The following is a 71,698-nucleotide window of genomic DNA, read 5'->3' on the forward strand; positions in this document are numbered from 1 at the left end:
GCATCTACCCTGACTGGATGGCCCAGGCTAGCCTAATCTTGTCAGATCTTGGAAGCTAAGCAAGTTGGTTAATGTTTGAATGGGAGACCACCAAGGAAGTTCGGAGTCCCTACATGGAAGCAGGCAATGGCAAACCATCTCAGTTCATATCTTTCCTTGAAAACGCTGTGGAGTTGCCATTAAGTTAGCTAAAGCTGGACAGTGCTTCCACCACCCAAAATCCGGATGCATAGACTGGGGGAGGGGAATGGCATCCCTTCACTTTTTTTCTCTTCCCCTGAAACATTCCCAGGGTATCTAGTGAATGGGTTGCCAGCTGGCCTGGAGAAAAGAATGTCCTATTTTCATGAAGTTTCTTTTGGGCCCGAAAGATGCCTTCATGATTGTCCTTCCTTCCCATATGAGTTGTCTTTGTTAAATATATTTTTTGTAAATCATGGGGGAGGGGGATCTGTTTTGAGTTGCAAGAAATGTTTGGAGTCTTATGATTAACAAGGGGCCAAGCTGACTCGGGGGAAGGTGGCTTTGCCTACGGAGTGTTTCTGATAATACAGGTGTGAAACCTTGTTCAGTCTTGTTTCCTGTTGTTGGCTTGGCACCTTGTAAAGATGTTAATGGTTGCTCATTAGGGGAGGGAGAAGTGACCACTGTTGGTAATTCTCTCTGGTAAGAGATACCTTTTCGTTACAGCAGAGTGCACAGAGGCAAAACAAAGCATACTTTACCAAGGCATGCGTGTGTGCTGGCAACAAAAGAAACTCAGAGCCAATTCATAGTTTCTAACTAATAGGGGCACCCAGAAGACTTCATGTGTAGGAGTAGTGAAACAAACCTGGTTCACCAGATTAGTCTGACACTCATGTGGAGTAATGGGGAATCAAACCTGGTTCTCTAACCACTACACCATGAAGTAGTTTGTATAATATAGTTTTTACCAGCGAGTGAAAATACATATTCATCTGCTAGAGGTGTTGTCAGGGCTTGCCAAATTTTCAGGTGTGCTTTTTTTAACTGCTACATTTTAGCCATTTAGGCAGGTGAGTAGATATTTATACCTTGATTTTCTCCCCAACAAGAACAATATTCTTCTCCCACCCTCCATAATTTCCACATCCACCTGCAAATTAGGATAGCCTGAGAGAGCGCCAAGGTCTTCCAAATCCAGGTCCAATGTCAGGACTGATACTCCCAGCATGCACCAGCTCCCACCTTTTTCAAAAAGAGCGGGAAAGCAAACCGAGAAGCTACATCCCACTGGAGCTTCACGGCCAATGAAAGGCCAGAGACTGGGTGGGGGGAGAAAGCCGATTGGTTGTTGTTGAGTTCAGAAATAAAATAAATACTGGAACTGAGGACACGAGTCCTCAGTTCCAGCACCCTGTAGTCAGAGGTGGGATCCAACCAGTTCTCACCACTTCTCTAGAAGTGGTTACTCATTTTTTCTGAGTGCCGAGAAGGGGTTACTAAAGCAACCTCCCTGCCCAATAGGGACTGGAGGTGCGTGTGTGCGGTGTCGCCACTGTTTGAATCCCACCACCATCGGAACCTGTTATTAAAATTTTTGGATCCCACCACTGCCTGTAGTTAGGGCGATATAAATCAATAAAGTTCCTTTTCTTAAGTTAGCCTTGTCTGAGCGTGTTCAGCCTTACAATTCAACATGGGCCCTTTCCCCACTTACCGTTTGCTGCGCGCTACTGCCCCCAAATAGCGCGTGGTCCAGCGGTGCTCCCCACGAGTCCGGGCAGTGACAACGCAGCCGCCCCGACTCTGCGCTCCAACGTCCCTTCAGCGCGCGTCATTTCTGATGCTGGAAGAAATGGCACCTTCTGACTGCCCTGCACAGAGCGCGGGGCAGTGGGGAACACGACCCCACGCTGGAAATCGCTTGCGCTGGGAGTGGCGCGCGGCAAATCGTAAGTGGGGAAAGGCCCATGCTTTGCCATTTTTCAGGTGGGGCCTGGAGATCTCCCTGAATTACCAACGATCTCGAGATGACAGAAATTAGTTCCTTGGAGAAAATGGCAAGTTTTGAGGGGTGCACTCTATGGCATTCTATGCTACTCTGGTCTCTCCCCTCCTCAGGCCTTGCTCTTAGGGTTTTCAGTCTTCAGGTGATGGCTGGAAATCTCCCATAATTGCAACTGGTCTCCAGTTACAGAGACCAGTTCCCCACAAGAAAATGACTGCTCTGGAACCATAACTTCCCAGGGTTGTTGCTGTGAGGATAAAATGGAAAAGAGGAAAACAACGTAAAATACCATTGGGGAGAAAAGTGGAAAATAAATATCTAAACGAATTAAATAAGCAGATTGTCACACCACAGGAACAAAGCAATAGCGTTGAGCAAAAGCTCGTGCAACGCCATAATTGGCTTCTTCCATAATAAGGGACATAGATACATCCCTGCTGCCTTAAAGATCTTCAACTCTAAAGTGTGCCAACAACTCTTCTATGGCTGCCCATTGTGGATTCATGTATGGAACACTGAAGCCGAGCGAATTCAATCAAAGTTCCTGTATAAGATCTTTGGAAGCCCTCGCTCCATACCCTATGCAGCCTTGTGTTTGGAAGCTGGCCAACATCTGTTGGAAACCATAGCCTGGTGCCGCACTTTTAGGTTCTGGCTACGTATTTGTTTTCACGACGGCCAGCTTAGCTTTACCTCAAACGCGCTCTCTTATTTGGTCTCGGGCGAATTGAGTGGATTCATATAAGCAATAAAGTTTGCAAAGATCTGGCTGGTGTACGCCTTGCCAGTGATCTTCTTTTTTTTATGACCGTTGCTAATGAGATATACCATCTCATAAAGCAAAGGCAGCGAGCAGGACTACCAGAAACTGATGGCACAAGCAAATAAAACCTGCTCTCCAATCTATCTGCATATTTTGCCTCGTTTTCCCACTCCTGCTAACTATCTACATCTCCTACGCATGACCACTTCTGAGACAAAACGCTGTCACCTTAGCCAGAAATTGCAATGTTCTTCCACTTCTACCAGGCGATACAAGCAGAGAGCACCATCTTTACCATCACTCGTGATAGATCTTGCACCTGCAATCCTGGTCTTGAAGAAACAGTCCATCATGTTCTATTATATTGCCCTTTATATGCTGTAGAGTGGGAAAGACTACTTAATCCTCTCTTAGCTGATCTAGGCAACACTACAGATGCTGTCAAAACTTTGTTCTTGCTAGACAGCAACTCAACTGTTACCATCGAACTAACTACTAGACTCTTGTGTGTTGTCATCACGGAACATTGCCAAATGCTTAGCAGACTCAATCCCAATTCAGTGGCTTAATATTCCAGCTCTCCTGATGCTTGTTTTTTTAAAAAAAATTTACCTGCCAATTTTAATTTCCATTGTATAATTTATGTATATGCTATTAAAGGTTTCTAAAATAAAATAAGCAGATCCTGGCTTAATGCCTGTTAAAAGAGATGGTATGGATCCATCCTTCAGGTCTAAGGAGCTTTCCTCCAACATGAGAAGAAGAGTTTGAATTTCTATCCTGCTTTTCTCAATTGCAAGGATTTCAGAGCAGCTTACACATTCCATCTCTTCCTCTCCCCACAACAGGCAGCTTGTGAGGTAGGTGGGGCTGAGAGAGTTCTGGAAGAACTGTGCGTGGCCCAAGGTAACCCAGCAGGCTTCATGTGTACGAGTGGGGAAACAAACCCAGTTCACCAGATTAGAGATTGCTGCTTTGATTATTGTGTGTTTGGGCACCCCCATTATCCCTAAATAAACTTATTAAACTTTATTTGCTCTCACACAGAATTTCTTACAAAAGCTGATCTTGATAAATACAGGCATCAAAAATCCCGAGCTTGCCGACTTTTTGCTAAGCAGGGAGTTTGCTCTCATTGATTCCCTACTCAAAGAGACTTCCACCACTTTGGGTAACAGAAGGCTTCAGACTGTGCTCTTTGGGGCAGTAGGATACTTATAAGATCCACACCAACATCTGGAGGAAGTCTTGGATAAGCTACAATAACTTAGCTTAGCTTCGATCATTCTATCAGTCATCTGGGGATTATCTATATTGCCTACTTTATACAGTTGTTGCAGAAAGAATCCGATAATAAATCAGAAGTGCTTATAACACTACAGAGTTGAATACAAACACAAAGTAGGATGATTGCTACCAAGTTTCCAGGAAAATTCTTCTAAGCATACAGCAGTTAACGCATACCATCAATACCACCGCCGCCACCCTGCCACACACACAAAGAAAACTCAGTATCATATAAGTGACTTAAAGGTTATTTGACTAAACAAATTCCCAGCTTTTAGATTAATCTCTTCTAAGGCATGAATGTTCAGCTGGCGAAATATCCAAAACTTCTTTCCCTTGTGCTGGCAGTGTTCATAACGGCAATCATTTGCTTTTCAAACAAGCCCTGGGAAGGAAAACACATTAAAGTGATCACAATGAAGCCGCCAGGGTATTATTGCCACCATTGGAATATCAAAGAATTTCGCGAGCGCTGAGGATTTATTGTCGTCTGCAAACATTCAAATGTTAATGATACCAATCTGCAATAGGCCACTCTCCCTTTGATTAGATGCGATGCATCAACCTGACATTCTTCATACTTTTCAGTTAGGCTGAAAAATGAAATCAATTTTAAATTACATTACACAGTGTGCCTGCTGGTTAATTTGGAAATAAAAAATATTTCCTTATAAAGATGATCAACCGGGGGAGTGTAAATAGCCCAAACAGAAGTCCCTCGCCCCCAATTTGCTTTTTTAAACAATAAAAATAGGGGCTGCATCATTTGGGCAAAGCCTCAGGTTACAAAATTAATCTTACCAGTTTGGAAGCATTAGGTTTTGATACATCGGCAACGCAGAGAAATGAGCTGGCAAATACTGTTTAGAGCAGTGATGGCGAACCTTTTCGAGACCGAGTGCCCAAATTGCAACCCAAAACCCACTTATTCATCGCAAAGTGCCAACACAGCAATTTAACCTCAATACTAAGGTTTTAGTTTAGAAACAACGGTTGGCTCCGAGGTGTGCGTTACTTGGGAGTAAGCTTGGTGGTAGTCAGTGGCTTTGTTTTGAAGCAACCATGCAACTCTTCCAACTGGTGAATCATGACCCTAGGAGGGTTTATTCAGAAGTAAGCCCCATTGCCAGCAACCGAGCTTACTCCCAAGTAAAGGATTGCACTTTAGTTCTTTGCATGAAAATCAGTGGGGTTTAACAGCGTTTAACAGGGTTACCTACAGTGATTTCCCAAACCTAGGTCTTACGTTTAATGCTAATAATCGAGCCCAGAGACCCAGGCCAGCCTAGTTGTGTGCGGGAGGGGGGTGACTCTGTTTGCACGTGCCCACAGAAAGGCCTCTGAGTGCCACCTCTGGCACCCGTGCCATAGGTTCGCCACCACTGGTTGAGAGCCTGGGAATCTGGCTTCTGGAAAATTCGAGCAAGGGACAGAACGCAATCCTAACAAATGTATGGCTGAAATTGGCAGATATTATAAATGTGGCATTCTCTGGCCTTACTCTGGGCCAGAGTGGTTGCCACAGTAAAACTATTTCACCTGGACTCCTTTTTCTAAGTATGAATAGATTCATTTAAAAGAGTTATATCCCACCTTTCAGTCCAGTCAGGGCCACCAAGACAGCCAACAACTAAGAACAGAGTAGTATAAAAACATACCCAGTGGTGGGATTCAAATAATTTAACAACCGGTTCCGGCGGTGGGATTTAAATAATTTATCAACTGGTTGTTTACCAGCACCATTTTAACAACCGGTTCTGCCGAAGTGGTGCGAATCTGCTGAATCCCACCACTGAGCATACCCCCAAACATTTTTTTAAAAAAACAACTAAAATAAATACATGTAAAAACAAAGAGATAGCAATTAAAAACATAAAGCAGGGAGGAAAGGATTGTTGAGGGAAAGAAAGAAAAGTCTTCATCCACTGGGGAAGAAAGTAGCCTTCTCGTGTTAACGGTGTGCATGCACACATCTGTCCATACAAAAAAAGTCCGCACACATTCGCTTTGCAAATAAAGCCAGGAACTAGAACCAGATAAAAGCAGAGTTGGTATCACACATTCATCTGTACATGTGTTGAATGTAACACGAGAATTACTTGGTTTAAAAAAAACCAAGTCTGCGCTGTAGATGGATTGCACATGTATTCACTGTCACTTTCAGGCAGGGTTAGTGATAGATTGGGACAGATGAATGTCCCCAGGAAGGGTGTTCCACAGTCTTGGTCTCACATCTCTCCGTGTCAATTCCAATAAGATGGCTAGGTGCCAAAAATAACATTAAGAAGAAGAAGAGTTAGGATTTATATCCCCCCTTTCTCTCCTGCAGGAGACTCAAAGGGGCTGACAATCTCCTTGCCCTTCCCCCCTCACAACAAACACCCTGTGAGGTAGGTGGGGCTGAGAGAGCTCCGAGAAGCTGTGACTAGCCCAAGGTCACCCAGCTGGCGTGTGTGGGAGTGCACAGGCTAATCTGAATTCCCCAGATAAGCTTCCGCAGCTCAGGCGGCCGAGCTGGGAATCAAACCTGGTTCCTCCAGATTAGATACACGAGCTCTTAACCTCCTACGCCACTGCTGCTCCTTAACACTTATTTGTTCGGCAAGCCACCAAGAAGGCGGGAGCTAAGACATTCTGTGGAAAAGAAAACAAAAGAAAGTCTATTTATTTGTAGATTTATATCCCATATCAGATCCCATGGTCTTCACAAGCCAAGGTCTGATTACTATGAAGCTCTTTCCCCTATCCACAGACAGAGGGAGTGGGTTATACTCTGCCTTGAGATCCATACACAAATTAGTGATATAATGAAAATCAAATATAAAAAATCTATTGGGACTTACCTTTTAGGCCCAGCCTTGCTGAAAGATAAGCTCTCTTATAAATATAAATACTTATTATTTCATATGATTGCAGCAGCCAGGATAGCTCTAGCCCAGCAGTGGAAGTCAGCGAAAACTCCAACTCTGGAGGAATGGAGAACTAAAGTTCATAGACTATTTGTAATGGACAAAATATCTTTTAATCTTAGAGGAAAACCAACCGAAGAATATTACTCAACGTGGCAGCCGTGGATCAATTATGTCAATAAAGTTTAAAGAACGTCGTTCCACTTATTATGAATTTAGGATATAGAAATACTTACCTTTGATATTTTAATTGATTAATATAGAATAGAATAACAATTAAGAGTTAGTATATGATGCTAACCAGGTGACGTTACGGAAGAAAGGTAGAGGGGAAGTCTGAGGGGAGGCGATTTGGGGAGGGGAGGGTGGTGAGGGAGGAAGAAGGGAAAACAAGAAAGGTAGAGCAGCAAATTATATGTATTAGCTTAGATGGCAACGCTTGATAACTACATGGTTTTCTTTTCTGTTGAATGGATTAATTTGCGCTCTCAAAATGATGATGTAATCAATGTATATTTCCTTTCTGATCTATCTTGGAAAAACAATTAAACATATTCAAAAAGTAAAAAAAAAGAAAAACATTATACTCTGCCTTGAGAACCAGCATGGTACAGTGGTAAAGAGTGGTGGATTCTAATCTGGAGAACCGAGTTTGATTCCCCACTCTTCCACATGAGCAGTGGACTCTTCTCTGGTGAACTGGATTTGTTTCCCTGTTCCTATGCATGAATCCTGCTGGGTGATCTTGGGCCAGTCACGGTTCGCTCAGAACTGTCAGCCCCACCAACCTCACAAGGTGTCTGCTGTAGGGAGAGCAAAGGAAAAGGAATTCATAAGTCACCTTATGTCTCCTTACAGGAAAGGCAGGATATCAATCCAAACTCTTCTTCCTCCTCCTCTTGGCTCAAACAAGCTAATCAGCACCCTATTCCTCCTCTCCCCGATTTTGAGTGCCCCCTGAACTATAAAATCAGGGCCAGAGCAAGGGAAGAACTGCGCCCGGGGCACGGGTGTGACCTGCGCCCTGCCACCCCCCGCCATGCCCCTGGAATGACCCTGCACCTGTGTGAGCCCAGTGCATTGGAACCCCCCCTGTCCCCTTGATGCTACACCACTGTATAAGGTTCCCCTCAGCATCCTCCCTCAAATCTTTTAAAGGTGAGCCAGTAACCCATAGCCATGTCCAGAAAAGGCGAAGAGCAACCTTATAAGGACCTCTTCCCAGCCACTGCTCTTTGAGGGTCATTGATTGGCTGTATCTTTATGGTCGAGTCAACGTTGATCAGCTGTTTGGCTTCTGTCCTTTTAGAGTGTGTGTCCATAGCCCCTCTGGGCTTGGCGGATGCTGGATTTGGCACAAAGGGGTGGGGGGAGCCTGAAATCATCCTGGCCATCCCTTGGGACCAAAAGCAGCATACAATATCCTTCTTCTGTCTCCTATGGCAACTGTGGAAAAGCTTCATGATCCATCTGAGGCACCTGAGCCGTGTGTTGAAGACCATAGTCCTAAAGGCAGTCTTATGGTTAAGAGACTTCCAGGAAAAGAAAGTCCAGGTAAGCAGCCCACGGTAGGGCTGGACCACCACTTTAATCAAATGTGTTCACAATGGCTCTACATTTTAGATCCACCACACCCTCCCTCAAATAGCACAATTTTTGTTCACACTCACCCCCCTGAAATTATTCCTGACTGCCATTTTCTGTTTTTCCCTGTTTTTTCCCAGTGCTTACACAAATCAGCGCTTCCACTCTTCTCAGCCTCCTGCTGCAATTCCATGAGTGTTCTGTAGTTGATGCTGTGAAGATTAAGCCCTCCAAAATCACAAAAAATGCTCTGAAATGCTCCCCAAACAGGGCAAGGGGCTTCTGCAGGGAAGGAGTGAGCTCGCAAAATGGCGCCAACAGAGCCGTAGCGAGGGGGAACTGCACACATGGCACGTGTGTACCCTGCGCCCCTGCCACGCCCCCACCATGCCCCCACGCACCCGGTGCAAGACCCCCCTCTGCTTCCTGGGCGCTACGCCACTGGGCGCCAATGAGAAACGGCAGGGAAGGCAGAGAGACGTCTTAAAGGGACAGCACTAGCAAATGAAGCCTTTTTTAAAATGTTGCAGCCAGAGAACCATTTTAAAGAGAGATTTGTTTAAAAAGGTTTGAGGCTGCAAATAAAACATTTTGCGGGAAAAATGTAGAACTCCTGAGAGGAAACGTTTTATTTCCTGTCTCAAAACGTTTTAGAGTGTCTGTGCGGAAAGGGCCATTGTCCTACAAAGTCTGTGCTTCTTCCTTAGGCAAGATCATAATTTTACCCTGTTGCTTAGTATGGTTTGAATATACAATTGCTCTTACATTTAAATATGTACTCAGTGCTTCTGCTTCGCTGAATGCAGTGTTTTTGTTGAATTGCAGTCGTGTCTCCGTTTTGACCAATAGGGTATCTTGCATGCCATAACTCTTTAGCTTTATAGAAACAGACAAGCAAGTTACAAAAAAAGTAGCACTCCATAAAAGTTAAGTGGATTAAAGGAAATTACTAGAGTTATATTTTAATTTAGTATAGTCATAGTCTTAGGAATGATTTTAAAAAGTAGCAGCAATATTAAAGTTATTTCAAAAGGCCTGGGGTAGGGAGAAAAAATCCCACCCATTTGCTCATTGTCAACTGAACTGTTAAAAATTAGATCCCAAATCGTTTTTCACAGATCTGAACAACTCATTTGTCAAGTGTGCAGTAATAAAGCACATAATTTCTGTCTTTCAATCTGCCGCAGGGATATGGCTTGCAAAAACTTTCTAGTCCTTAAAGAAATTTCACCAACTGGTTATCACCAGTGGTGGGATCCAAAAATTTTAGTAACAGGTTCCCATGGTGGTGGGATTCAAACTGTGGCGTAGCGCCAATGGGGCTGGGCGGGGCACGACGGGGGCATGGCTGGGCATTCCGGGGGCGGGGCATTCCTGGGCGGGGCTGTGGCAAGGACGCAGCCACTGTGCCGGTCCTTGGGTGGGAAACGAATGCACGCAGGCGCAGGCTGCCACGCACGCCGGTGCCCCTCCTGCTAGACTGCTTCACGTTCTGCGCACTACAACTGAGAGTAGTGGGCCACTGCGAGTAGCAGAGAGCTGGACTAGATGGACTTTGGTCTGATCCAGCTGGCTTGTTCTTATGTTCTTATGTTGTTCTTATGAGGAGGGGCATAGATAAGACAAAAATCACGTGGCAAAATCACCAATTAGTAACCCCCTCTCAGCACACACAAATAATTTGTAACCTACTCTCGGGAACCTGTGAGAACCTGCTGGATCCCACCTCTGGTTATCACACTCTGTCTCTAACTAATGATTTTGGTTGGTTGTGTGGGATTTTCATTGGTTGTGGCTGTGTTCTTGGTGGGCCTGTTCCTAACGTTTTGCCTGCATCTGTGGCTGGCAAAACGTTAGGAACAACATCTACCAGACCTGTGGCTGGCGAAATGTGAAGAACAAGATCTACCAGACCACGGCCACACAGCCCAGAAAACACACAACAACCAGTTGAATCCAGCCGTGAAAGCCTTCGACAGTACAAATAATTTTGGGTTCTGCTGCCTTAACAATCTGCATGGTCATCAGCTCTCAGATGCAAAATGGGGCCCACCCTGGTTGATATTAGGAGAGGAGATTGCCAGGAAAGTCCAGAGTCACTGCACAGAAGTAGGCCATGGCAAACCACTTCCGCTGTCCTGTAGCCTTTAAACCACATGGGGGTTGCCATAAGTCAGCTGTGACTTGAACTTCCCAACACCACTTTGAAGAATCGAACTGAATACACAGAGCAAATCTCTGTCCCACCAAAAGATCTCGGGAGATTTGTGAATTGATCTGCCATTTCCTGAACTGCCTTTGTTCTAGAATGCTCCGCTAGGGTCCTAGTGCTTTGGGGACTGCACTAGGTAAGCACTAGGACCCAAGTGGAACACTCTAGAACAGAGGTCTGCAACCTGCAGCTCTCCAGATGTTCATGGACTACAATTCCCATCAGCCCCTGCAGGGGCTGAAGGGAATTGTAGACCACGAACATCTGGAGAGCCGCAGGTTGCAGACCCCTGCTCTAGAAAATAGACAGTGGAGGAATGGCAGATCAATTCACAAATCTGAACTCTCTCAGCCTCACCTACCTCACAAGGTATCTGTTGTGGAGAGAGGAAGGGAAAGGAGCTTGTAAGCCACCTTGAGTCTCCTTACAGGAGAGAAAGGTGGGGTATAAATCCAAACTACTACTACTCTTCTTCTTCTTGTATGAATTCCTAAAACCTAAACCTGCTTCTTAAACCTAAGAAGATAGTTTTGGGCATGTTAAAGGCACAAAACTATCAACGCCTCCTGCTCCGACTGCTTTCATTCCTATCAACATCTTCTGAGCCCAATATCCCCCCAAAAAATTAGCTTTTCCTTTCTCTTTAGCAAAACAGTGAAAAGAAGAAGAGTCCCAAATTTTCCTGTTACATTCTGTACGTTTAAGCATCGCTGGTTATCTTTAACAATGTTTCAGGCCTTAAGTGTATGAAATAAAAGGACTCTAAATTAAACACATAGGATGTGAATGTCATTAAACATTAAGGGTGTGATTTTGTAGCCGGTACAGGAATGTTAGTGCTTGCAGCAGACTCTGACTGCCATCTTTTGGAGTCTTTGAAAATTGCTTTGGGTACAGCTAAATTCAATGTACACTAACCGGAATAGATCAGAGTAATCAGATCTCAGAAACTAAGCAGAGTCAGCCCTGGTTAATACTTGAATGGGAGACCCCAAGAAACCTCAGAGCTGCTACACAGAGGCAGGCAAAGGTAAACTACCTCAATTCATCATTTGTCCTGAAAACCCTACAGGGTCAACTGTAAATCCAGTGGTGGGATCCAAACATTTTAGTAACACGTTCCCATGGTGGTGGGATTCAAACTGTGGCGTAGTGCCAATGGGGCTGGCCGGGGCACAACGGGGGCGTGGCTGGGCATTCCGGGGGGGCATTCCTGGGCGGGGCTGTGGCAAGGATGCAGCTGCTGCGCCGGTCCTTGGGCAGGAAACAAATGCACGCAGGCGCAGGCTGCCACGCATGCCCGTGCACCTCCTGCTAGACTGCTTCAAGTTCTGCGCGCTACTGCTGAGAAGAGGGGCGTAACTAAGGCAAAAATCACGTGGCAAAATCACCAATTAGTAACCCCCTCTCGGCACGCACCAATAATTAGTAACCTACTCTCGGGAACCTGTGAGAACCTGTTGGATCCCACCTCTGTGTAAATCTGTAAGGGATGCTGTAAATCAACTGTAAGTCAGCTGTAAGTCATGATATGATTTTCCCAGATCTAAAGATCTGGTCCAACATGTAACACAGATTGAGTTTGTATGAATGAGATAATAGAATTCTGGACTATACAACTTTAGATTCCAAGTAGAAAGATCAAAGCATTAAATGCTTTCCATCACCCCATACCAAAAAAAACCCCTCTTCTTTACAGGTAGTAAGCAAGCACATTTACACCAAAAACTTTAGTACACATCATCTCCTTGATTTATTTGTTTACTACATAAAAGGAGAATTTTTGAATGTGGCGGAACAGACCAGAATAGGATTCTGAAGTAATTCAGTTTAGGATTCTACCATCCTTTTTTGCTTTCTTTCTGTTCTGGCATTCTTCCAAACTTGCTTTATCTGTATTTAAAAAGGAGATGGCAAAATACTGAGGAGGTAGAACAGACTGCTGAACAGCAAAAAACCATGGAAGATCATGCTGTGCAGTGTTCCCCTATGTTCAAGACTCTCTGCAGAGGAAGAAGAGAAGAGTTTGGATTTATGCTGCACCACTCTCTTCTGCAAGGAATATCAAAGTGGCTTACAAACTCCTTTTCCTTCCTCTCCCCACAACAGACATCTTGTGAAGTAGGTGGGGCTGAGTTTGGAGAGAACTGTGACTGGCCCAAGGTCACCCAGCAGGCTTCATGTGTAGGAGAGGGGAAATAAATTCAATTCAGCAGATAAGAGGGGAATCAAACCCGCTTCTCCAGATTAGAGTCCACCGCAGTTAACCGATACACTGTGCTGGCTCTCAGGATGACACAGAGTGAGTCAATACCATAAATAGGATTTGCGCTATAGACCCAACCACAAATTTTTTAAAAAGGATTGAAGCAAAGTGTCAGCGTTGTGAAGATAGCAAGATCAATAGGTGAGCATCTGAATAGAAGTAGCCTGGTATATGAGTAACAATGAAGTATATAGCACGTGAGTAACAATGTCCTTGCTATCTTCACTGTTACTCACATGTATATATGCTCCACTTGCTTTTCTACTGTCAGATCCTCTGAAGATGCCAGCCACAGATGCAGGTGAAACGTCAGGAGAACATGCTGCTAGAACACGGCCATACAGCCCAGAAACCACACAGCACCTCAAAACAAGTAGACTTTATAACTTCTGATGTACATGCTCACTAACATGTAAGCAATGGCTACCTGACTGACCAACAGCTAATCAATAGGTGAGGTTATAAACCATAGGTGTCGAACTCGTGCCCTCCAGATGTTATGGACTACAGTTCCCATCATCCCCTGCCAGCATGTTATAGACAGTGACTTCAGCAACTTATTTGCAAACAGTTAACCCTTTTTTCTGGTTGTGACAGACACTCTCAAATACCAACACAAGCCCTACCCTCCTCAGGCTCCACCTCAAAATCTCCATGCATTTCCCAACCTGGAGTTGGCACCCCTACACATGTGCCACATCCTAATAAAGGACTCACAAACTACCAAAGCTTGGGCTGCAGAAACGACAGGTTATGAATCAACGTACAAAATATCAGAGATAGTATGTTGCGTGTTTTCAGCCGTGCAAGTGAGCTTCCTAAATACCAGCTGCTTCATCCCTTGCTCTGAATTTCGAGGACAGATAGCTCTTTAATTGTAAAAGACCACTTTTAAGTCAGTGGGGAAACAGAGCCAACGTTTATCTGGCATGCAAGAGAACCAGATGCAATGGTAGAGTGTCACATACAGACTAGAGTTGCCAACAACCTGGAGGGGGAAAAAATGTCCTGCCCTTAATGTGGAAATTGGCAACTGAAGCTTTATGTCCAATCCAGGCTGTTTAAACTCCCCAAATAGCTGTGAAATTTTCTCACCCCATAAACATATCTGGTAATAGTGCTGTGTAGAAGATGCTCTAAAATTAGAAAATGTATTATTGCAAGAGATTATAACTTGCCCAAGGCTGGCTGAGATCCTCATAGCTAGATGTCCTGGACAAAGATACACACTCTCAAGAGGATTGTGGGATACAATTTTCCATTATTCGCTATGCAAAATTACTATGAAAATGAACTTGCTCATTTGCCAGGGCTTTTGAGGAGGTTTGAACGGCAGCCATCTTTTAAGGGAGGGAGGGACAGATTTGGCGGTTGTTATTTTATTTTAGTATTAACTGGACATATTTTAACTATTATTGAAATTGCCTTGAACCACAGAAACAGGTATAGTACAAATGTTTCAAAAAATAAAATAAATAAGTAAAGTTGGGGTTCCAAAAGGAGAATAGACATAGAACTTCCTTGTCCAGATTTTATGCAGGTGCTTCAGATGTCTAATTTGAGCTTTCTTTCTCCCTTTCTTTATTTCACACAAGACTGGTCTGCAGCAGAATGAAGTAGTAAAATGGTGTTGTAGTAGGAGCAGCAGTGGTGTAGGACTAACAATACAGGTTTCCAAGAAATTGAGAGGTAACCTGTAGTTTTAAGAAAGGCTGTCTGGCTTCTATTGAATTATACACTTGTCAAAATTAAAAGACCAATGTAAACTGCTATTTCCCCTCTCAAGATGTCATTTCTCATTATAATAGGCAGGCTCGGAGGGTGGGGGGGGTGGATCTTTTGTCCTGTTTCCATTCAGTTCTGTCACTAAAGGCACAATACCAACTTTTCGGTGGGAGCAGCAGTGGCGTAGGAGGTTAAGAGCTCATGTATCTCATCTGGAGGAACCGGGTTTGATTCCCGGCATTGCCGCCTAAGCTGTGGAGACTTATCTGGGGAATTCAGATTAGCCTGTGCACTCCCACACACGCCAGCTGGGTGACCTTGGGCTAGTCACAGCTTCTTGGAGCTCTCTCAGCCCCTCCCACCTCACAGGGTGTTTGTTGTGAGGGGGGAAGGGCAAGAAGATTGTAAGCCCCTTTGAGTCTCCTGCAGGAGAGAAAGGGGGGATATAAATCCAAACTCTTCTTCTTCTTGTGTTACACTGGTCTGTACCACATTGGTAGGGTTACCAGGAAGGTTGGTGATTTGGTAAAACATAATCTTTAAAAAATCTTATTGGCTTTTTTTTGGGGGGGGGTTTCTCTTTACTGAAAAAAAAAAGGCTATTCAACAGAGCCAAGTAAGCCTGTTGCCGAAAAAGCCGAATAGGATTCGGCTTTTTCGGCTTTGGAGCAGCCTGCTCCCTTGCCACAGTTTCCCAAGTCCACGTGGAACCTGAAATTTACAGGGGAAAACTGTGCTCATTCTTAGTTGCCAGATAGGTAGAGATCTCTCGCTATTGCAACCGATCTCCAAGCAGCAGAAATCAGTTAATCAGGAGTAAATCGCCACCTTGGAAGGTAGACTGTGGCCTTATAGCCCACCAAAGTTTTCCCTCCTGAAACTCTGTTTTCCTCAGGCTCTTCCTCCAAAATTTCTAGGTATTTCCCAACCTGAAGCTGGCAACCTTACACTTCAGGGATTTCAGCTTTCAAATTCCCCAAGTAATAATGCCCTACAACTGGAAAACTAGCCCTGAGTGCAAAAGTCTCAGTCTGGAGTCCTCAACATTTTTGAGCTTGTGACCACATTTGGAATTCCTACACCGGGCAGCAGGCACGATCACAAAATAGGTGCCATGGGAGGTGAAGCCAGTCACAAAATGGCTGCCACAAGAGGTTGAGCTAACCAGAAAATGCTAGGGAGTGAATTTAGCACGTCTTCAACCTCTCAGGCAGAAGCTCTGTTTAAAGGGATACTTTTTAATCTGAAGAGCCAATTAGAAACCCACTGGGCAAAAGCCCCACCTAGCCCCACCCAATTTGTAAAAGCGCTTGGCAGATGTTAGGAAAGGTGTTGGTGGAACCCATGGTTCTTTTAATAGCAATTAACTGGTTTGCACAACAAATGGGAAAGCCTGTCTTTGGAATCCAGGCTGCACACTTTTGGAAAGAAACAAAAATCCATATTAGTGCAGAAAAGTATGAGTAGGCATTCTGTCTATTTATCTGGGACTTGAATTGTGACAGCTGCTGAGAACCTCTTGCCTTAAGGGACGTTGGTTGAAGAGGGGAAGAAGAGAAGGAATAGCTGGAAGGAAATCCCTGAGAGAAGCCTTCCAGTTGAACAAAGAGAATTCTGCCTGATCTCTCACATTCTACAGCAAAGGACTTCTTGTTAGTTCTTGGGTCTGCCATACAGTTGATTCTGATGTTCAGCACGGTACTTTCTGTTGTACTCTCCACCAGGAAACTACTTTGTAAATTCATAGTTTAAAAGAAATTAAAATTTAAGCAGGTGAGCTAAAGATACAATGAGCAATGTATTACAGTCGAGAGGCTTTTCATGCTTGTCGGAATCACTTAGGTGCTGTGTGGTTTCCGGGCTGTATGGCCGTGTTCTAGCAGCATTCTCTCCTGACGTTTCGCCTGCATCTGTGGCTGACATCTTCAGAGGATCCTCTGAAGATGCCAGCCACAGATGCAGGCGAAACGTCAGGAGAGAATGCTGCTAGAACACGGCCATACAGCCCGGAAACCACACAGCACCTAAGACAGAGATGTTTGTAAATGTATCTTCTGTCATCCGATGGCTTTTCTATTGCACTGACCCCCAGAAGTATACACCTGCCAAAAAGGATTACCTGGACATGCCTGGCAAATGGTGGGAGGTTCAGTGGGGATGTGACATTTCTGTGCTCAGCTATGTCACTTCCATGGAAAACCTAGAAGTACCATTAGGTAACTTGAGGAATTTGGGGTAATCATTCAGTAAATCTCAAATATCTTTTAAAAAACCCAGAAAAGCCATTTCAGCTTTTTCCGGGGGGGTGGGGTGAAAGGAAGCAGTTCGGCAGAGCCAAATAGCCTGGCTCCAAAAATGCCAATAGGTTTCAGCATTTTGGCTTTCCTAGCTGCCTGAAGGGTTGGAAGATTCCTAATCCCACAGGCAGCCCACTCTCCCCACTTGCAATCCAACTTTGCAAGCAACGAGGAGGTCAGAGATTTTAAAAGAATATTTCGTTGGATTTGATGTTATTCGCACCATGTAATCCTTCTGATATCTTCCTGCTTCATTAAAAAAATAATATTATTTTCATCTTTTCCCTGTTGATTTTATAACCTGAAAAAGATCCAATTTTTTTTCCAATTTGTTCTATTATGTATTGCATCAACAGCCAGTCCCAGACCAGGGGGTGTTTAAAAGCACACCATCTGCACATTTTAAAAAAGACAGGTACTTTCTTTGATTGAGATGTCACCACAAGGCAGGTGTAAGATCCATGTGTTTTGTTTCTATGGATACTCCAGTCAAAGTTAATGTACTTAGACTGGAATAATTCTGCACAGGACTGCAATCAGAATGTATTCACCTTTCCCATCCATCTTCCATTTGACTTGTTAATCCAGCCTTGAAAGTAAAAGATAAGAAACATTATGTGCCAAAAAAAAAACTTCAGGTATAAAATTGTGGTCCTGTCCAGGGATGGGGCTGCCTCCCAGCACCAGACAACTTGTTCTACCCTCTCCTTGTTACAGATGCCCACCCCAGGACCCTGGAGCACCCACAACCAGCAGCCCCACCCTTGGACTTACTATCAGGAGTAGGGACCTCCAGGAAGCCAGGAACTTGGTGAAACTGTCGAAAAATGGCAAGAGAGCCTCAGAAGAGCAAGCTTCAACAATTCTAGGGAGCAGGGTGGAGGCAGCACAGCCCTAGCCAAGTTGCAATCAGCAGCCCACAGCAGTTTTAGAGAATGGAGCAGGGCAGCACAGCCCCAGCCAGGCTGCAATCAAAGAGGAGGGCCAGGAAGGCTGAAGAGCCAGCTCCAGGCCAGCAGGGTATAGGGAGGAACCCCAAGTATCCTCAGCAAGACAAACAGAGGTTGTGCCTCCCACACATACAAGCGTCTGCCAACTGCCTGTGCCCTGGGGGAACTTTTCCCCTCCAAAATATCTAGCTGAAAGAACAGCTCTAAGCAATATTTTATTGTCAGAACCAAAATTTTAGTAACATGGAGAGGGTGTTTAAGAGTTCATATTTCTCATTCAGTCTTCCCACATATATTTTTTTCTTTAAAAACCCATCTAAATGGCCTTTAGCTGCTGTTCCAGGTCACTTGTCTGTTTGGCAAAACAGTATCTCTGAAAGAAAACTAAAATAACCTGTTGTCTTTCTGTCAAGAATTAAACAAAGAAATGACACCAGGAGTTTCTTAAGTTGAAATGAGAAATTAAAAGATTTTATTTACATCAATATAGTTGTTACAGAGTTCTGTTTGGCTATCTAGCCCCTTTTTAAAAAATATTACTTTTTAAGGTAAGTAGTACACACACAGTTCTTTGGGCATTAAGTCAAACTCTCCCTTAGTGTCTCTCTCACATAAGCATAAGCATTTTATTGTCATTGTGCACGCACAACGAAATTTACAGCAGCATTCCTCGATGCACACAATTTCAGACTCATACATCATACTCATACAATTTCATACAATACATCATACTCATACAATTTCTTACTCATACCCCATCCTCACTTTCCCCTTCCTCCACCCATCCCTACACAGCCCCAAACACATCAACACGAAGCCACAGAGTTTAGCATAGCCACAGCTCTAGAGTAGAAGCTGTCTCTAAGCCTCTTTGTCCTAGATTTGATAGTCCTGTATCACCTACCAGATGGTAGCAGTTCAAAAAGAGAGTGTGCTGGATGAGACGGGTCCCTCAGAATATTTTGGGCTTTTTTTAGGCTTCGGGAATTATAGAGTTCTTCCAAGGAGGAGAGAGGGCAGCCGATAATCCTTTGTGCAGTAGTGATAACCCTTTGGAGCGCCTTCCTATCTGCCACTGTGCAACTGGAGAACCATACACAGATGCAGTAGGTTAAGACACTCTCTATAGCACAGCGGTAAAAGGACACCAGGAGTTTTCCATCCAGTTGTTGCTTCCTTAAAAGTCTCAGGTAGTACAGTCTTTGCTGGGCCTTCTTAACCACCGCAGCAGTCTGTATGCCCCAGGTTAAGTCCTCTTTAATCCAGAAATTTAAAACTAGCCCAGAAATTTAAAACTAGCCACCCGCTCTACTTGATCTCCATTTATAGTCAAGGGCTGAATTTCTGAACTATTCCTTCTATAGTCCACTATAAGCTCCTTTGTCTTGTTAGTATTAAGAACCAGGTTATTTTCCCTGCACCATGAGAGCAGTCGGTCCACCTCACTCCGATAGGCAGACTCATCCCCTCCAGAGATGAGCCCCACCACCGTTGTGTCATCGGCGAATTTGATAATGGTGTTACTATGATAGACAGGAGTACAATCATATGTATAAAGGGAGAACAATAAAGGACTCAACACACAGCCCTGTGGCGTTCCCATATTTAGAGTAAGAACTGAGGAAACCCGATTTCCCAGTCTAACCCTCTGGGAACGTCCAGACAAGAAGTCCCTAATCCACAAACAGATTGAATGTGAGAGTCCAAGATCCACAAGTTTTGTCACCAGTCTTTGTGGCAAGATTGTATTAAATGCGGAACTAAAGTCTGCAAAGAGCATTCGCACATAATTCCCCTGTTTTTCCAAATGCGTCAAAGCAGTGTGGAGACTAATGGCAATGGCGTCCTCCGTAGATCTGTTTGTCCGATATGCAAACTGATGTTTATCAAATGTATCTGGAAGGCAAGAACTAATATGCCTATGGTCCAGTTTTTCAAAACACTTCATGATGATGGGGGTGAGTCTGCAGCAGGTGCTTAGAAGAATGGCTGCTCTCCTTGAGGAAGCTCCAATCCTCTCTATATAACTCCCTTCACAGCATTTGTACTGAGTCACATGACACTTGCATGGCTGGACTGGTTACAGAACAATCACATGATGTTTGCATGGCCAGACTGATCAGGGAACAGCTGCATGGCATTTGTACAGGGTGTATAACTTGGTGGGTTGTGGGTCTCCTCCCTCCATTATTTTTTCCTACCCCCTGATTTCCTTTCACTCTACATGTTCTCTCAATATGACCTCAGTGTTTACAAAACAGCACTGGCAGTACTGCCTATAAAGTTGACCACCACAACTCTCACACCTCGTTAATGTTACCGCCCAGGAAAATAGCTAAAATATTTTCCTGAGTCAAGTTACCTGACTACACTGGCTCCATGTCAGGACGCATAGACTTGTGTGGTTCAGAAGCCTCCGCGAGGCTTACAAGGATCGTATATGTGTGATTGTGCCAATGTCATATTGTAGAGAGAGTGGCTATGTTAGCTTAACCATCGCCATTTTGTATGCAGTTATTAATGTAACCGTTACTAGTGAACTTTGTAACAGTTCAACATCACTACCACAGCCTTGTTGGCCCCTTTGTTGTGAATCCAAAAAATAGTTCTTGAAAATAATTGCCTATCTTTGGCTTCCCACCAGCTTTCCCATCCTGGTACCGAGTAACAGTCAATTGAAGGTCTTGGCCCAGCTGCACAAAGTTTTGCTAACGGTTGGAACTTCAATAAACTTTCAGCCACAACACCTGATAAGAATGAAGATTTACATCACCTGCTTTAGTTAACTGGCACCAAGTTGTGATTGGTTCACTAAGATCACCTGATGTGCAATTCCCCTATATCTGCTTTTCCATATTGTAAAGAAGAGGCACCCTTTTTCCTTGCTTCCCCCTCCCTTTTCACTCCCAATATACGCAATGCTACCTCATGCTGGCTAGAGGCTGTCTATTGAATTATGAGAACTGTTTGTCTCTTTTCTTTTTGGCTGCTAAGCAATGGAGAAGTTTTACATTTTGATTTTAGTAGGTTCAGTTATTTTGACTCTGTTTGCTCTTATTCATCTAATTGTATGCATAATATGCCACCTGACTATCGTTTGTTGAATGATGCCGAGTTCAATAAACTTTAAGAACTTGTTTTAAAGAAACTGCCTTTTTTTTCTGAGTCGTGTGGAGATTCAAAATCCAAACCCTCGTTTAAGGAGAGTAGGTAACTCATCCTCTACACATATGGTTTCCCCCTTGCCTTTGCCCTTTCTGGATATAATGAAAGCCCCTTTAGAGTTGAATTTATGATTTGCCCGCTGTTTAGGATTTTAGTTGGTCTAGGTTCCCCAGTTAGCTTAAAGTTTTGTTATTGTTAAATTAGGAGGTTCTTATGTACTTATATTGTATCGTTTTTCCCTAATGTTTAAGTTTAAGAAAAGTTATTTTGATATTTGTGCTATTAGGAAAAGCAGTAGCCTGTAGAAGCTGATATTAAGGGGCATGGAAGTCAGCCCTGGAATGCAGCTTAGACCAACATCCAGCCAGCTCCTTAGTGAGGACAAAGACCCCTTTGGATTTGCAAATTAAACTCTGCTGGCAGCACCCAGAGGTCCCAGCCGTTGGAAGACGTGCAGGGACCTCCATTGGACAATTTGAACTTTCCTTTGTTACAGAGATGAGGCGCGGGAGCCTCAGGACATAACTGAAGGAAAACAGCCATCTGATAAAGGAGATAGCTGGGTGCAGTAATGAGCCCACCCAGATTCTCTGAATGGACCTTATCGGCTCTCCCTTCAGCACCATTGCAAGATCTCGCGGGAAGACGTTTGACAGCGGGATTTCGTGATCCCATTCAAAAGTTGTAATTGTATCTTCTTTTTGGATTTTTTTTCTTATTGGTGTTTGGTAAGGGACTTGCCCCCTTACCTCCCCTTTCTACCTGCCCCCTTTGATGTGTGTGAATAAAAGTTCTTGCGCTTGTTAGCAAGGCGCGATTCTCCTGCCCGAGCTGTGACCATCACCTCCAAATAAAATCCTTTGCTTTGAAGAACGCCGGCTTCCTGCGCCTCATTACGTTGCTGAACTGAAATCACTTGTTGTTACCCGAGCCACAGCGGTAACATTAAGAACACCAGGTCTCATCTAGGCATCCCTGTTGCCTTCACTGTGCTGTGATACTTATTCTGTTGCAGTCTTTGAACTTCCACTTTCTGGAGCTGGCATTCTCAGTTCCTGAGTGTTGTAAATAACGGGAGCTTCCTGTCAGCAACACTTCCCGCAATAATGGTTATCTAGCAAACAAACGTCTCTATAATGCTACATCCTGTGACCCACAGACTAATTTGTCTCAAAGCATCTCCTCCAAATGAAGAAAAGTGTAGTGCTATGCTAACTGTCTCAGTTCAGAAATATAATCAGAAATACTTTTCATAGGGTCAAATTTCGCTTGTAAAATGTATTCATTCTTGCTATTCTGAGGGAATAAAATGGTCTCTCAGTGCAGCCAACACGAGAAAAAAATTATTTTTAGTCAATCACGACAGTGTCGTAATTGCAAAGCGCCAGCCAGAAAGCGAAGCGACGAGGCCGATAGCGTCTCCCTCCTCCGTCTGAAAGCAGGGCGGGCGAACAGCCAGACAAGTGTCGCGACGCTTCCCCGGTTTAAACTCCAGCCCTGAAAAGCCTTGTCGGGAGCCGCTTGGCCAATGACAAGCCCTCCTCAGCCACCCAAGCGCCCGCCCCGCTTCCCGCTGTCACTCTCCGTTGCCATAGCGTCTAGAATGGCGTGACGTTATCGAAAACCTGCCATGCCGAGAGGAGGGGGAGGGGAGTAGGGCGCCGCCTGCGCGTGCGCATTCAGCACAGACGTCTCTCTTCCCCCTCCTTCCGTTCCCATAATGCTTTGCCGCTTCCGTCATTGGCGGCCTGTCGCAAACGCAAAGCGCTGGTTCGGCTTCTATTTTTCTCCCTCCCTCGGCGGCGCCTGGTTTTGGCCCTTTCCTCCCCCCGTCCGATTTTCCCGGCGGCCGCCTCTCCCCTTCCCCTGCGATGCCCCCGAAGAAACAGCCGCCCCCGGCGGCCGCCAACAAAAAGGCGGACCAGAAGAAGAAGGAGAAGATCATCGAGGTGAGCCTCCGTTCTGCCCGAGAGGCCTGGCTGGGCGGGAGGGAGGTTGTGGCCAAAGGCCTCAGCGGGGTGGCAAGGCGGTCTCCCCTGACCCTCCGGCTCGGGAGGCGGGAAGCGTCTGGCGAAGGTGGGTAAGGCTGTGGTTGCCAACCTCCAGGTGGGATCTGACGGTCTCCAGGCAACAGCTCCCCTGGAGAAAATGAGCGTTTTCGAGGCTCCCACTGAGGAATCTCCCCAAACCCTGCCCTCTCTACTCTGCACTAGGGATGCCAGCCTCCAGGTGGGACCTGGGGATCTCCCAGAGTGACAGGTCAGCTCCAGTCTGTAGCGTTCAGTTCCCCAGAGGGAACTCTCTGACACTGTAGCCACTGAAGTCCCTCCCCAATCCCTGCCCTCTCCAATCATCACTAGGGGGACTATCCTCCAGGTGGGACCTAACTTACAAGTCATCTCCAGACTACAGAGGTTAGATCCCATTGAGAAAATGGATGCTTTGGAGGGGGAACTCTCTGACATTGTAGCCAGTGAAGTCCCTCCCCAATCCCTGCCTTCTCCAATCATCACTAGGGGGACTATCCTCCAGGTGGGACCCAAATTTCAAGTCATCTCCAGTCTATACAGATCAATTCGCCAAAGAAAACAGATGCTTTGGAGGGGAAACTGTATGGCATTGCACCCCACTGAAGTCTCTCCCTACACCCTGTCTTCTTCAGCCTCAACTAGGGATGGTTGCCTCCCGGGACCTGGGGATCTCCTGAAGGTACTGGTCATCTCCAGACTGCAGAGGTCAGATCCAATGTAGAAAATGGATGCTTTGGAGGGTGGAGTCTACGGCATTGTATTCCAGTGAGAGCCCTGTCCTCCTCAGGCTCCATCCCCATCTCTCCAGGAGTTTCCCAACCTGAATCTGGCCACCCTAGCCCCTGTTCCCTGTTGGGGGACTTGCTACTCTGTGTAGTGCAGCGGCTAGGGGGAGATAAGCTGGCCAGTGAGGCTGCTATTGTTGTAAAGCATAGGTGTCAAACTCGCAGCCCTCCAGATGTTACGGACTACAGTTCCCATCATCCCCTGCCAGCATCAGGCTGGCAGGGGATGATGGGAACTGTAGTCCATAACATCTGGAGGGCTGCTAGTTTGACACCTGTGTTGTAAAGAAAGAGGTAGATGGTCTGTTTCTGTCCCCGTCGCCCTCTACCTGGCTGTCGCTGCTGGGTGAGCTGGGAGGCACGGTGCCCTGTTTCTTTCCTCTTGGTCCAATCGGCTGTTACTATGCCAGTTAGGTAGCTAGCAGAATGGTGAGGACAGCAGCACTGGGTAAAGGCAGGCCACAGTGTAGTAGTTAAGAGCAACAGACTGTAATCTGGAGAACCAGGTTTGATTCCCTGCTTCTCCACATGAAGCCTGCCGGATGACTTTGGGCCAGTTCCGGTTCTCTCTGAACTCGGTCATTTCCACCCGCCTCACAAGGTGTCTGTTGTGGAGAGAAGGGAAGGGGTTTGTAAAACTGCTTTGACTCTCCTTGAAGGTCGATAAAAGCAGGGTTTAAATGCAAACTCCTCATGTCCTGGCATCACTGCTCCTGTCTGGTTCTGGGAGGAAATGTTGGGGAGATTGCTAGGCCCAGGCCGGCAGTGTGGTGCCCAGCCTCGCTGTACCCTGCCTGGGTATATCGCTTCCTTACAGGAGGGGAGCAGAATGACAAGCTGTCACTGGCAGGAGCTGGCAGGTAATATGGTGTGCCATCCTCCCCCATCCTATGCCTGGACCCATCATGGCAAGCTTATTCTTGCTTGCTTGACCCCAGTGTGTTTTTTTGACAGGGCCAGTTGGACTGTGGAAGGCATTCCGTTGCAGCTTTGCACGGCTGGCTCTGACTCCGCATCAGTGGAGGGCCTGAGGATCGTTCCCAGGGCAGTTTTGACTTCCGGTCCCCTTTTACCCAGATTTATTCTGTGCAAACACCAGCTGCAAAGCCACATAACTGTATGCTTTTCCATGGGAAATACTTCATAGAATCTTTTTATGCCTGTGGTGAGAGATGTAGAAGAAGAATAGCTGGATTTATATCCTTTTCCCTTCCCCCCTCACAACAAACACCCTGTGAGGTGGGTGGGGCTGAGAGAGCTCTGAAGAACTGTGACTCGCCCAAGGTCACCCAGCTGGCATGTGTGGGAGTGCACAGGCTAATCTGAATTCCCCAGATAATCCTCCACAGCTCAAGCGGAGAGCGGGGAATCAAACCCAGTTCCTCCAGATTAGAGTTCACCTGCTCTTAACCACTATGCCACTGTAGCTTAGTTTCATGCTGGTTTGCTAGTTTTCTATGTGCAGGGAATAATTTAACATGGAGCATTGTTCAGTTGTGTTCCTCAACTGACGTGGTACAATTCAGACACGAGTTTGCTTTTTCACAAAGCACATCCATGTATAGCTGTCTCTACCTAGAGTTGTGAACCATTGAGTTTGTATTTTACCCTGCTTCGCTCCTTGTACATGATACTGAATTAGATCTTAGATAATTAGCCAGTAGAAATACCTCAGCATTGTAGATTGCGTTATGTTTTCCACGGTGCCTGTTTTCACTCCTTATTGAAATGCCAAAAAGGAACTTGACATCTGTTGCAAAACAGTAAATAGGACTGAAGAAATTGAAGAGAATATGTCTTACTTCAGTTTTGGGGGAGTCTGGTGTGGCTGAAGGCCTGGTCTTGAAACAGAATTTCGATTCAATTTGGGAAAGGCAGTTTTCGATGGCAAAGTTTGATTGTGGGGTACATGAAGTAGAAATTGATGAAAATGCTCCAACCTAGTGTGTATTACCAGTGAGTATTTAGCAGGAATTTGGCGGCTAGATCAAAATAGTGATGTTTCCCAACAACCTTGAGCGTCAGTATTATTAGTCAGGAGATTTTAATGGTAAAATTAAGATTGCACTTCTGTTCACATTTGAGTATTCGGCTGAACTCAGCTGGGATCATTTCTGAGTTTCCATCTGTAGGAACATGTTGTGCCAGTATAAATTTTCATGGATTAACATCCCAATATCATGTAAGACTGAGCACTTTTAAGTTGGAATGCATAGGGCCGACCCGTACAAATTCACTATTAGCCAGTTTCCTTTGAAATGGGGACAGTGTTTGTTTTGGTACAATACATTGGTACTCTCCAGTGCTGAACGAATTTAGTTGAACTGGATGGTGCAATAGGTTTTATCGGCTTTGATCTGGTGGGTACCGAGCTGAATACAAGAAAGCCTTGGCATGAGAATTAAAAAATGGATCTTGAACCTAATATAATTCCATTCGCGTATTCCTTTAAAAAAAGAAACTTGCATTCTAGCATTCAAATAATACTATGATTGACCTGTAAACACAGTTATAGCACCTGAACAGGTCATTGTAGGTGATCATGACAGTAGCGCAAGTTAAAGGCCTTGCCTGTTTTCTCAGATATGTGTATTAGGTTGGTATATATTCCCATATCAATCAGTGATAAAACAAATCTGAAACTCGGCCTTCATTGAAGAATCATTAACTTTGATAATCATAAAGTTGCCAAGTGGAAGATTTTTTGCTTGTGTTTTAGGAAGCGATGACCTGTTCGCATTGTAAATATATTTACTATAGTTAGCAACCCAATCCGGTTCCTGTTTGCTCAGCAATAAGTCACACTGAACTGTTTACGACATGCTCTAAGTGCAGGATTGCAGCCTAGCAGCTGAATCAGAAGAATGTGTTTTGAAGAGGAATCCCCAGAGTTTAGTGGGCTTAGATCCCAGTGATTCTGTTTAGGAGTGCTGCGTAATGAAGCCAAGAATGCTTTTCTCCAGATCTGTGGAACAGAATGTTTTCTACAAGAGAGGTATATATATAAATCAGGGGCTGTAAATAGAAATCCCAGGAAATGACACTGCAGAGAGGCGAATAAAAGGAGCTGGCAAATACTGTGAAATTTTAATTGGTTTGACATCACTTCTTTTAAGAACTGCTTCTCCTAGTGGGATGGGAGGTCATGTAGCAACTTCCAGCCAGTCACACAGAATACCATTCCTTCATAAGGCTCATTTGCTCACAGGGGGCGCCTTTTGAGAGTATATTCAACCTGTGTTGCACCGCCTGCATTGTCTCCCGGTTGAATTCCGAATCATCTTCAAGGTGTGGGTGTTGACCTGTAAGGCCTTGTGCGGCCTGCGGGATCTCCTGCGTGACGTTCGGGACCCGGGTGATTAATGCCCAGTATGTCCCAACTTCACGACCTCTGGCGCTTAGCAGGAAGTGGCCAATTTACTGGAGGTCCCCGGCCCCTCAATGATGCGGCTGGCCTCCACTCGAGCCAGGGCCTTCACGGCTCTGGCACCGGCCTGGTGGAACACTCTCCCTCCAGGTGTCCGGGCCCTGCGGGACCTTGGTGAGTTCCGCAGGGCCTGTAAGACTGAGTTGTTCCAACGGGCCTTTGGAGAGACCGGCCGCTGAGGGTGCCCCTGCTCCCTCCTCTTTACCCCCCATGGGCCCTAATACCATCAGGACCCATTATTTCACATTAGGAGGGTTTCGTAAGGGCGCGGGCGATGTTTTAAGATATGACTGTTGTTTTAATTATATGTATGTTTTTAGCTGATGTTTTATCTGTACACCGCCCTGAGCCCTTCGGGGATAGGGCAGTATACTAAAATTAATTAAATAATAATAATAATAATAATAATAATAATAATAATAATAATAATAATAATAATAATAATAATAATAATAATAATAATAAAATTAAAATTCCTAGTGCAACTTTCATATTGACTAAGGGTCAGCAACTGGAGAGTGAGCCTTTATACAAGATTTCTTTCTTTAAAACACTTATATCCTGCTTTACGTCCGTGAGTCAAGGCGGCTAACAACCACAAGAAGAAGCTGCAAGGACACGAGCCATCGTAATAGTTTATCAGCAAAGTAAACACAGAGCCAGGTTTTCCCAAAACTTTCTTCTCTGCCAGATGCTCTCTAAAGTAAAAGTGTTCTACTCACGTGCCTAAAGAGGATTCATTCCAGAGAACCGGATCCGGCACTAACATTTGGCATACCAACCAACTTTGGTGTAGGCATCTCATAGAGATGACTTCTTGCGAAGATCGTAGCTGGAATGTGGGAAATGCCGCTTATCCATCTCCAGTTGGCACCCAAAAACCTAACTTGTTAACATGTCTGTTGAAGGGATGACAGGAAAGTTCTGGCCAATGATTTCACTCTCCCCTGAAAATAGAAGTCCAGAAGATCTAGTTCCTGGCAAGCAGTATAGATGCTTCCCTTGCTGACTAAATTGATACACATTCAGTTTGATGCTGCAGCAATGTAAATTGTGCAGCCCAAAAGCAAATTGGCATATGGATGGAATGCACACCTCTGTGCACATAACAGTAGTTGATATAAAATTACGAGGAGAAAAGAAATTGATTTTAGGCTATGTTTTTAGGCTGTGTTGTATGGAAGACTATGTTAAGGGCTCACATTCCACAGATGCAACATTACTGTGCTTTGTCTGTAATTGCCACTTTATTCCTGTTTCAGCATTCAGTCATTCAGAAATAGCAATTGAGAGGGCACAGCATGGAATAGTTACAGCCTTTACGGCCCTGGCCCCTGCCTGGTGGAACTCTCTCCCTCCAGCTGTCCGGGCCCTGCGGAATCTTGGTGAGTTCCGCAGGACCTGTAAGACTGAGTTATTCCACCGGGCTTTTGGAGAGACCAGCCACTGATGCAGCGCACCGCCCCCCTTTTGGGGATCTCCCCTCTCTGATGGTCCTTATAACATCTGAGGGACCTACCACTCCCCTCTCGGGAGGGTTTTAGCTGCCGGACGCGAGGCATTATATACTGTAACGCTGTGTTTTAATAGAGGTTTTAACTATTTAACCCTTTAGAGCCATATATATGTTATTATAGCTGTATTTGTTATGTTTTAAACTGTGCTCTACTTCGAATTATATGTTGTGCACCACCCAGAGCCCTTCAGGTGGTGGGTGGGTAGGTGGGTAGGTAGGTAGGTAGACAGACAGACAGACAGACAGACATGTGATAAAATTGGTGTGCTTGTGGTTAAGTTCCATTTTAAGCAACCACTTTTATTTCTGATTATGCTCGAGTGACAGTGATCATGAGTCGGTGTTTCCACAGATCTTTACATTCTTCTAAAATCTTTTTTGTCTCACCTCTTTCGTCCCTTTAACTTATTTGTACAACTGTCCTGAACGGGTAGATTTCATCACCTAGCCAATATTGCAAGAAGTTGTGTAAACAAAACTGGCAGTATACAAAACCAATTAAATAAATAAAGGTCCTTCACTGTGGCATTTATTTGAGGAAGAACTTCTAAAATCAGATGGCCACATATGTCAGGAGCAAAAATAAGCAAGAAAAGTTGTTCAGCCGCTGAAAGGTAATAAAAGTAGATAAGCCAAAAAAAAAAAAGAGTCTAATCTCCAACAGGAGGCTGGTATACTGGAAGTGGAGAATAGAGCGTGGATGGCTATCATTAATTACTGGGTGAAAGTATACCTTCAACTGACAGACCTTATGCCCCTTTCAGTTGACCCACAATCTGTCTGGAGCAGGGGTCTGCAACCTGCGGCTCTCCAGATGTTCATGGACTACAAATCCCATCAGCCCATCCATGACAGTAACCAAAAAAAAACTTCTGTGAGGCCAAGCTCCAGACCAGTTACTGGATTCAGGGCCGTTTCCGCACGGCCACGCTGGGGGTTGGGTCAGCGTACATGCGAATGGTCCCGGTAACGAAAGGGAAGACGGCGCCGCGGAGCACCGTCACCCGATCGACCTACCTGCCCTGCATGACCGCTCTGGAGTCGCAGGGCGGGGGGGGCGTGTCCCCAGGCCTCGGCGACGCGCCGGACAGTCGCAGAGAAGGTAGGTCGATCGGGCAAGGGGGGGAGGGATGGCGCCTTCCAGCTGCTGGCGTTCGCACGTTTTCCAAAAACCTCGCTCAGGGAGTGAGGTGGGAAAGTGGCGGCTTCGCGCCGCTGGGGAGGAGCGAGGGCGGCGCGACTGCGAAGCAGCTGCGCCCCCCATGCGTTTTTGCCGTCCCCAGGGCGCTGTATTTGTCCCGTGCGGAAAGGGCCCAGGTTTCAGGAGGTCAGAGAGCTCAGTTTGTCAGCATCTTATTGACAACGAGCTATGAAATGAGACAAGTCAATATAGGTTAATATAGCTATGGACGGGACTTGCTGCTGCACCGTATTTAAAGCTATTACTTCTATTATCAAATTCCGATGTGCTTTCTTGGGAGCTCGACTTAATGCTTTTTCGTCAACACTGCTTAGCGGGATGTTCCATCGGTGGCCTCTGGGGGCACATTTATGTCCTCGTAATTCAAATGCAATTGCGACAATCATATTCTGCGTTCTGAATTTGGCAAGGACATTAGAAACGGTTTCATCTTGCCCCTGCTGACTAGGCCTTTTGGATATTCAAGTTCTTTTTAAAAAAAATCTCATTACCTTTATTAGGCATAGGATCAGACTGACAATAACAACAACAAAAGGTTATTAGGTGATCAACAGGAGTGCACAGGTGTTGATAAAGCTGTTGCCAAAAACTTTGCTCCGTCTGCAGTTCTTTTAGCGCAGCAGTTGTTCAAAAGCAGACGTAGCTTGTCTTGGTCAGAAGTGGCAAGACATGAATTAATATGAGGTTCAATGTAGAGACTCCTGAGTTCTGTGTGGCGAGAACAATGCAGGAGTATATGAGCAGCTGTTTCCACTTGGTTGGGCAAACATTGACCCCTTCCGCACACGCAGAATAATGCGTTTTCAAACCACTTTCACAACTGTTTGCAAGTGGATTTTGCCATTCCGCACAGCTTCAAAGAGCATTGAAAGCAGGTTGAAAGTGCATTATTCTGCATGTGCGGAAGGAGCCATTGACAAGTTCTTGCTTGTAACAGGACCTGAAGGAATCTGCCACGGATAACTGCAGAGGGGAGAAAATTTAGACGAGTTTGCATCAAGAAGCGTCTCAGTAATGAGGATGATAGATTTTTGAGGTAGGCCAGAAGGGATCCATCGGGTAGAAAAAGTCCACAGCTCAATGATGAGCAAGGCCTGTTAGTTTCAGAGAGCAGTTTTTGACTTTCCTAATCAAGTACTCGGATATTCAAGTTATTGTGGTCCCCCTAGTGACTGACACGTTCAGTTTTTATTCGAAGGTAAAGAGTTTTGTTTTCAGTGTCACAGTCTTGTTACATTGCTAGCCGAATGCAGACAATATTGGCATTGTGTGAAATTGCTTGGCAACTGTCCGTTAACGTTGTGGCTGTGCTTGTGTGTCAGTCTTTTTGCTGGTCTGTGACTGTATTTAATAAAAGGAATGAATGAATCTGTGAAAGAAAATCTCGCACACATCCAATTTCTACAAACCTTTCCAACGCAGGACAAAACCTTTGGTTTAAAGAACAAGAAAGGAGCAAAGCAGCAGAAGTTCATCAAGGCCGTGACCCATCAGGTGAAATTTGGTCAGCAAAACCCACGGCAGGTGAGCAAACGGTTCCTTGCTTTTCCCCTCAGTGCACGCTATGTAATCACATGAAATGTCAGGACCAGAGGTGGGATCCAGCAGGTTCTCACCAGTTCCCGAGAGTGGGTTACTGATTATTTGTGTGTGCCGAGAGGGGGTTGCTAATTGGGTCCGCTTTCCCATCTCCACGCCCTCGCCTCCCCAAGAGGCATCCTGCCTTTGAACGTGAAGGTCCCATATAGCAATTGCGACTAATAATGTAACTCCCTGAACTGGGTTAATCCCTTTCAGGTCCTGCAATTCATGGATTCTCAGCCTTTCTTACCTTTTATCTCACCAGTCTCTATCAAAGAACCTGTGTGTTTCACCATTGCTGTGTTCAGATTTGTGAGTTGGGGCATTTTCTATAATGTGATGATGATTTAGAAATGACCTGGTGCAAAAAAAATGTGGTGAGGTGGCTGCCCATGCAGGGGGGGGGGGCATCCAACTCAGGTTTTGCCCAGGGCTCAGGTTTGCCTAGGTACGCCTCTGCCCCCTTTGCTGCCCATGGGGGGGGCATCCAACTCAGGTTTTGCCCAGGGCTCAGGTTTGCCTAGGCACGCCTCTGCCCCCTTTGCTGGCGAGGGAACCTGTTACTAAAACTTTTGGATCCCACCACTGGTCAGGACATATGTGTGGGCGGGCAGCAGATGATGTGACATGGCTTAATTATAAGGTTGGCTACAGGCCTTGTCTGTTCTTAATGGCATCCCTTCATGGCAGGCTTGATGCTCAGGTATGGTGTCCAATTTGCAAAACTCTTAATGGTTCAGAGAACTTAATTATCCTGTGTTAAACGTTCCTCTCGATGTATTGCTACAGCCCAATCTAGAGCGCTAGGGAGACCAGGGATGGCGCTGCTGCAGCTCCGCCCTGCCCCTTACAGGGGGTTTTCAGCAGTGCAGGGAGGCAAAAAATGGGCCACCTAAAAGGGCTGCGGAAGTCCATTCTCTGGATGATAGCAGAATTGAGCGGTGCTACTCAGAGTAGAACAAGTGGTCTTGTACAGCACACTCCCACCTTCATGAAGAAAAACTCCACACAGCTGTTTCATTCAAAAGAAGGCTTTTACCATTGAGTTGCTCTATGTACAAGAAACTATATACAACTTAGAATAAGCAGGAATATTGAGCAGTCCAACGAAGTGCTTCGCCATGCCCTTGTTTCCCTAAGGAACACAGGCACAGTACAATACAGTTGCTTATATACATGGCTCTACCAATCATTGTAAAGGTCACTTGAAACTGGTTAGAACCAGTTTGTTAGCTGTCAGATCATTCCTTTCTTGCTGACTCATACCTCTGCTGGATAGGATATGATCACCATGATCTAACTGTCATGATACTGGATTCTGGTGTCCTGGGAGACTATGCTAAGATGGAAGCCGACAACGTCAGCTTCTCTCCCCCGTCCCCCCCCCCCGCCCCCGCCACACCTCCAGAACACCCCCCGTTATGCCAGCAGAGCTGGTGGGAGTGCTGGCATGGTGCTCTGTGCCATTTCAGGGTGTCTCAGGAGGCCCACCAGCAGATTTTCCCCTTTGCCAGGGTAAGTGCCCCAGGCTTGGCATTTCCACCAGCAGAGGGCGCTGCTGCCTCCTAAACCCCCCTCCCAAATTGGCCTGTACATTTCAAAGCAATTGCCGTGGAGGATCAGACCAAGGTCCACCCAGCTTACCAACCTTTGCAAAAAATCCAGGAACATAGCAAGTTCTTGGTGGCCCACCAAATGATTCTCTGTTGTCCTTGGGGGGGACTAGAGTTTTATCTTTTGCAGAGCTTTTTCATAGATCCTGTCTAGCATGCAGCTGCACACGTCCACCAAAGTCTTGTGATTCTCCCTGACCGGCGATGTCATCCTCTTCTAGGCTGCTCAAGTAGATGGTGACAAGAAATTTAAGAAAGATGACAAGAAGAAAGAATTGCAGGAGCTGAACGAGCTGTTCAAACCTGTAGTTGCTGCCCAGAAAATTAGCAAAGGTAAAGCGAGGAACCTTCTGTTTTGTTACCTTCTGTGTCTCAACCAGGAGGCTTGTCGTCTCCCTGCATCAAATGAGGGGGGGTGAGGGTGTGTGGAAAAGTAAATGACAAAACTGCCTCTATTACAGGTGCTGATCCCAAATCTGTAGTTTGTGCTTTCTTCAAGCAAGGGCAGTGCACCAAAGGAGACAAGTGCAAATTTTCTCACGACTTGTCTTTGGAGAGAAAGTGTGAGAAGAGAAGTGTTTACATTGACGGACGAGATGAAGAGCTTGAGAAGGGTAAGCGTCCTTTGGAAAATAGAACATTTAGATATATGTCTGTGTTCAGAATGCACAGATCCGTGCACAGATGTGCAGTAGAAGCACCAAACTGTTCTGCTGAGCCTTCTTGTGTAGAAGAACAAATGGAGTAGAGCAGAGGTCTGCAACCTGCAGCTCTCCAGATGTTCATGGACTACAATTCCCATCAGCCCAGTGGGTCATGCTGGCAGGGGCTGATGGGAATTGTAGTCCTTGAACATCTGGAGAGCCGCAGGTTGCAGACCTCTAGAGTAGAGTTTGTTTGCAGTCCTGCAAGAGGCCAGGAAATATTTGCAACTGGAAAGGAAGCAATAATTCATCACAGGGAACGCAGCACCAGTGGAAGGTCCTAGCAGAGGCAGATGTCTCTTTCCCCAGTGTTCCTGAGAACCTCAGAAAGGCAGCGCTGAGAGAATTGCCGTGGCAAAACAGCCAGGAGGGTCTTTTTGTCCAACAGATCTTCTCCACCTCTTAATCCTGATTTTTTGAGACTTGCAAGCAGCAGCTGTGAGGAAGTGGGGAAAAAAATCTATTGGACTGTTCTGAACTCAGTCCAACATTATTCTCCAAAACAACAAATGCTTGGGCCAACTGCTTTTGTTGTTGATGGCGTTTTCCGGACGGACATAATATCCCCGGGGGGAAACCGGGATCATACATACCGGGATGTTTGTATCTCGGTTTCTCCCTCTGCACAGCAGCCCATCAGCGCGTTCAGGAGGAAGAACTCCAGGTGATGCACAGATTTAGTTTCATTTTCCTCGCCAATGTTGCCGCACATGCGCGAACTGTCCGACGTTCTGATTGGCTGCAGGCAGTGAGGCGGGAAAAATAAACCGGCCCGTCTCCTGCGGTGTTTGCATGGGAGCAGGAGCAGTGCAGTTTTTTAAAAAAGAACTGCCAATTTGTTGTTTTTTGGAAACCCCGGGACAAGGGAAATCTCGTTGGGCGGGCCTGAGTTAGACCCGGAAGTCATGGCCGAACTGGGATGTTTCACCTCCTTATCCCGGGATATGTGGTCCATGCAGAACACCACATAGTTTAATGTTTACTTAGAGTTAGCTGCCTGGTTATGTAACGAAAACAAAAAGAATTCGTCTACGATCACAGTTCGCCAATTATTCGCCTTCTCTTTCAACTGTGTGGAAATGAAGGCTTTAAATTAGATGGGAGCAGTTTTACCATTTCAGTGATGTGGCCAGAAAGGGTGTGGGTTTTTTGTACATTATATACAGTGGTGGGATCCAAAACTTTTAGTAACAGGTTCCCATGGTGGTGGGATTCAAATTGTGGCCTAGCGCCAATGGGGCTGGGCAGGGCACAACGAGGCGTGGCCGGACATTCCGGGGGCGGGGCATTCCTAAGTGGGGCTGTGGCAAGGACGCAGCCGCTGCGCCTGTCCTTGGGGGGGAAACGAATGCACGCAGGCGCACGCTGCTACGCACACCGGTGCACCTCTGCTTCAAGTTCTGCGTGCTACTGCTGAGAGGAGGGGTGTAACTAAGGCAAAAATCACCAGTTAGTAACCCCCTCTCGGCACACACAAATAATTAGTAACCTACTCTCGGGAACCTGTGAGAACCTGCTGGATCCCACCTCTGATTATATACACAAAAGCAATGTGTCTATGCTGTTTTGGATATGCTTTTAATGTAGTCAAACTGTTAATCTGAAAAGTGCCAGGTCAAATAGTTCAAAATGGCTGAAATCGTAAGAAGTGTCAACATTCAAGCAAGGCGTTTTGCTGAAGACTTCATGAGAAAGAAGAGTAAATTGAAAGAAAAGAAAAGATGCTGTTCACGTAGCCCAGTTAGAAATCTAGAAAGCAGTGAGGATGTTGAATCCTGGGAGGTTTTTTTTTACGGTAATATTTCTGACCTGCATCTTCTTCCTGCAAAATACATACAAGTCTGGTTCTACTTTTCTCGAATCTGATTAAGACAGCTGGGGCTTTTCCTTTGGTTTTAGTGCGAGTTTTGTCTGTTCTGTCTAGACACAATGGAAAACTGGGACGAGAAGAAGTTGGAGGAGGTGGTGAACAAGAAGCATGGTGAGGCCGAAAAGAAAAAACCCAAAACACAAATAGTATGTCCTTTTCCTTGCGTTGCGTTCCAGTAGCTTGTTAAAATCGTTTGAAAAATCAAATTGGATTGGTTGGATTTTAATGCTGTTATATGTGGGTCGTATATTTATATGTGGATGATGTATTTATAATGTCATTTTATAAACCTTTTTGAATAGAAAGCTTATCAGGTGCTCTTGCAGCATCCGTGTGCGTAACATGCAACATGTTCAAGCTGTAATGATGAAATGAACATGCATCCTTAATAGTTACCAGAACAATAGCAACTTTTTAGAAGAGGAAGAAGAGTTTGGATTTATATCCCCCCTTTCACTCCTGCAGGAGACTCAAAGGGGGTTCCAATCTCCTTGCCCCTCCCCCCTCACAACAAACACCCTGTGAGGTAGGTGGCGCTGAGAGAGCTCCGAGAAGCTGTGACTAGCCCAAGGTCACCCAGCTGGCATGTGTGGGAGTGTACAGGCTAATCTGAATTCCCCAGATAAGCCTCCCCAGCTCAGGCAGCAGAGCTGGGAATCAAACCCGGTTCCTCCAGATTAGATACACGAGCTCTTAACCTCCTACGCCACTGCTCCTAGAGCTTTATTTTTTAGAGCTTTATTTGGTGCATTTTAAAATCAGACAACATAGTTAGGGTTAGAACAATGATATGTTATGCAGACATAATGACAAATAACATCTTATTGGTAGCCAGTTGATTATGTAACATTATGGCAAGCTAGACAATACAGTTGTCTAGGCAGATATGGGACCTTTTTTTGAACAATGACTTATTCTCAAGAAGTTCAATGCATCAGCAAAGGTCGTTCTCAGCAATCTACAGTCACGTCGCCTTAAGCTAGTGTATTTTAAGCACCCGTTATCATGATCATAACTGATTATATATGAAGGATAAAGTGAAGCTTTGACCAAAATATCCTACTAAGTCTTTATAAGCTTGTCTTAAATCGCATTCTCTATAAATAATCTCCACCTTGAGTTTATTTAATGAGAGGTCTTTGCGGGCTTGATTGACATGTGACGCTAAACCATGGTACATTTCCCTTATTCGATCCGCCATTTCCTCTTGCGGAAAACCACAGTTGGTGTTTTGTCTGAACCAGCAAACTACGTCTTGTGGATATCCTCCAAAACGCAGTTGCATACTATGCGTTGGATCCAGTAGAGCCACCAATATGGCAAGTTAGCAGAAGGAATTCTTTGCTACATCCTCTGCCCCATTGTAGCCTTCTTCTAGTGTGGGATGCACTGAGAGGGAGTCTGCAACCAGATGAGGAAAATTCCTCTCCCCCCCCCCTCACACACATGGAAATTCTTCTGATACTCATGCAGCAGGTAAGGGGAGGGTGGCTTTTCCCCCTTCTGACTACAGCTTCATGCGGCAATCTGTGTTTTCCGGGACAGATTGAAACAAACTGTACGAAACGCCCATCCTTGTCGCTTTACTTGGAATCAGGCCAACAGCTGATAACATCCTATTTAGAAGCAGTAATCTTTTATTTATTTATTTATTTATTTTCGATTTATAAACCGCCCCATCCCCAAGGGGCTCTGGGCGCTGCACAACATTAATATATACACAATTAATTAGAGGTTCACAATAGTGACCACACAACAATCAATATAATACTAACATCCATTAAAATCTATTTAAAACAGCGGTTAATATAACGGTGACAGGCGTCCTATAGTCCAATTCATTAAAATCTCCCCAAAAAAGAAGAGGGAGAGGCCAGACTCCTCTCTAGGACGGTGATAAAGATGGTAAAGTGCATAAAGATGGTGAGTGCATGAAGCATAGGGGGAAGGGGGCGCCACTCAGCGACTGGACACTCCAAAGGCCCGGCGGAACAACTCGGTCTTACAGGCCCTGCGGAACTCACCAAGGTCCCGCAGGGCCCGGACAGCTGGAGGAAGAGTGTTCCACCAGGCAGGTGCCAGGGCCGTAAGGGTCCTGGCCCATGTGGAGGCCAGCCGCATCATTGAGGGGCCGGAAACCACCAACAAATTGGCGTTTGCTGAACGCAGAGGCCGAGTAGGGACATATGGGGTAATGTTCATTTCATCATGTTCACTGAAAGCCCTGACCCGGGTGGAGGCCAGCCGGATCATGGAGGGGCCCGGGACCACCAGTAAATTAGCCTCTGCTGAGCACAGGGGCCGAACAGGGACATATGGGGACAGACGGTCCCTGAGGTATGTAGACCCCATTTGTATTTGGTGGCTAGAAGTAGAGCTTTGCAAGCTACGTTCTACCCGATCGTTATGTTTTAAAAGAAGACCATCCGTGTGGGAGAGCGGAACTTGACCATAAATGCTTTTGGCAGGTCTGCAAGTATTTCCTCGACGCCATTGAAAACAACAAGTACGGATGGTTTTGGGTCTGTCCTGGCGGTGGAGACAACTGCATGTACCGCCATGCCCTCCCTCCGGGCTTTGTGCTCAAAAAGGACAAGAAGAAGGAAGAAAAGGAAGAACAGATTTCTTTAGAAGATCTAATAGAGAAAGAGGTAACGCACTAGATGCTTGTGGCATGTCATTCTCGGTCCGTGACTCACAGAGAGGAAAGCACTTGCATGTTGAAGGTTACTTGCAGAGGTGGGATCCAGCAGGTTCTCACCAGTTCCCGAGAGTGGGTTACTAATTATTTGTGTGTGCCGAGAGGGGGTTGCTAATTGGGTCCGCTTTTCCATCTCCACGCCCTCGCCTCCCCGAGAGGCATCCTGCCTTTGAACGTGAAGGTTCCATATAGCAATTGCGACTAATAATGTAACTCCCTGAACTGGGTTAATCCCTTTCAGGTCCTGCAATTCATGGATTCTCAGCCTTTCTTACCTTTTATCTCACCAGTCTATCAAAGAACCTGTGTGTTTCACCACTGCTGTGTTCAGATTTGTGAGTTGGGGCATTTTCTATAATGTGATGATGATTTAGAAATGACCTGGTGCAAAAAAAAATGTGGTGGGGTGACTGCCCATGGGGGGGGCATCCAACTCAGGTTTTGCCCAGGGCTCGGGTTTGCCTAGGTACGCCTCTGCCCCCTTTGCTGAGGGGCGGGGGCTGGCAAGGGAACCTGTTACTAAAATTTTTGGATCCCACCACTGATTACTTGCCATGAAAGATTGTGGTGACCAGTTAGCTAAATGTGTTTGGCGCTGAGCCTTAATGCTAATTAAGAGCCCTTCAGGGGTAGGCGGTATAATAAATTAAACAAATAATAATAATAATCAGCCACCCTTGAAAGTGATAGTTTCCTAAGTTATTAAAATAAATGTATGGGGTTACAGCAGAACATAAACCAGTCGTTTTCAATTCCTTAAGGATATTTTTTTAATTACAAATTTCAGCTTCTGTTATTACTTGGGAATGACAAGGTAATGTTGAATTCCTGTCACCAGAGGGCGCTCATGTTCCACCTTGAGTGTTTTTACTGTCGGCATTTCTCAAAACAGATTATAGTGTTTCTGCCAAATACCTTAATAACAATCATCTTGGCTAGCAGGCAGTTTTTTAATCAAAAAGGAGTATTTGGGGGTTTTTTTTTATTTGAGCAGTTATCGTTCTGGCTTTAGTTCATGCTTATTAAATTGTCAGCTCCGAAGAGAATAATGATAAAAGAAGAAGAAGAAGAGTTTGGATTTATATCCCCCCTTTCTCTCCTGTAGGAGACTCAAAGGGGCTGACAATCTCCTTGCCCTTCCCCCCTCACAACAAACACCCTGTGAGGTAGGTGGGGCTGAGAGAGCTCCGAGAAGCTGTAACTAGCCCAAGGTCACCCAGCTGGCGTGTGTGGGAGTGCACAGGCTAGTCTGAATTCCCCAGATAAGCCTCCACAGCTCAAGCGGCATAGCTCGGAATCAAACCCGGTTCCTCCAGATAAGAGTGCACCTGCTCTTAGCCACTACGCCACTGCTAAAAGATATAGGGGACCTTACAGTAGGTTCCAGGCACATCCTGGTAAATGCGAAAGTGTTGCAGCCAATCTCAATATGGTTATTAATATTTGAAAAGCTCCTGAAATTAAATTGAAGAGTCATTGAGTATCTTGTTTTATTTTTCAGCGTGCCGCTTTAGGACCATACGTTACAAAAATTACGTTAGAATCTTTCCTTGCCTGGAAGAAAAGGAAAAGACAAGAAAAAATTAATAAGGCCGAGCAAGATATGGAAAGAAGGAAAGCTGACTTCAAGGCCGGCAAAGCGTTGGTGGTAAGGTCCACTTCTCAGCAATGTTAACTTGTGGTCAACGTTCCCTACAAGCCGCGCAGACACCGTATTGGTGCTGCGCAGATTGGGGGGCTGCCAGAAGGGGGAGCTCTTGCAAAGACCTTGCAGGTGGCTCTGTGCCACTCAGTGGTAGGGAACTTCTGCACAGTTCCCCACCACAGACTTGTTTCTTGTGGTACAGATAATGATGAGAACAGTCCTTTTCGATGCAGCAAAAAGTCACAAGCTTTGCCTTTGCGGCCGTGTCTGTATTCCATGTTTCTTAGCCAAGTGTTGCGCTTTCTTTCCTCACGGCTAGATTAGTGGACGTGAAGTGTTTGAATTCCGGCCAGAGCTCGTGGACGCAGACGATGAAGAAGCAGATGACACTCATTATGTCCAAGACGCTGGTGAAGAGGAGGTAAAGCAGCTGCAGACATGTAGTTGCATCAGAAATATCTAGAAAGGAAACTGTAATTCAACATAACATTTTTGGCCAGCGCTACATGAAAGGTGGTGGTGTGTTGGCTGTAGAATTTACCATTTTTGGAGAAGAAATGGTTGCCTAAAGATTAGGAGCCTTGACTTCAAAAGCCTCTGGCTAGCCTGATCATATTAGATCTCAAAGCTAAGCAGGGTCGGCCCTGGTTAGCATTTGGATCAAAAAATATCAGGTTCACGACATGGAGGCAGACAATCACGAACGATAACTAATATTGCACCAAAGCGTCTTAGCAGTCAGAACAACTGAATACTTCCAATTTTCACTACCCTCGGGGGGTGGAGCGGTCTATTAAATTGAATAAATAATAACAACAACAACAATAATAAACTAGTGATAAGAACTAGCCTGCTGGGTCAGACCAGAGTCCATCTAGTCCAGCACTCTGCTACTCGCAGTGGCCCACCAGGTGCCTTTGGGAGCTCACGTGCAGGAGGTGAAACCAATGGCCTGCTGCTGCTGCTGCTCCTGAGCACCTGGTCTGCTAAGCCATTTGCAATCTGAGATCAAGGAGGATCAAGATTGGTAGCCATAGATCGACACCTCCTCCATAAATCTGTCCAAGCCCTTTTTAAAGCCATCCAGGCTAGTGGCCATCATCACCTCCTGTGATATTTACCCAATGTACAATAAATGCTTCGCAGCAAGTTTCCTTCAGATTACAACCCTGAAGTGTCTTACACGCTGCTCGCGTGCACTAGGCATGAAGTCTGCTAGTCATTCTACAGTAATAATACAGAGAGTCCTTAGTACAGTATCAGAAAACCGCAAGCTGGCCAGTTGCAGGCACATTACCGGCTTCAAACATGTCTTCAGGGGCTCATGGCATCTATACAAAAAATACATGTTCATTATTGTTTGTTGCGAAACACCCGCCACTTTTTATTTGACTGAATGGAGGCAGGTGGTGACAAACCACCTCTGAACGTCTCTTGCCATGAAACCCTGTAGGGTTTCCATAAGTCAGTTGTGAATTGACATGAAGGAAAAAAAGGGAGCAAGAGATTAGGAAGGGTGGTTACACGGGAGGGGGAACAAATCCTGTTTTCCCTTTTTTTCCTTCCAGATCGACGAGCTGGTGAACGTAAACGACGTGGACTTGAACCTTTACGTTCCGAAAGCCGTGGATGAGACTGGAATCACCGTAGCTAGCCTTGAGCGATTCAGCGCATACACTTCAGCTGAAAAGGATGGTAAGGTTTGAGGGTGGGCCGGGTTATATTTTGCTTTTTAGTGAAATAATTACCAGTCTTAGAGGAAGAAGAGGAGGAGGAGGAGTTTGGATTTATATCCCCCCTTTCTCTCCTGCAGGAGACTCAAAGGGGCTGACAATCTCCTTGCCCTTCCCCCCTCACAAAAAACACCCTGTGAGGTGGGTGGGGCTGAGAGAGCTCCGAGAAGCTGTGACTAGCCCAAAGTCACCCAGCTGGCGTGTGTGGGAGTGTACAGGCTAATCTGTATTCCCCAGATAAGCCTCCACAGCTCAGGCGGCAGAGCTGGGAATCAAACCTGGTTCCTCCATATTAGAACGCACCTTCCCTTAACCACTACGCCACTGCTGCTCTTAAGTGATACAAGAACGAGAGCCAGCAAGAAGAGAGGGCGTCTTGTTTCTTCAGTTCCCCAGCCCCTTTCTTTGCTTCTGCTTATTCCGTTTCCAGCCTCTGAGACCCCTTCCCCATATGCAAAATAAGGCACTTTCAATCCACTTTCAATGCACTTTGCACCTGGGTTTTACTGTGCGGCATAGCTGAATCCGCTTGCAAACAATTATTCTGCATGTGTGGGAGGGGCCTAAGTCTGCTTTCACCTCTTACCTTCCTTTTCCTCGCCCTCTTACCTTCACAGTGTTGGTAGTTTGGCACCACTGCCTCAATGTTTATACATTTTTCTGTAAACCTGGAGAAATCTTCCCTACCTGTTCCTGGCCCAGTTCTTTATGTAAATGGCATGTTCATGTTAAGGTGTAAATCTCCCATTTCTGTTACTTCCAAATCGGACTGTTTAGGGTCACAGTAACCCGCTCCGTCGTTGGGTGTCTTGAGTTATCAGTTCTGAAAGTGTCTCTTCTGAGCACATCAGCCTTGCTGCTTAGAGCTGCATAGTCTATATTCTCAGTTACAGTTAGCGTAAAGTCAGTTGTTTTAGTAAATAACGAGGAGGGGCAGTTGGGGGGGGTCTCTGTTCCCACTCCTTCTCGTCCCTCCTCCTAGCAGTGTCTTCAGTCTGACCCTTCATTCCCCAGTGTTTCTTTTTCTGGTCCTCCCATTTTTCTGTTTCCCTCCTCCATCTTCAGCTTTTTGTTTTTACTTTTCTGTCCGCACAAACTTTACCACCACCACCACCACCACCAGCCCGACAAACCACAAAGGCCTTGAACCCTAGCCTTCACCATGTAGATATTGTTTCTGTGATTGGGTTTTTAAATACACAAATACAGCGTTTGGGGTTATTCGTTCCTTTCTACATTTTTCTGTAAACCTAGAGCAGTGGTGGCGAACCTATGGCACGGGTGCCAGAGGTGGCATTCAGAGCCCTCTCTGTGGGCATGCGCAAACAGACCCCCCCCCCCCACACACACACACACACACATATCTAGGCTGGCCTGGGCCACTGGGCTCGATTATTAGCATTAAACCTCAGACCTAGTTTTGGGGAAGCAGTGTAGGTAACCCTGTTAAGTGCTGTTAAACCCCACCGATTTTCATGCGAAGAACTAAAGCGCAATCCTTTACCTGGGAGTAAGCTCGGTTGCTAGCAATGGGGCTTGCTTCTGAGTAAACCCTCCTAGGGTCGTGATTCACCCGTTGGAAGAGTTGCACGGTTGCTTCAATGCAAAGCCACCGACTACCACCAAGCTTACTCCTGAGTAACGCACACCTCGGAGCCAACCCTTTTTTCTTAACTAAAACCTCAGTATTCAGGTTAAATTGCCGTGTTGGCACTTTGTAATAAATAAGTGGGTTTTGGGTTGCAGTTTGGGCACTCGGTCTCGAAAAGGTTTGCCATCACTGACCTAGAGAAATCTTCCCTACCTGTTCCTGGCCCAGTTCTTCAGAAACGACTGTGGAACAGATTGTTTTCCCTTTCAGATAACAAGCTGAGTGAAGCATCCGGAGGTGAACTCGAGAACGGACTACAAAATGACTTGGAATCTGCCAGCGATATCGAAGACGCTCAAGAAAATGGAATCATAGATGCCGTTCCAGTTGACGAAAATCTTTTCACTGGCGAGGACTTGGAGGAGCTAGAAGAAGAACTAAACACACTTGACTTGGAAGAATGAATAACCACACTCAAATACTAACTTAAATCTGCTTGGCAAAGTGAATACTGGCTCCGTCTTGTTTATCTGGAGTTTCTTAAATGGAGTCTTCATGGGTCCTCAAGTGATTCTGGAAGGAATATTAAAGTCCTCTTCCCGCACACAACTTTTCTTGTGGTTCGGTCTTAACTGCAGCTTCATAACCCGCTCAGACAAGACACTGGGGGAATTCTCTTAATCTCAATTCTCTTAATGAGATCCCAATCAAATGTGGGGGGTCTAACTATTTTCCTAGGATGTACAAAGGGGAGCACTGCTGCCAGGTACACGAGAGTATCGAAACAAACTCCTTCAGCAGAGCTGCATTTTACATGAATAATTTTTGAGTGATTGTGTTAACAGTTCGAACCATGTGCTGTAAATCAAGGAATGACCGGGCAGTTGCGAGCAGTGACGTTGCATAGAATGTGTTTTTGATCAGACAGATGACTGAGGCAAAGATCCATAATGTGATACGAGTACGGGACCCTCCGTTTAAGTTTTAAACTTAACGCACAAAGGTGTAAATAAAAACTGGTTGAAAAAAAACGACACGCTGGCTCTAAATTTAGTGTGTGACCCGTTTTTTGCAAATACGCAGTAGGCCTTAACTGTTGCGATGCTGCTGTTACGAGTTGTGGCTTATGCCGCAGTCTCTAGATTCACATGGAGGGGCAAACGACATATTATCCTTCCTCTGTCTTCCAGAGTATCCTTGTGTATGGAAAATGTTACCAGTCGTGACTTGACCCTTTCCGGTTTTCCCTACTCTTGCGTGTGTCCATTGGTAGATAGTGTAAATGTATAAGGATTTGGGGAGATTTCAGTATTAACCATACTGGTCTTCTGTTTCAAACGAACTGTTAAATGCAAGGGTGTCCTGCATTTCACATCTAGACCAATTGTAATAAGAATTTGGAACTGCCATATTTACAGGGGAGTACAGAACACCATTAAGTCCCTGTGGTTGAATCGTTAAGTTAAGCAATCGTGTATCTCTTACAGGCGGAGTACAGAAGGGAGAAAAGCGTAAATGTTTTGCGTTTCATGTGGGTCAGGGCTTAGGATCAGAGGGTCGCTGAGTTATAAAAATGCCTTTAATCCCATCATTGGGAGAAGAACGAGGCATATCACAGTACGTCTGTAGCCAAAAACACTACATTGATTTGGGAGAAAAAAATGTTATTTGAAGGGAGAGATTTGCACTTGTGAACCCTGGGAATTAGTAAAGTCGTGATTGGTCGCCTGAGTTCCGGCATGCAAGAACGAATGCCCCATAAGGTACAGTGTCCAAGATCGACATGGAGAAACGAGGGTTCTAGATTAGCCTTCACAGCCTTTGCTACTACGTTATCAATTCCTGTCCCAATTAAAAGACGAGAACGTGGCCTACCTATACATATCTCTTCAGTTGCCTTATCTGTATTGTTCATTGCTTTATTGCTGTTTTCTTCTTTTTGAAGCTTCTTATCTTATTCTATTGCAACCCCTTCAGGTTGTCACTTGTTCCCTTGCCTTAATTTTTTTTACAAAGCCTGGAATTGTGCTGAATCCTGGATCTTGCCATATGCTCATTACTTTCAAGGAAGAGACGAATAAATAGCTGGGCATTTGGGTAGTTCATTTTCCTTTTGCTGTAGTAGTTTGTGCAATGTTGCCATGCTAAAGAAACCGTAAAGAAGCACAGTTGGTTCCGTTGGGGCGGTTTCCCTGACAGCGATTTGGCCCACTGAATTGTAGTAGGTCATTTTTATACTTGTATTTTACAAGATTGTGACGGCACTGGATCTTAGAAATTATATAATAACGTGTGCAGTAAACCAGGTAGGAAAAATGCATCTAACAGTGCTATCGTGTGCAGAATTGTATTCTTCTAAGCCCCTTGAATTCAGTCTTGGAAAGGTACAACTCTGCTCAGGGTGACTGTGTAACTCATATGCCATAAGAATTAATGTAAGGTAATAACTCTTCTCAGGTTTCAGGTGTACTACATATTGTTTTCCTCAAGAGCCATTTTTCCTGACCAGATAGTCATTTCAGCTGCAATTCAATATTGCGAAACTTTGTCTGAAATGGGGCAGTTACCAATAATCTTAAGAAGATTTCCCGTGAGATTCTTACAAGGTAGTACAATGGAAGCATTTTAAAATAGAATTATGTTGTGTTTGAGAAGTAAGTTGATTGAAATATTTTGGCTAAAGTGCCCCAATTAGATTTTTTTTAAAAAAATGTACAATCTAATCTAAGTACTTGAAAAACTACAGGTGGCAGGTACCTGCTTAGAAAAGGCACTCCACCTGTCACCTGGGAAGGAAATGCCTCATCTAAATGCCCCTTTAGAAACCTGGATCTTAAAAAGAACAAATGCTATTTCCTTTGGCTTTGACTTATTGGCACATGGATTAAAACAAATGTTTGACTTCTATCTTTACCTGGCAGTTGTATTTCAATCTATTACTTGCTTGTCACTAAATGATGTGGATTTCCCCTATTAGAACAATGGTTTTTAACACTTTCCATGTTCCACATTGTTGGACCTATTTGTTGCTGTATTTGAAATAAGTTGCTTAGAATAATTTTTCCCTCCCTGCAGAAAATCAGGGCCGGGTAGAAGAAGAGGAGGAGTTTGGGTTTATACCCTGCCTTTCTCTCCTGTAAGGAATCCCAAAGCATCTTACAAACTCCTTCCTTTCCTCCTCTCACACCTTTTGAGGTAGGGGGGGCTGAGAGAGTTTGGAGAGAACTGTGACTGGCCCAAGGTCACCCGACCAGGCTTCTTGTGGAGGAGTGAGGACTCAAACTCGATTCACTAGATAAGTCCACTGCTCATGTGGAGAACCAGGGAAGCAAACCTGATTCTCCAGATTAGAGTCTACTGCTCTTAACCACTACACTGCCCTGATAGGTTGGTAGGTACCTTGTCTTGAAAGTAAAGAGCATCTCTTGAGCTCTTGTACAGTCGTTAGGAAGCCAGCTAGGGAAGCGGTAGGCCCGTTAGATGACAAAGGAACAAAAGGTGTGCTAAAAGATGACAGGGAGATTGCAGAGAAGTTGAATGAATTCTTTGCACCTGTCTTCATCCAAGAGGAGGTGAGGAAAATTCCTGCACCTGAACCAAGCTTCTTAGGAGGCGAATCCGAGGAACTAGCGAAGATAGTGGTAGACAAGGAAGAAGTTCTGGCAGCCATTGATAAACTAAATGCTACCAAATCCCCTGGCCCAGATTGCATTCATCCAAGAGTTCTTAAAGAGCTCAAGCATGAAATTACTGATCTCACTTTAATATGCAACTTATCCCTGAAATCAGGCACCATCCCTGAAGACTGGAAGATGGCCAATGTCACACCAATCTTTAAGAAAGGATCTAGGGGGGACCCGGGAAATTACAGGCCAGTCAGTTTGACATCTGTTCCTGGTAAATTAGTAGAATCTAACATTAAAGATAAAATTATAAAACATGTAGAAAAGCAAGACCTGCTGAGAAAGAGTCAGCATGGCTTTTGCAGAGGCAAGTCCTGTCTTACAAACTTGCTAGAGTTCTTTGAGGGTGTAAACAGGCATGTGGATAATGGGGAACCAGTGGGCATTGTCTACTTGGATTTCCAAAAGGCTTTTGACAAAGTTCCTCACCAGAGACTGTTGAGAAAACTCAGCAATCAAGGAATAAGAGGGGAAGTCCTCCTATGGATTAAAAACTGGTTCAGAAATAGGAAGCAAAGGGTGGGTGTAAATGGGAAATTCTCGCAATGGAGAGATGTAAGGAGTGGTGTCCCCCAAGGATCCGTTTTGGGACCAGTGCTCTTTAACCTATTCATAAATGACCTGGAAGTAGGGGTGGGTAGCGTGGTGGCCAAGTTTGCAGATGATACCAAATTATGTAGGGTGGTGAGAACCACAAAGGATTGCGAAGAGCTCCAAGCGGACCATGATAAAATTAGGTGAGTGGGCTAAGAAATGGCAAATGCAGTTCAATGTAGCAAAATGTAAAGTGATGCACATAGGGGCAAAAAATCCAAACTTCACATACACGCTACAGGGGTCAGTGCTATCAGTCACAGACCAGGAAAGGGATTTGGGCGTCTTAGTTGATAGTTCCATGGGAATGTCAACTCAATGCATGGCAGCTGTGAAAAAGGCAAACTCTATGCTGGGGATAATTAGGAAAGGAATTGATAATAAAACTGCAAGGATTCTCATGCCCTTATATAAAGCAGTGGTGCGACCGCACTTGGAGTGCTGTGTCCAGTTCTGGTCGCCACATCTCAAAAAGGATATCGAAGAGATAGAAAAAGTGCAGAGAAGGGCAGCAAGGATGATTGAGGGACTGGAGCACCTTCCCTATGAGGAGAGGCTGCAGCGTTTGGGACTCTTTAGTTTGGAGAGGAGATGTCTGAGAGAGGATATGATTGAAGTCTATAAAATTATGCATGGGGTAGAAAATGTTGACAGAGAAATTTTTCTCTCTTTCTCACAATACTAGAACCAGGGGGCATTCATTGAAAATGCTGGGGGGAAGAATAAGGACTAATAAAAGGAAACGTGTGACTGGTGTTTGGAATATGCTGCCACAGGAGGTGGTGATGGCCACTAACCTGGACAGCTTTAAAAAGGGCTTGGGCAGATTTATGGAGGAGTCGTCGATTTATGGTTACCAATCTTGATCCTCCTTGATCTCAGATTGCAAATGCCTTAACAGTCCAGGTGCTCGGGAGCAGCAGCAGCAGCAGAAGGCCATTGCTTTCACATCCTGCATGTGAGCTCCCAAAGGCACCTGGTGGGCCACTGCGAGTAGCAGAGTGCTGGACTAGATGGACTCTGGTCTGATCCAGCTGGCTTGTTCTTATGTTCTCGTGTTCTTACATAAAGAGACAATCCTCTAGGAAGGGATGAACTGTGACCATGCGCCCCAACATAGACCCCATTGGCGCCGTGGTGACAGTCAGCTGGGGCTTGTGAAGTGTATTAGAAAATGAGCAAGGGCAGGTCGGGCTTCTGCCCAGCAGGCAAGTTCTGATTGGTTGTTGGCGGTCTGATGTGCTGGTTAAAATAACATTGTTTCAGTTCTATCCAGCAGCTTGATTGTATGCTTTCTCCCGCTACTGGTTCCTGATGTATTTGAAAAAGAATTGCTATTTTTGTCCTAGTATTTGGAGCATGTGTGCATGATTCCACCGCTTGTGGCTGCCATTTTGTGTTGTGCCCGTCACCCTACGTCAGAATTCCAATGGCGACTCCAGGTTCGAAAAGGTCGGGGTCCCTTTCGCTACGGCTTACCTTCCTAGTCAGATTGTGAAAAGGCAGTTCTGGGGAAATAGTTTAGCTTCCATCTTTTATTTGGGTTTTAGATGGCTGGAGATTATTATCTAGGCTTAGTAGTGTTTTAAAGCCTATATTCGCCTTGGCATGCCATTGTGTTTCGCAGATTGTGGGATGGGCCTTCTTGGGTATGTATTGAATGCCTGCAAAAAACAAGTCACGATTGGTCCATAAGGCATGTGCCACGTTCCTTTTTGACAGGTTAAAGCCTGTAGGTCAGCCGTTCACAACTTTTAATCGACTGCTGTCCACCATGTGTGTAACGTTATCACTGAACACCACTTCAGTCTACAAAAACTGGGACGTAACAACATTCCAGACATTTATGTAGGTGTGCTTATATTGGATGCCTCTTATACACAGAACTCAGGCATACATTCCTGGACACCTATCCCTAACAGCCCTCTGCCCATTCCTCAGCTTTAGGCCTTATGAACCACTTTTTGAAGAATCAAGGATTTTAATCCTTGCTGTGATATGAGTTGGGTTATACACAGTCCTTCAGGGATTAATTGCAATCCAAATGAAACCGGCTGAATATCTAACCTACTGAACCTGGAAGCTGAGTAATTTTACACCTTGCACATCTGAAAGACTCAACGGCTGCGATGCCATTATCAGAGATTTTGTATCATGCGCCTACCAGCCTTCAAACACACGGCAGAACCAGGGCATCCAGTCACAGGGAAAATGACAGGGAGATTAAACCTGAAAAGTGTTCAATTTTTACAACTCCACTAGAGATTGTAAGAGAGCTCATGTAGGCTTGTAGGTTTCTGAAGGTTTTTGCCAACCTCTTCATGTTGAGAAGAGGGAGAGTGCTAGTAGTGTAATATGTACAGCATAAAAGGCATTACAGAAATTTCTTGGGACATCAAATGTTTAGTTGGGGGGGGGGGAAATGATGGGGTTAGTAACTGAGTAGACAAAAAAAAGTCCTGTTCCACCTTTTTTGTGTGTAAAGTGCCATCAAGCCACAATTGACTTCCCAGTTGCCTATGGCTACCCAGTAGGGTTTTCAAGGCAAGATGTGGTTTGCCCTTGGCTGCCTCTGCGTAGTGACCCTGGAATTCCTTGGTGGTCTCCCATCCAAATGCTGAACAGGACTGAGCCTGCTTAGCTTTAAGCTCCGGTGAGATCAAGCCTGCCTGGGCTATTCAGATGAGGATATTCTTCTCTCAATAAAGGCTTGATGCATGGAAATGGGTAGTTGAAGTTCTTCAGCACTTGAAGACAATCACTTGGTCAATACATCCTGTTAAGTCTCTATTAAAGGGACAGGACACTTTTTTCCCTTCAGTAGGTTGGTCAGCCTAGATAGAATTGCCAGCTCTGGGTTGTTTGGTTTAGAGCAGCGGTTCTCAACCTGGGGGTCGGGACCCCTTTGGGGGTCGAACGACCCTTTCGCAGGGGTCGCCTAAGGCTCTCTGCATCAGTGTTCTTCAACTGTAAAATGGATAAATGTTAGGGTTGGGGGTCACCACAACATGAGGAACTGTATTAAAGGGTCGCAGCATTAGGAAGGTTGAGAACCCACTGGTTTAGAGATTATTGTCCACAGCCCTTGGTTTGAGAAACATACCTCACAGAGAAACAGAACAGATTAGGCTGACAGTATGTTTGGCAGCCCAATCCAGAGTGTACGGTGGCCAGGGACAGTGCCACGGCCACACTGCCCTCAAAGGGCTTTCAGGCATCATGGGATGGAGAAAAAAATCAGAAAACCCCCAGCCGCCTTAAAATCTCCCATTCCAAAAAGGATTTACGCCAGATGTTCAGGTGGTGTGAGTATGCGGCTGGGGAGGGGGGCATTCCCAGGCTGAAAGCCTGGTGGAAGCTGACTAAAGGTGGCTGCCCCCCCCCTCAAAAAGCCCCCAGCCACCACCCCTCCCACTGGGCCAATGGGGCCTCACGTGTCGGTGAAACCATGAGGCAGTGGGCTCTTCTGGATTCAGGCCTCACGGCACCCACCCGATGACATGGGTGGAGGAGGAGTTTGGATTTATATCCCCCCTTTCTCTCCTGCAGGAGACTCAGAGGGGCTTACAAGCTCCTTGCCCTTCCCCCCTCACAACAAACACCCTGTGAGGTGGGTGGGGCTGAGAGAGCTCCGAGAAGCTGTGACTAGCCCCAGGTCACCCAGCTGGCGTGCGTGGGAGTGTACAGGCTAATCTGAATTCCCCAGATAAGCCTCCACAGCTCAGGCGGCAGAGCGGGGAATCAAACCCGGTTCCTCCAGATTAGATACACGAGCTCTCAACCTCTTGCACCACTGCTGCTTTTTCCGCTGGTGTGTTTGCCCCTTATGCCAGCAGGGTGGGCACCCACATCAGCGCAAGGGCATGCCGTATCCGTAACTCCGTTCCCTCACCCACTGGGCTGTGAGCGACTCTAAGATTAACTAGCAAAATGAGCATGCCTAGCTTAGCAGCACTTGTTCAAGGAGGCATGACTTTCCCTGGTGGGGGACAGCTGCTGTCAGTCCATTGTGACACAAGTCTTGGCAACACAGAGACTAAATATGGGTAGGTCCTTCAGTTTCAAGGTACAATTGCAGGAGACTGGATGCCCTAAGAGCTCTGGATGGCTGCCAAAATGAGCATGTCGTCTCCGACGGGTGCTGGCGCAATGACGCAGAGGATCTCCACGATTGGGAAAGTTGCTGCTCACGTCCCTGACCTTATCGTGTACGGTGACCTTACCCAGGAAGTACCGTCCATTGACAATTTTGATGGCGTCCTGATGTTTATCGACATCTCAGGTAGGTAGACCACGATATGCAGTGACTGGTGGTGACGTAAGCATAGGCGTGGATTTTGAAAGCGCTCGCTTTGCTTGAGGCCTTGGATCGCTGCTGCCAATCAGCACGCAGAAGACTCATTCAGTAAAATTTGCACAAGGCAGATTCATGTGGACTCAACTGCCTCTGGCCCTTTCCCCACTTACTTTAAGCCCCGCGCTACTCTCCTCAAGTAGCGCGGGGTCCAGCTGCACTCCCCACTTCAGGGGCGGCGAGAACGCAGTCGCCCTGACGCTGCCTCTCTCGCGCCCCCTCAGCATGCGTAATTCCTGGTGCCTTTTGAAATGGCGCCTTTTGATGACCCCGCGCAGAGCGCGAGGTCGGGGGGAAGCCGGGGTGCGTGCCAGGAATTGCGCGCGCTGGGAATTGCGCGCAGCAACCCTCAGACAAAGGTAAGTGGGGAAAGGGCCTCTGTGTCGGTGAGCTTGAATTCCTCTAATGGATCTTGGACCTTCTTGTAGTTGCTAACACAGTGCAGAGAAAGAGCCTTCAAAATGTGAAACGTTTCTGGTGCAGTTTATTTCTGCTGTCCTGTCATCTAAACACTGCTCTTGGAAACAAAATAGGCAAGATGGCATTTCTTAAGCATGAAAAATTCGTTTCCATGCTCATAAGCACTGGATTGCTTGCTAGGAGAAGACTCAGTCCTGTTCCCTCACGCTTCCAGTGAGTAAATCTTCTCACTGATGTTTTGGGGAGGAAAAGAGTGTAGTAGGCATATTCCTGTCAGTCTGGCATCTGTGGGAAAGAAAAAAAGATCAACAAACATACCACAGAGACACAAAAACACAGATATCTTGTAGGAGCAGCAGTGGCGTAGGAGGTTAACAGCTCATGTATCTAATCTGGAGGAACCAGGTTTGATTCCCCACTCTGCCGCCTGAGCTGTGGAGGCTTATCTGGGGAATTCAGATTAGCCTGTGCACTCCCACACACGCCAGCTGGGTGACCTTGGGCTAGTCACAGCTTCTCGGAGCTCTCTCAACCCCACCTACCTCACAGGGTGTTTGTTGTGAGGGGGGAAGGGCAAGGAGATTGTCAGCCCCTTTGAGTCTCCTGCAAGAGAGAAAGGGGGGATATAAATCCAAACTCCTCCTCCTCCTCCTCCTCCTCCTCCTCCTCCTCCTCCTCTTCTTCTTCTTCTTCTTCTTCTCCTTCTATTTATCAACGGCATGGCAATCTCTGCTGTGGGTTTTCTGGGCTGTGTGGCCTCGGTCTGGCGTTTTTAGCTCCTAGTGTTTCTCCTGCAACTGTGACTGGCATCTTCAGAGGCTTGTCACAGTAAGATGTGTTTCTTCCCGTGGCACATTGGCCCTTTCTGCACAGCACAAATAAAACGTCTTGAGGACAAAAAAGTAGTGTTTTGGGGAGGAACTCCCGAACTTTTTCCCCAAGATGTCTGCAGCATGTTTTATTTCTCCTCAACCTGTCGTATTTAGAAAACACTAAACTAGCAATCTTTTTCCCCCAAGACGAGGTCAAGACATTTTCCCTTGCTTGAGCAGAACAAGGAAGTGTTTTATTTTCCTCACTCAACTTCTAACAGCACTTACTTTCATTTTCACTGCAGCTCATGCCCGCCATTTTCTCTTGCTTGAGATTCTCCCTGTCAGCTGCCATTTGATGAAGGTTTCCTTTGGAGGTTTCCTCAGTTTGGAACTCATCTGCCTGCCATTTCCATGTAAAAAGCACATGAATAAAGTCGGTTTTGACTGCTGATTTGGTGCACATCTCATTTTTTTCATTTTGTTTTATTTGTTTTGAGGGAGGTGTCTTCGAAGCTACAATGACAGAATATGAGAATTTGAAATATTCGCATATTTTGAGTCCTTGTAGCTTCAAAGACACCTCCCTCAAAACAAAACAAAAAAGGAAAAACGAGACATGCACTGAATCGGAAGTCAAAACTAACTTTATCCATGTACCTATTCCATGGAAATGCTGAGTGGATGAGCTATACACAGAGGAAACCTCCAAGGGAAACCTTCACTAACGGCGGGCGGCAGGGAGAATCACAAGCGGGAGAAAATGGCGGGCACGAGCTGTGGCGAAAATGAAAGTAAGAGCTAGTGGGGGGGAAAGAAGAACCACTTTCCCTGGCAACACATTTTTGTCTGTGCCAGTGTGTGTGAGAGAAGAGAAACCATCTTACCGTGATGGGACTCTGAAAACTCACAACAGTCATGTGATTCTAGTTATGACAGCCTTTGACAATACAGTTTCTGCCATGTTGCTCAGAATTTGGCATTTCTTTCCATGTACTTTTCTGTTGTAGTGTCAATTGCAATGTAGAAATTTGCTACTGTTCAATCTACAGCAGGGGTAGGGAACCTGTGGCTCTCCAGATGTTCAGGAACTACAATTCCCATCAGCCCCTACCAGCATGGCCAATTGGCCATGCTGACAGAGGCTGATGGGAATTGTAGTTCCTGAACATCTGGAGAGCCACAGGTTCCCTACCCCTGATCTACAGTATTTGCTCAAATACCCAAATATGGCTATTTTTTTTCCAAGTATGCCACCCAGTGGCGGGGCTACCAGGGGACGGAGGGGGGTGCACCATGCACCAGGCACACGGCTTTGGGTCAGGCGGGGGGCGGAAAATTCCCTCCTCCCCCCTCGTCGGTCGGCCACTCAGCTCACCCCCGCCCCCCTCGCGGCGCCCTCCCACACACTTACTTTAACAAACGGAGCAGGCTGGAGTGGAGGCCTACCTGTTTTCCCTTCCAGGCTGCAAACTGCCTGGTGGGAACTACATTTCCCAGGAGACCCTGGGAAATGTAGTTCCCACCAGGTCGTTTGCAGCATGGAAGGGAACAGGCGACCTCTCCAGCCTGCTCATATTTAAAGCAAGTGTGAGAGAATCTTGCGGGGAGGGCAAAAAAAACCCAGTGTGTGCACCGGGCGCACTCTGGCCCAGCTACGTCTCTGATGCCACCCAAAAAAGGGGGTGTTGTCTTACATTTGCATACAAATTGAAGTTATATCTAGTATTTTTCAGAGGAGGTTGGCTTGGGTTTACCAAACACCCGCCCCTACTTCTCATGAAAACATCCTTCCCATGTGGCTTTTATTTACATGGTTTCCCAATCCCCAGTATAACCTATGGATATTCAAAGATATCCCATCCTCCCTCTTTCGTTAGTGGAAAAGTGGGGAAAATGCAGGCCAAGATTCGTTAGACATTTTATCCAAAACTCCCAGCCCGCTTTCCCTGTTTTCCCATCTTTGCTGCACAAGTCACATTTCCTACGATGAATGACAAACGTTTATGCCCATTAAAGGTTTTACGGCATTGACGGAGACCTTCAGCATGAGCTCAAGCTTAGATTATGGGGCTGATCAGCTGACCCAGACACTCAATCAATATGTGGGTAACATCGTGGAGGGTGAGTACAGCAGCCGTGAATATAATCTGTTGCAAGAAAAATGACCCCTCTCTCCCCTTAGTAGCTGTATTAGTGCTTAGCTTGTTGATGCAAACAGTTTCCAAATGGATAGCTATTGCTCCAGTGGTGGGATCCAAAAATTTTAGTAACAGGTTCCCATGGTGGTGGGATTCAAACTGTAGCGTAGCGCCAACCGGGCTGGGCGGGGCACAACAGAGGCGTGGTCGGGCATTCCGGGAGTGGGGCATTCCTGGGCGGGAGCTGTGGCAGGACGCAGCCTTCATGAGTCCTTGGAAACGAATGCAGGCAGGCATGAGCTGCCATGCACGCTGGTGCACCTCCTGCTAGACTGCTTCAAGTTCTGCGCACTACTGCTGAGAGGAGGGGCGTAACTAAGGCAAAAATCACGTGGCAAAATCACCAATTAGTGACCCCCTCTCGGCACACACAAATAATTAGTAACCTACTCTCGGGAACCTGTGAGAACCTGCTGGATCCCACCTCTGAATTGCTCACTAGTTGATCTGTTTCAGAACCTGAATTTTCCCATGTGCTCAAATGAAGAAGAAGACGAGTTTGGATTTATATCCCTCCTTTCTTTCCTATAAGGAGACTCAAGGTAGCTTACAAACTCCTTTCCCTTCCTCTCCCCACAACAGACACCTTGTGAGGTAGGTGGGGCTGAGAGAGTTCCAAAGAACAGTGACTAGCCCAAGATCACCCAGCAGGCTTTGTCTGTAGGAGTACAGAAGCACATCTGGTTCACCAGATAAACCTCTGCCACTCAGGGGGAGGAATGGGCAATCAAACCCGGTTCTCCAGATTAGAATCCACCTGCTCTTAACCACTACACCATGCTGGCTCTACATTGTTGTTGGGATAACATTCCAGCTAGTGAGGTCATGTAATATATTTTTGTCCTTCCTCTCTCCTCCATTTTATCCTCATAACAGCCTTGTGAAGTAGTTTAGACTAAAACATAACTGGGAGATTAGGGTGGTGATCTCCCTGTCGAAAATTCCCAGAGATTTGGGGATGGGGCCTGGGGAAGGGCGGGGTTGGGTTGGGGAGGGGAGGGACCTCGACGGAGTATATAATGCAGCAGACATACCCTCCAAAGTAGCCAGTTTCTGAAGGGAATTGATCTCTGTAGTCTGGAGATCAGTTGTAACGACAGAAGATCTCCAAGGCCATACCTGCAGTTTAAAAAAAACAGAACAGTTTGCACACAAAAAAATTAGCTAGCAGTCAAGTGACTGGATATATAAACACTTTACTGAATCAACAATGTAAATAGAATCTACCCCAAGGTTATGAAACATATCATCCCCATGCACCATGTATGTGAATCACAGTTCAACATTTATATCATACTAGCGGGCCCGGCCATGCGTTGTTGTGGCAATTGTCCTTCTCATCACAGTCCACAACCCACACAGATGTCCATGCAGATCCAATGATCCGCAGCATAGCCTTTTGGGGTGGTCAAATGGAATCCCTCTTTCCCTTTTCAATGCACATCTTTATATGGTGCTGTCTTGTTTTTTTAGTATAAGGTAACCCTTTCCATTCCACAACGGAACTGTCCAGAGTGCGAAACCCACTGTCCATGAGACTGGTTGCCACGCACAGTCCTGGCTTGGGTAAGGCAGAACTGGGGCAAGCAGGCTATCCCAGTCAGGCAGCAGAGGCAGGGTGGTGAGTGTAAGTGGAGCCCGTCGGTCAGCGTGGAGCGTAGACGCAGACGCAGGAGATAACATCTGGTGGAGATAGCCAGCGGATGGCCCAGCCCGGAGCTCCGTGTTCTAAGCGAAGTCTCAGCGTCTGCTGGTTCCCTGGCACCTTTTATTGTCATTCTATACAGGGCGGTAGGAGGGAGGAGAGCGAGGAGGGTTCCGGGAGAGGCGGAGGTCGGGGAGATCATCATGTGATGCATGATCTCCACCTGGCGCTACGTCTTGAGGAGGAGCGTAGCTGTCTGAGCCTCTTAATCCTCACCACCTGGGCCTAATCCATACCCCTCCGCTTCGGTATCTGTGAAATGGGCGGGGCACAATGCAAGAATGTCGCATCGCCGATCTTCGTCAGGGTTTTCTTTCTTCTGCAGATAAAACTTGGCTACTGCAGCTTCCTGAAAAACAGTTCTGAAAACCCAGCGCCATTAAACGGAGGTGCAGTGGCTTGAGACCCAAATGAAAGCGGAACAGGGGAGGCGGCTGAGCCAGGATGAATTTCGGAAAATGGGTCCCTGGATGTGATGGCAAGGGGCTCCCCTAGAAGCAGAGGACAGGCACTGTCCAATTTGAAGCGGATAGCCTCTCCAAATTCGGGGTTGAAAGTGAAGGTGAAAGGTCGAAAGGAGTGGGCGTACAGCAGCAAGGCGGGAGCCATAGGTCTGCAGGCTGATGGCGACATAACATTGTCTCCGCGTCAGTAGCAGTGACATGTTGTAGCGAGGCTACTGTGTCTGCAGCGTAAAAGTCGCCCGATGTTTCCCTGCGTCCTTAAGATTCAGAGTGTCCCCCTCTGGGTACCATGGACACTGGAGCTTCAATCTCCTCGAACCAATCTTTATGCGCAGCTCCCTTCTCTTCACGGGGGGGACCCTGTCAGCATTTAAGCTAGCAACCAGCTCGTCAGCGTGCTTGTCATAAGCCCCTGCTTTGCAAGCTCCCATACTCACGGTGTTCCGTCCGGGCGAGAGAGAGTGTCTAGGGCCAGCGTGTCTCTAGTCACGCCATCAGAGGACAGAAGCTTTATACCCGAAGCAGTGGTAAAACCCCTGGATCGCCTCGCATCCATGAGACTGGCTGCTCCCTTGACCCTTTCCCGAAGCTGACGGTGAGCAGGGTGGGAGGTTCGAGGATTCCCGGGTTTCCCAGGCACCAGCTTGTAGCTTCGACCCACGTGGTCAGCGTGAAGAGCGAGGCGAGGCGGAGATAACGATCTGGTGGAGATCGCGCAGCGGCGGGAGCCCAGCGGAGCTCTGCGTGTTCTTAAAGTCTCCAGCGTGCGGTTGGTTCCTGGCAACTGCTGTGTCATTCTATCGGGAGGCGTGTAGGAGTGGGAGAGAGCGGAGGGGGGTTCGGAGAGCCCGGGAAGAAGGAGATCAGTCATGTTGATACATGATACTCACCTGGCCGATTTTTTCTTGAGAGGCGTAAAGCGTGTTGCACAGAGCCTAATCCCTCACCTGGGGGGCAAGACCATTGTCCAACTGCCGCCCGGTGATTGAGCCGAACAGTTCATGACCCGTGACTCATGGGGGGATGAGGAAGTGGGAGTAAGTGGTGGCTCAGAAGGCAGCAGGTCCGGGCTTGGTGTGCCAACGTTCTACCACGGTGCTGCTGGGTCAGCAGTGCATTACTACAGGTGAGGCGCTCAGATTGAGGCCAGCTCTCTGGGTTCTTAAAGGGCCATGTGCAAAAGAAGCAGAGCCGGTAGTGTTGGTTCACCCCCACCCCGCGGATTTTCTTAGAAGAAAAGGCAAACTCCCCACCTGACGTCAATACACCCAGCAAAGTGTGTATGTGTTTCACTTCCACTTTCATTATTACCTACCAGTATTACCTGTTTACTGTTTTAACTGCTCATCTCTGCCCATCTGAGCGAACATTCTAAGCCCTCAGGCCACAGACAGACAGGCTGCACGAACATTCTAAGGGTGACAGTTAAACAGAGGCAGCTTCAGGGCCTGGTGCACCAGGAAAAAGACATTTTACCTGGCTCATGTATGGACTTTCTGCGGTTTGAAGGTCCGAGTACCTGCCAGCAACAGGGAGGGACGTCATGTGAAAATTTGGGGGCGATCTGTCCAGCAGTTTCTAAGGGAGACCATCAGGGACAAACACACTATTAGATTTTTATATAGATAGATATACAAGCTTCTCTTAGCTACTCGGAAAACCCACAGACAAGCAAGGTTTTTTAGGAAGTGGGTAGGGCTTTTGCCCAGCAAGGCTTCGGATTGACTATTGCAAATTTGATTGGCTGTGCATTATTTTTTCAGCTTTGGCAGCAGCTTCCACCACAACACAATGATCTATTACTGAAATTAAGCTGTGGCAATCATCTTGCGACTGGTTTAGCCTCTTGCAGCAGCCATTTTGTTGCTGCACCTGCCATAACCTGTCGGAATTCCAAATGTTCCTGCAGGCTCAAAAAGATTAAGGACCCCTGATTTAGTTAACCACAGTAAAGCCTGAAAGGACCACGTGTCAATGGCAGAGTGCATTCCTCAAATGCAAAAAGTTCTCGTTCAGTTCCTGGCATTATCAAAGTATTTCAGGCGGTAGGGCTGGGAAAGACTGCTGCTTAAGAGTTTGGGGAGCTTCCCTTTGTCCTAGGTGTCAGAACGCCCCTGCATCAGACAGCAAAGCAGACAAACCTAAAAGCTCAAAGCTTTATTGCAAATGACAAGAAAGAAATGAAAGCTTGTTCTGAAGCTCAAGCTCTCAGAACAAGGCAGTTATAGACTAAGGTGACCAGATGGTCACCTTTGTGAACCGGGATGGTGGGTGGTGTGTGGCGCAGGAGCCTTGACCACAGGCATCCCTGTCACAGGAGCCGAGGAAACGGAGACACCTCAGAAGGCCGTGCTCCTGTGGCCTTGTGAGGAGGCTGCTGCACTGCCTTGCACCCCAGAAGGCAGAGCGGCAGCCTTTCAAAAACCAGGACACTTGAAAAAACCTGCAGGACGCGGGACAAATTGTTTTAAGGCGGGACTGTCCCGCCAAAAGCGGGACATCTGGTCAGCCTATTATAGACCCGTGTATCCCCCCCCCCACATGTGAAACACAACAACCAGTTATTCTTTTCAGCAATTCTCCAGACTGTCCAAGGTTACAGTTGGCTGATAAGGCAGCTGTGAAAGAAGCGGCAAGCAGATAGCAACGCAGAGCCAAAAGTTACAGTCCCCATGGCAGCCCAGCCCCCATGGCTACCATCCTGACACTAGGAGACAAAATCAGAGGAACCAAAGTCTTGACTGCAGAAGGCAGCAGATAACCTTAGAGCTGGGAACTGTCTTCAGAATGCTAAGATGAGTCAGCCCACAGTTGTACCTCAGGCTTACTTTCAATTTATACCCGTTTAAACTATCATGACATCCAAAGAATCCTGGGAATTGTAGTTTTGTTTCCTTTTAACAGTGACTTTTTCTGCACAGACACTTTGAAATGTTTTGAGGCAGGAAATAAAACTTTTCCTCATAGTTCCGCATAGCTTTTACCTCAGAACGTTTTATTTCCAGCCTCAAAATGTTTTCAATGCATCCTCAAGATTAATGATTCTTTTTGCTGAGACGTTTTCAAAACGCTTTGACTTCCAGTGTAATCTCTTTAAAACATTTCCCATGCCTCTATGCGGTCCTCACGCTTCCTCTTCAGTGCCATTTTCTGAGCTCACTCTTTTTCATCTTGCCTGTTTATTCATCAGTTTGGTTTTTTTCTTTTTTGGGGGGGTCAAATCTACGAAACATAAATTATGCAAGCTATGGCAAGTCACAGCACGAAGCATCGAATTGTTGAAGCATCGAATCTACAAAGAATTGGAAATATGGAAAAATCACAAAATGGCAGCCAGGAATTGTTTTGAGGGGGTGAGAGCGGACAAGGTGGGAATAGAAAACATTTCGCAAATATTTTGCAAACATTTTCAGGAACTTGAGCAGAAAAAGCCAGTATGGAGAATTCCCTGTTACCCAGAATTCTTCCATGAAGCAGAGATATGATTACTACCCAATTTTAACTCTGAAATATAGCTATTTCCCATGAGCGATGTTAACGCAAAATAGGAGTTTCCAATGAGTGCCAGCTCAAGTAATCCCAAGAACCACTTACTAATGTGAAGCTCACATATTGGTTTGTGTCGTTTTGGTTGATCTTAATAAGTTTCTCCTTTAATTCGGTATAAGGTTTTTCTGTAACTTTTCCTTTCCCTTTCTTTCGTCAACAGAAGTAATGATTTTTGGAGGCGACATACTGAAATTTGCAGGTACAAATGGCAGAGAACGGTGTTATAAAATTTGCAGAGCAAGGGCTGTGAATCTTGTCTGCTGGTATAATTAAGTAAGCTTGGGACGCGTGGCAACAATTCACTCACAGCCAATACCTGACGAGTCTTCAGCACACAATCACAGGAAGGCGGCAACGGCTGACCTGGCTAGCACATGCTGGCTGACTTCCCAAGAAAGGCGATTACAAAGACAAGTCAGCATCACTCCCACCTAATCCGCAACAAGGCTGGAGTACGTGAGCACAGGAAGGCTTCAATGGCTGCCTTCCCCCCTAACAAGAGGTCATGCAAGAGGGCTGGGTGAAGGAGAGGCATTCAGTTAGCCTGTGGCTATGTGTGCTTTTAAAGACAAAATTAAGATCAATCAATTTGTGTCTCTCATTCCCCCCCCCCCTTTCAAATTTTGAAGCTATTTTGTCTTAATGGGGAAAGATGCAAAAACAGGGGATCAGAAAGGGAGACAGAGAGGATCTGGGGATGGCAGTGGCGTAGCTACCACGGGAAAGGGTAGGGACAGATGCCCCAGGTGGATGCCATTGAGGTCACATGGGGTGGAAAATCACCCCCCCCCCCACAAACACACACACACACCTCCTCTTTCCCCCTTGCCCTGCCCTGGCAGGCCTGGCAGAGGCCCCGAGGCCGGGCCAGCCGTGCCCAGCCAGGGCTGGCAAAGGCCACTGCTAGGCACCCTTGCCCGCCCACCCCCAGGACCAGTTGCGCATGCCCTGCCCCACCAGGCCCTACCACCAGCTAAGGTAAGTGGGGTGTGGGGGGCACAGGGGAACTGGCCGGGGGGCGGGGGTGGGGGGCATGGGCCCATGGGGGGAAGAGTCTTTCCTAAGCTCCATTTTCCCTAGCTACGGCCCTGGGGGATGGGAGTGTGTGTGTGTGTGTGTGTGTGTGTGTGTGAGAGAGAGAGAGAGAGAGCGCAAAATATCAAACATTGGCCAAGGAGGGGGAAAGACAGGAGGGGTTGTCCCCCCTTTACCCAGCAGCAGTTGTCTACAGCCAATTCTATTTGTTCATAAAATGGGCTTTACTGCTAGTAAATAAATAATCCATCAATAATTAATTATTACTCCTTTGGGAGGATAATTGCCTGCCTGAGTCTGAAAATGGAGTCTAGTAAATGTCGTTGGACTTTTATGAAATAAGGATAAAATTTATGTGTGCCAAATACCGGCACTTCAGGCCAGAGATACCTGGAGTAATGGATTAGCATTATGCAAATCCTCTGTTTCTGGGTGGTTAGTTGTTTCTCCCAGGGCTGGGAAGAAAGATGCTTTGTCGGATAATTTACAATTTTTCACACTGCTTTAGGGACGTCAGCTGAACAGTGGTTTAGAAATTGTACAAGTGAATAAATACATGAGTCCAGTCTTTTCTTTCCATTGTCCGCAGGGGATGCATTGCTGGCCCTCTGGAAGGTGGAACGTAGGAATATAAATCACATCATCACCCTGGCACTGAAGTGTAGCTTGAGCATCCAGGAAGAATATGGTGTTCATGAGACAGATGTGGGATTGACCATGCGGGTGAAGATAGGTACTCTCTCCCCTCCATGAACAGAGTTTAGAGCAGTGGTGGCAAACCTATGGCACGGGTGCCAGAGGTGGCACTCAGAGACCTCTGTGGGCACGCACAGAGTGCCCCCCACACACATCTAGGCTGGCCTGGGCTGCGGGGCTCGATTATTAGCATTAAACCTAAGACCTAGTTTTGGGGAAGCAGTGTAGGTAACCCTGTATAGTTGTTCACAACCTGTGAAAGCTGGGTAACACCTGTTAAGCACTGTTAAACCCCACTGATTTTCATGCAAAGAACTAAAGCACGATTCTTTACCTGGGAGTAAGCTTGGTTGCTGGCAATGGGGCTTGCTTCTGAGTAAACCCTCCTAGAGTCGTTGCACAGTTGGAAGAGTTGCACAGTTGCTTCAAAGCAAAGCCACTGACTACCACCAAGCTTACTGCTGAGTAACGCACGCCTCGGAGCCAATTGTTTTTTTCTGAGCGAAAACCTCAGTATTCAGGTTAAATTGCCGCGTTGGCACTTTGCGATAAATAAGTGGGTTTTGGGTTGCAATTTGGGCACTCGGTCTTGAAAAGGTTCGCTATCGCTGGTATAGAGCCTCCTGGGGCTTGTCACAAGATGGCTGACACCCTCAACGCGGGCCCTGCAGGATCTGATGCGATTCTGCAGGGCCTGTAGAATGGAGCTGTGGTTGAGGCAGCAACAGTTAACCGTATAATGGCCTCCCCCTCTCCCCTACTCTTTCCCCTAGTCCAGTGGTGGCAAACATTTGGCACTCCAGATGTTATGGACTACAATTCCCATCAGCCCCTGCCAGCATGGCCAATTGGCCATGCTGGCAGGGGCCGGATGGGAATTGTAGTCCATAACATCTGGAGTGCCAAAGGTTCGCCACCACGGCCCTAGTCTCATAGAATGATGGGAATATGCCCTATTTACTGTGGTGTGTCTTAGCTTTCATCTAGTTTTAAATTAGGATACTGGTGGATGATGATTGTAATTGTTAATTGTGTTCTATATTGCATCTTGTGTATTGTAGTTTGTGTGTTGGAAGCCACCCGGAGCCCAAAAGGGGAAGGGCATCCTATAAATGAAATAAATAAACGAATAATAGGAGAGGAAGAAAGCAAAAAGTTGGAAGATAGCATGATTTCTGGGGATGGGGGGAATCTTAAGCCAAAGCCTCTGTTACTTCAGGAGTGTAAACTAAGGGGGGCAGTGGGACACCAGCCCCACCCGCCATTTCCAGGGGCAAGGCCCCCTCGGGACTGTCAGGACATCCGGGATTTCCCAGAAGAGCCAATGCCCCCTCCCCCTACTGCTAGGAAGCTTGATGGAGCCGCTCGAGTTGTCAGCCTCTCAAGTTCAGCCCCTAACATTTGTCTTTGTAGCTGTTCAACAAGTTCCTAGGAGGCACAGGGCTGGTTTTGTTTGTTTGCTCTGGTAAAGACAAGTGGAGACCTTCAGTGGATAATACTGTCTGTGAAGAAACAACACACAGGGTGATTCCGCACACGAGTAAAATAGGGTCGACCGAGTTCCCTGAGAAGGGTACTAACCTAGGTCGAAGCCATTGTTGTTCCCCACTGCAACCAGCTTGATCCCAGCTCGAGGGCGGAATCATCCTGTGCCTCTTTGCCGCTCCGTTCCGATTGGCTACTGTTCTACGTCCATGTTCTGTCTATCCCCACACTCGTTATAAAAAAACTGCCACAGGAATGGAGGGAAGAAGGTGGCGTTTTTTGATTGGCCAGCTGTACACATGCCTGAAACACTCAGCTGTGATTGGCTGAATGGGGGACTCCTGGCACCAGAGATTCCGCACTTTACTGGAATCGAGCTGAGTTTGAGCGTGGTTCCCCGAAAAAGTAGTAGTTCCCAACTGGAGTCAGAAATTTGACCGTTACACAGGGCAAAGCTGGTACAAAACCATGTCGATCCCAGTGGTTGTGCGGAGCACTTAGGTCGAACGCTGCTCGAACTTAGGTCGATAACCCAAGTGCGGAATCGACCACAGAGAGAAAGACCATGAAAAGGGGAAGGGAAAGATCAAATGATGGTTGCAAGTCGAACAGCCACGCAATGAACTGGGGCTATCCGCGGTTTCTGTAAGCGGAAGTGATTTCCCAAGTACGCGGGGGGTGGGGGGGATTACACACCAACTGAACGTTTTTGAGAATCATGGAATGCTAAGTGCAGTTGAGCAGGAATTAAAGGGGAGGAAGAAAACAGAAAAGGGTGTTCTGTTTCATCAAGTCGGGAGGGGCCACACAGGCCATCTAAGAACATAAGAAAGAGCCTGCTGGATCAGACCAGAGTCCATCTAGTCCAGCACTCTGCTACTCGCAGTAGACCACCAGATGCCTTTCAGAGCTCACATGCAGGATGTGAAAGCAATGGCCTTCTGCTGCTGCTCCTGAGCACCTGATCTGAGCATCTAGTGGAACCTCCTGCTCAGTGCAGGATCTATCTAGAGCAGAGGTAGGCAATTATTTTTTCCATGGGGCCGCATAAGAAACAGAAAATATTGTGGAGGGCCGGGCCAAAGGGCAGGGGGGCGAGGCACTTTTGAAAGCCCCGCAGAAGTCAGCAGCCAAGGCTTCTGCAGGGCTTTCAAAGGCGCCTCGCTCCCCAGCATGGCAGGGGGGGCAGTCAGGGTCATCCGGCGGGCCGGATGTGGCCCGCGGGCCGTATAATGCCCAGGTCTGATCTAGAGCATTCCTGGCAAGGGTTCATCCAGCTACTTCTTGAACACTGCCAGTGAGGAGGAGCTCACCACCTTTCCCAGGCAGACAGTTCCACTGCTTAACTACTCTTACTGTAAAAAAAATCTTCCAAACAAACAGCCACTACCTTTCTACCTGTAATGTATACCCATTATTGCAAGTCCTGTTCCGTTGAAGTGACAGCCTTTCAAATACTTAAAGAGTATTTGTCCCACTTCGATAGCTTCTCATCCAGACTGAATGCTCTCGAGTCCTTTTCTCATGGAGCTTGGTCTCCAGGTCTCTGATCACCTGCTCCATTCTGAACACATCCTTTCAAAGTGAGTCCTCCATACCTGCACACAGCACTCCACATACGTCCTGAACAATGTGATGTACAGCAAGACTATGACATCTTGCGTTTTGGATGTTACATCCCTGTTGATACACCCAGACCACATAAGCCTTTTTTTGCCAGTGCATCACCCTGGCTGCTCATACTTAGCTAACAGTCATCTGTACCCCTAGATCTACTTCACACAGTGTTACCCAGAACTGTCTCCCTCATTCAATATGTGTGTTTCTTTTTTTAAAAATCCAGATGTAGAACTCTGCATTTGTCCTTGTTGAATTGCATTTTGTTCACATCTGCCTGCTTTTCCAGTGTGTTAAAGTTACTAACAGTGAAAACCTAAGGAGAGTTACAATAAGGTCCGGGACGGGGCAGGGATCTGGGACGGGGGGGATCCGGGACGGGGAGGCGGCTGCGTGCGCAGCCGCAGGAGCGCACAGCCTTCTGGGGCTTGCCGTTTGCCGCCCTGTCACAAGGCGGAAAACGGCAAGCCCCAGAAGGCAGCCCCAGAAGCTGGCGGGCGCATGAGGAGACTGCCGCACTGCCTTGCGCCCCAGAAGGCAGTGCGGCAGCCTCCCAAAAATCGGGACAATTTGAGGAACCCGCGGGATGTGGGACAAATTGTTTAAAGGCAGGATGGTCCCACCAAAAGCGGGACGTCTGGTCAGCCTAAGTTACAAAGAACTCAGGCTGGAGTAGATGAAGAGGAAAAGAGTTTGGAGTTATATCTCACCATTGTGTCCTGTAAAGAGTATCAAAGTCAGGAGCGTACCACCCACAGGGGCAGGGCACAACAGTGGGGGGCACAAAATCGCTCCCCTCCTCCCACTGCCGACCCAGTTCAGGGGAGGCTCCAAAAGACAGAGCCAGCCTACTGCCGCAGGACCCGTCCGAGCTGCCTCCTTCCCCCCAGGCCCTCAGGGGTGGGGGGGCTCAGTCAGGCACCATGGCAGCAGGCCAACTCCTGGGTCGCCAGCCATGGCGCCCTGCTCCCCCTGCCTCCCTGCAGGTCAGTTTCTGCCCTCCCCAGGGCCTGGGGAGGACAGGAGGCAGCCTGCGGGGGGCGGCTCAGGGGGGTGGCTGGGACAGGCACCATGACAGGCTCAGGAGTCAGCCTGCCACCACGGTGCCTGCCCGAGCTGCCCCGTCCCCGAGCCCTGCCCCCAAGTGCGGGGGGAATGGGGGATGGGGGGCAGCTGGAGCAGGTGTTGTTCCCCGGTGACATTTCCCCCGATACGCCTTCGATCAAAGAACAAGCTCCTTCCTTTCCTCCCCCCCTCCACAACAGACACCTTGTGAGGTAGGTGGGGTTGAGAGAGTTCTGAGAGAACTGTGACTAGTCCGAGATCACCCAGCAGGTTTTGTGTGGAGGAACAGGGAAAACAAATCCAGTTCACCAGATAAGAGTCTGCTACTCATACGGAGGAGTGGGGAATCAAGCCCAGTTCTCCAGATTAGAGTCCACCACTCTTAACCCCTGCATCACACTGGCATAAGTAACTCTGCCTAGGTCTGCACTGTAAGTTTATAACCCAGGGGCTCAGGGTATGGTTTGAAGGCACAGGATGCTGCAACCTTTTGAGAGTTGTTTGGTTTCCCCAGTGAATATGTTCGATGTCTTGCCAGGACTATCCGCAGGCCACATCTCAAAAGTTATTGTTGGAGACCGAAAGCAACAACATTTCGTGGTAATCGGTCGGGCGGTGGACGAGGTGCGATTGGCTCAGAACCTAGCCAAGGCTGGTGAAATTATTATGTCGCCCAATTGTTGGGAGCTCTGTGACCGGAAGTTAATTGTAGTGGAAAAGATCCCAGAGGAACGAGCTGTGAAGGTGAGTAGTATATAGAGAGGTGGCCTGTTGTAGGAAGTATTCTCTGCTGGAGGTTATATTTTGTTACTGGCTCCAGTTTAAAGGAGGGGAGATAGAATCTGTGATACCTGTCAAGCTGAGTTTAAAGCTGCTTGCAAAATCAGAACTCCATGCATCATCAATCAGCATTGGACTGCTGAAAATATTATTTTATAAAGGCAAAGGCAGCTGGACCTAGACCAGGTCATGACCGAACCACTATTTCTCACTGGTAGTTGAAGTATGGCTGTCTTGTTATTCAGACCTCTTCTTCAACTACAGGTCAGAATCATAAGACACAGGGCAGTATTTTTCCACCAAATGAGGTAAGAAGAAGAAGGGTTTGGATTTATGTCCCCCCTTTCTCTCCTGCAGGAGACTTAAAGGGGCTTACAATCTCCTTGCCCTTCCCCGCTCACAACAAACACCCTGTGAGGTGGGTGGGGCTGAGAGAGCTCTGGAAAGCTGTGACTAGCCCAAGGTCACCCAGCTGGCGTGTGTGGGAGTGCACAGGCTAATCTGAATTCCCCAGATAAGCCTTCACAACTCAAGCAGCAGAGCTGGGTATCAAACCTGGTTCCTCCAGATCAGAGTGCACCTGCTCTTAGCCACTGCTCTAAGCCACTACGCCACTGCTGCTCCTAACTGTGGCTGAGAGACCTTCCACCCATCCTGAAAAGGTCAGGAGTTGGGGAAACACTTTGCATGTTGCACTTAATTTGTCTCTGTCTGTGTTGGGAATTGATGGGTATGTAGATTAGAGGGACATGAGTGAGCATTGCAGAATGATGCTAATTCTGTTCTCCTCCAGCTTAAGTACATTAAGGATGTCCCTACGTTCAATGAAGAGAAGTTCTATATGGATTGCACAGATTACCTGTTGGGCAATCACATCTCTGAAAGTCCTGGTAAGTTTTACTGCCCCATCCAAAATCCTTGTGATGTCTTGTAGGTACCTCACTCCCAGTCGGTACCATTTTCCTATTTAGTTTGGCCACTTCACAACTCTGAACCCAGCTTTGAAACAAAGACTGTTGATAGAGCCAATAACTCAGTTCAGTCACAGCAGCCAAATTTCCCATAGGTCCCAGGTTGCTAAAAGGGTTTGTTCTTCACTTTATTGGGGCATTTGTAACCCTTTATTTCTTGTCCAGTGACAATATTTTAACTGATGCTCCCAAAGTGTCACCAGGTGTTTGTTTTTTTTTAGCTTGGCAGAAACAGTTGGCTGTTGTGCTGTAGTCTCTATCCTTGGAATCCTGTCCATGTGGAAGGGCTTACATTGAATAATTAACTCATTTTTTTTCTTCTGTTGAGCTTTATATTCCTCTCAAGGGGCTTGCTTTATACCACCTCTTGTGGGTTTTCTGTCAATTCACACGATTTTCAGCTTTTATTTCTCTTGTCTGGAAGCAATAACGGAGTTGCATTCTCCACAGTTAAATTTATTCTTTCTGCCCTTAAAACTAGGAGCTTGTATGTATTATCTGAACCTGCGGATTGAACACTTAACAATTAATTTATTTTAATTTGGGTGCTGTGTGGTTTCCAGGCTGTATGGCCGTGTTCTAGCAGCATTCTCTCCTGACGTTTCGCCTGCATCTGTGGCTGGCATCTTCAGATGCAGGCGAAACGTCAGGAGAGAATGCTACTAGAACACGGCCATACAGCCTGGAAACCACACAGCACCCAAGTGACTCTGGCCGTGAAAGCCTTCGACAATACAATTTATTTTAATATTTATTCCCACCCCTTACCACAGTCTTAGGGTGGGTTACAATAAACACCACACAAAATCTGAGCATAGGTGCTCAGATTTCTGAATAGGAACAGGGGCCAGGTACTCTACTCAGGCATAGGAAAGCAGGACATTATGCAAAGCACTTACAGTACTCCAATGTGGCATGACAAACGTCAATCAACAAGACATAATTGTTAAAATTGTTTACATCGTCCCCATTCTGAGGGGTCTACACTGACTTCCAATGTGCTATCATGCTCAATTCAAAGCCTAGAGTGCTAATCTATAATGCCCTAAATAGCTTTGTTCCTGAGACAGCACATCCACCAGAGGTGGAATCCAGGATTCTCACAGGTTCCCGAGAGTAGGTTACTCATTATTTGTGTGTGCCGAGAGGGGGTTACTAATTGGTGATTTTGCCACGTGATTTTTGCCTTAGTTACGCCCCTCCTCTCAGTAGCGCGCAGAACTTGAAGCAGTCTAGCAGGGGGTGCACCGGCATGCATGGCAGCCTGCGCCTGCGTGCATTCGTTTCCCATCCAAAGACCGGCGCAGTGGCTGCGTCCTTGCCACAGCCCCACCCAGGAATGCTCTGCCCCTGAAATGCCCGGCCACACCCCCGTCGTGCCCCGCCCAGCCCCATTGGCACTTCGCCACAGTTTGAATCCCACCACCATGGGAACCTGTTACTAAAATTTTTGGATCCCACCACTGACATCCACCCATATATTCCTGCCCAGGTGTTGAGATCAGAGGGGGAGGTCTGTTTGGCTATCTAGACCCCTTTGGAGGTGAGGGGGTGGGGGTGGCCCGAAGGGCCTTCTCTACAACAGCCCCTACACTGTGTAATGCTTTCCCTCCAGAGGCTCACCAGGTGCCTATTCTTTTGGAGTTTTGGTGCTTGACGAAGACCATCATCTTCACCCAGGTGTTTGGCTGATGCCACCCACTGGGAGGGGCCCCCGAAGGTGTCCAATCACTTCTCCCTTTTTGTGGGTGGATGGGGTGGGTGCTTTAGATTTTAAATTGTTTTAAGGTTGCTTTCACATCCTGCATGTGAGCTCCCAAAGGCACCTGGTGGGCCACTGCGAGTAGCAGAGAGCTGGACTAGATGGACTCTGGTCTGATCCAGCTGGCTTGTTCTTATGTTCTTATGTTCTTAAGGTTTTTAGGACAGAGTTTGTGAGATTTTGTGTGGTGTGTATTGTAACCCGCCCTAAGACCATGGCAAAGGGTGGGGAATAAATATAAACAACATTTTTTTACTTGGGGGATAAGAATATTACTTCTTACACATTTTTTTAATCTTCTAGTCAAATGCCTGTAAATAAGCAGAGCTGAAACACAAATGCATCCTCCACATGCCTCTCCATGTCTACTGTTAAGTGGGAGTGTTGATCCTTGACTCTGCTTTGACATGACTCCAGCAGTCTATTTTCATCGTGTACTCTATCACACACACAATCTTCTCTTTGGTCGAATCCCCACCACCTTCTTACCCAGGTTTCAGAACGCAATCTAACCAGGTTTCTTGGACGACCTCCCCATTGCTTCTGCGTCAGATTCTGTTTCTGGTGCTCGTTCTCCCCGTTAACACGCGTCCCGCCAGAACCTGGTTGCAAGTGGAGTAGACAGCATTGGCACGGTTCTGAGATGATCCGAGGGGAGGGACAAGGGTTGAAACCCCTTTACTTTTTCCCCTGCTGCGGAGCATGACGCAGCATTTGGGGAACCAATCATTGCTCACTGCGCTGATGCAATGCGCGCGCAGGATGTTTCCGGGTTTACCGTTTGGTCGTGTTTTTGCGCATGCGCAACCGCAAGGGACCGTCCACCCATCTACCGATCAAATGTTTAAACGATAAAACATGAAAAATCATTGGTAACACATTGAGCGGCATAAGCATTCCTAAAGATAAACGTGTGACGTTTACACGGTTGTTTTTTGTTCCCGCCAAAACTGGGAAATTTTCTGCGGGGGGTGGTGG

The 71,698-nt window shown here is 46.6% G+C and overlaps 1 protein-coding gene across 1 annotated transcript; it reads left to right on the forward strand.

The window, feature by feature from the left end:
- The first annotated feature begins 22,853 nt into the window (after positions 1–22,853).
- Positions 22,854–46,440, forward strand: ZC3H15 (zinc finger CCCH-type containing 15). The gene is made up of 10 exons (XM_048486029.1): positions 22,854–23,079; positions 31,512–31,613; positions 33,505–33,616; positions 33,745–33,897; positions 35,912–36,003; positions 38,326–38,508; positions 40,060–40,206; positions 40,523–40,624; positions 41,772–41,898; positions 43,798–46,440. Exons 1-10 carry the CDS (start codon positions 23,002–23,004, stop codon positions 43,989–43,991), a joined length of 1,290 nt encoding a protein of 429 aa, XP_048341986.1. The 5' UTR covers positions 22,854–23,001; the 3' UTR covers positions 43,992–46,440.
- The last annotated feature ends 25,258 nt before the right edge of the window (positions 46,441–71,698 follow it).

Source organism: Sphaerodactylus townsendi, linkage group LG02, assembly GCF_021028975.2.
Source record: "Sphaerodactylus townsendi isolate TG3544 linkage group LG02, MPM_Stown_v2.3, whole genome shotgun sequence".
Taxonomy (NCBI): domain Eukaryota; kingdom Metazoa; phylum Chordata; class Lepidosauria; order Squamata; family Sphaerodactylidae; genus Sphaerodactylus; species Sphaerodactylus townsendi.

Coding starts and splice junctions, on each gene's coding strand:
- ZC3H15 (XM_048486029.1), top strand. CDS start 23,002: ATGCCCCCGAAGAAACAGCCGCCCCCGGCGGCCGCCAACAAAAAGGCG. Junction 33,898..35,911: donor AGATGAAGAGCTTGAGAAGG/GTAAGCGTCCTT, acceptor TGTTCTGTCTAG/ACACAATGGAAAACTGGGAC. Junction 40,625..41,771: donor AAGACGCTGGTGAAGAGGAG/GTAAAGCAGCTG, acceptor TTTTCCTTCCAG/ATCGACGAGCTGGTGAACGT.